The sequence below is a fragment of the Henckelia pumila genome, chromosome 2, assembly GCF_033568475.1.
Source record: "Henckelia pumila isolate YLH828 chromosome 2, ASM3356847v2, whole genome shotgun sequence".
Lineage (NCBI taxonomy): Eukaryota > Viridiplantae > Streptophyta > Magnoliopsida > Lamiales > Gesneriaceae > Henckelia > Henckelia pumila.
In genome coordinates, this window is record NC_133121.1 from 199,265,890 (window position 1) to 199,337,978 (window position 72,089).

The window sequence follows — 72,089 nt, forward strand, 5'->3', positions numbered from 1 at the left end:
AAGGAGAATAAATGAGAAAGTAACTTTTAATTTGTGAATGTGTTCCAAAATTAAAATTTGACTTAAAAATAATTATTTTTGAAAATTATGATTTTCAAAAATTATTATTATGAACTTAATTAAATTAATTCGAGTGTTGAATTAATTAAACACTAGTGGCCTTTTAGAGTCCAAATATTAAAATTAATTCAAGTGTTGAATTAATTAAACACTATTGGGTCTTGTAGAGCCCAAATAGAAATAGTGTTAAATAATTATTATACTACTGGACTTGAATGAGTTCAAGTTGGATTTAATTAATTGATTAAACTTAAATGAATTTTAGTTTGATAATTAATTAAATATTAAGTTCATGGGTCATGTATATATATATATATATATATATATATATATATATATATATGTATTTGAAATATAATATATATACAATACATGAGAGAGAATGAATATGAAGAGTTAAAAAACAAGATGCATACTTTTCTATGCATGATTTAACTTTTTCTATGCATACTTTGTCTTTTGTCATAACACACTTTTTAAGTACTAAGACAAGAAATATTCATCTCTACACAACTCAAAGTGGCCGAACACCTCTCCCATAATTCTTTAAATTTCTGTCTTTCATCTTGGGAGAAAAGGAAAAGAAATTCTCAATGAAAAATGTTCTAAATATTCTAGTGCATATTTAGAGTCGATCTAGTTTGACTAGTCATGGACCTAATTTGAAGAGAAGTCCATTTTCAAACAAGGAGTGTTCTTGGAGGCTTGTTCTATTTTTGAGCAAGGTGTGCTCTTGGAAGCTTGTAGATAGTGTCTACCATTTCAAGAGCTAAGTTGTTCACAACTTGGTTGGAGACATAAATTAATCTTTTAAGATTGATAGGTAAAAATTTCTTAAACACCATATGTATGTTTAATAATTTGAATTCTACACATGTGCTCTATTTTTACATAAAATTTTAAACTTTTGTTGCGTTTCCAGGCACGAGAGAACCGATCCAACAAGTGGTATCTAAAGCCTAGGTTGCTCTTTATTGTGTAGCAATTGTTGAATATTATGTTGAGGTCAATTTCTAACCGCATGATAAAATCATTTCCATCAACTTTGGGGGCTGTTTTTGAAAAAAATTTGGGGGCCATTCAGTCTACGGGCTGCCCCATTTAAAAAAAAAAATTTTTGGTTGGCCGAAATCCGGCGACGGAGCTTCGACAACGACTTTGATGACTAAGGTTTCTAAAAGTAATTTGTTATATCCAAGTGTCAAGGGCCCTAAGTTGTTAAAATTGTAATAGTTGATTTTTGTGAAAAATCAAATTTTATAAAGTATCTATTTTCTCATGAAATAAATAATTAAAGTGAGATTTGATTATTTATAGTAAATGGTGATTTGTAAGAAATTCGGTTATAAATAAATTAATTGAAAAGTAAACAAATGTGTTTTTTTTGTTAATTTAATTTATAATTATGGCGGTTAGTGATTGGACCAAGATATATAATATTTGATCAATTGATTATTGTGATAATTGTGTATGATATGTGATATTATGCATGAAGGATGATCAAAATCCCAAGCCCAATTTTCTAGGTGTATGCTAGGATATTTTGTGCTGAATGAGTTGTAATAATTATCAAATTTAAAGTGGGCTTGGTTTATAGCCCATTCCCACCCCATGAGATGTATCCCTATTTGCCATGGATATTTTAATGTAAAATATTTGATAGTGGAAGATCAAGATTGGAAGATGGTGGGCCATGATGAATTATGAAGATACAAGACATGTAAATATTGAAATCTTATGTAATTGTTGCATTTACATCCCGTGCATTTCCTAGGATTGGACCTAGGCCCGTGTTTGGCTCACATGGACCAAAATACTATTGGGGCGATTGATCATCCTTGTTAATTTACTATTTATAATATATGCATGATATATTATAAATAATGAGTATGTACGTTATTATTTTATAATAACAAAGTTGCATGAATCCGGCAAACATACGAACAAACATGACGAGCTTTTAAAATTAGTGATGAGACCATTTCAAAATTAAAAACCCTCATTTTGAATTAGACTCAAAATTTATGTCAAGCCCGAAAAGGAAAATTATAAAGTTTTTTATAATTTTCATGTCTTTCATCAACAATGGATGCATGATGAACGCTACCCGCGGTCAATGCTCGGCTAATATTATTGGGGGGGGGGGGGGGATTGGACGCCAAAAAACTGTGACTTCCATTGACATGGTCATGTGAACTATGTGAAAATCCCATGATTTCGACTCATATTATTGGGGGAACTCATGACGGCCGTCCATTAAGGTTCAATATCGATGGGTAAGGCTTGACACGTAAGGATGAACGACGTCATATTATTGGGTTCTAATCAAGCGTGAGACAAAAGTTTACGTAAGGAAATCATGGAGATGCAATTGGAAACTACCTTTTAGGAATTGTGATTGGCTGATATTATTCGACATCATGATTGACTAATTAAACCTTACGTACCAACTGAGGAAAGGAGTTTCTCGTTTTTCACTAGAGGATAGTGAAAATGTCAAAACAATGGGAGAAAAAATTTATAAAGTAAAAGTCCATACTTTATATCTTACTAAATATTTTAAAATAATCATTAACATTTACCTGTTATTATTTTTCAGTACAAAGTTTTTGACATGTCATCAATTCGCAATCCGTTATCTGCAATACTCAACAAACATGTACTGACCGGTTCGAATTACCTCAATTGGCTAAGAAATATGAAAATCATCTTGAATTATGAGAGTATTGCATTCAAGTTTTGAGAAGTTGACCCCTATTGAGGCTCCGACTAGATGTAGCCCTGAGGAGCTACAGGCTTACAAGGATTGGTGTGACCATGACTTGAGAGCCAAGTGTTATATGCAGGCTTCTATGAATGATGAGCTGTAGAGGTTTTTTGAGGGTGCAAAGCATGCTACTGACATTCATTAGCATCTCAAAGAGCTCTTTGGTGAGAAAACACGCCCCCTTAGACATGCGACAGTCAAGGAGCTGATCACTTTGCGCATGCGAGATGGGGATTTGGTTCATGAGCATGGTGTGAGGATGATTGGGCTTGTGGAGAAGCTCGTTGGCATGAATCTTGTGTTGCCATCCGATTTGATCACGGACGTGTTGCTCTTGTCACTGCCGAGCACGTTTGATTCTTTTGTGGTGAACTTCAACATGAACAAGATAGAACCGACCCTTGAGGAGTTGGTTAACATGCTTGTTATGTATGAGTCCACAGTCAAGAAAGAGAAGCCGGTTCTTTATGTAGGTTCTTCATCTGGTGCGAATAAAGGACCACGTGGGAAGGGAAAGAAGCGTTCTATTCCTCATTTCAAGAAGAACGTGCCCTTGAAGAGGCAAGGTCCGAGTTCCGTTGTGGCAGCCACACCAGTTAAGGCTGACAAGACTAGTGACGTCTGTCATTACTACAAGAAGCCTGGACATTGGAGGCGTAATTGCAAGGAATATCTTGACCAAAATGGTTCTGGAAAAAGGGTATGTTCTACATTGAAGTAAACATTTCAATTAACTCTTCTTCTTGGGTATTGTATACCGGCTGTGGCTCACATCTCTGTAATGATTTGCAGGTGATGGCAAGAAGTATGAGACTTAGGTAAGGTGAGACCTTCTTGAGGATGGGCAATGGAGCAAGATTTGCTTCCAAAGCTATCAAAGATGTTTACTTATTGTTGAACAATGATTTTAAATTAGTATTGAGAGATTTTTTGTTTGTAACAGATTTGGTGAAAAACATTGTTTTCATTTCTATGCTTGATAAAGATGGATATTCTTGTTTATTTGTCAAAGGTGTTTGCAATATTTACAAGAATGAATGTTTAATTGGTACATGCGAATTGGAAAACGATCTCTATAATTTAAAATTGAAAGATATTCCATTGAATAATGTCCAAGAAATATCAACAACACACAAGAGAAAACAAGATACTCTGAATCTGGCACACTTGTGGCATGCTCGATTTGATCATATTTCTCTAAGAAGGATGAACAAGCTAGTGGGAAAAGGTATGTTTGATATGTCTGATATTAATTCTCTTACTACTTGTGAACCCTGTCTAAAAGGAAAGATGACCAAAATTCCCTTTAAGGGCCAGCGAGCCAAAGGACTATTGGATTTGATCCATACAGATGTGTGCGGTCCACTTAGAATCACCACTAAGCATGTACATTCTTACTTCATCACCTTTACCGATGATTTCTCAAGGTATGGGTATGTGTATTTGATGAAATACAAATATGAAGCTTTTTAAAGGTTCAAAGAATTCAGAAATGAAGTAGAGAAACAATTGGGACGAATCACCAAGACACTTCGATCGGATCGAGGTGGTGAGTACTTGAGTACTAAATTCCAAGAGTATCTTAGGGAGAATGGGATTCTCTCGCAGTGGACTCCGCTTGCTGCACCTCAGTTGAATGGTGTTTCATAACGTCATAACCAAACTTTGATGGACATGGTTTGGTCTATGATGGGGTTTTACGGAGTGGCCGCCATCCTTTTGGGGATATGCGCTAGAAACAGCGGCACTGTTGTTGAACAATGTCCATTCAAAGGCATTTTGATAAGACACCATATGAGATATGGATGGGAAAGCCTCCTAAGTATTCTTATCTTAGAATATGGGGGTGCTCTGCTTATGTGAAGTAGACAGTGGGAGATAAATTGGATGATCGATCCATTTTATGCTACTTCATGGGATATCCAAGGAATTCGGTTGGATATTATTTCTATCATCCCAAAGAAACAAAGGTATTTGTTTCTATGAATGCAACTTTCTTGGAGAAGGAATTTCTATTAGATAGAAAATTTGAGATGATAGAACTCGAAGAGGTTTGAGAAACACCCACGGTTGTAGAGCCCATATCTGAACAACCAAGAGAGGAGATACAAGCTCCTAGGAGATCCGATAGGGTCTCGAGACCACCTATGAGGTATAGTCTGCTTCTTGAAGAAGTCCATTATGAGTCTGACCATGGATGTGATCCAAGAACCTTCAAGGAAGCGTTATCTGATGCCGATTCATCCAAGTGGCTTGAAGCTATGTAATCTGAGATGAATTCCATGCATTCGAAACAAGTGTGGAATCTTGTAGATCCACATGAGGGAATTGTTCCTATAGGGTGTAAATGGATTTAAAAAATGAAACTTGGGGCGGATGGGAAGGTGGTGACATTCAAGGCGCGATTGGTAGCAAAAGGTTATACTCAAAGACAAGGAGTTGACTTTGAGGAAACTTTTTCTCCAGTCACAATGTTCAAGACTATAAGGATACTGCTAGCTATATCATCATGGTATGACTATGAGATATGAAAGATGGATGTGAAGACGACCTTTCTTAATGGGGATATTATGGAAGAGATTTACATGTCTCAACCTGAAGGGTTTACATCTATCGGAAGTGAGCATATGGTATGCAAACTTCAGAGATCTATTTATGGTCTCAAGCAGACATCTAGGAGCTGGAACCTCAGATTTGATGGTACAATCAAAGAGTTTGGTTTTACTAAAAATCCTGAGGAACCCTGTGTGTATAAGAAGGTCAGTGGGAGTGCTGTGACATTACTAGTACTTTATGTTGATTACATTCTACTCATTGGAAATGATGTAGGAATGTTGCATTCAACTAAAGTATGGTTAGCGAGTAAGTTCTCAATGCAAGACTTGGGTGAAGCGTCTTTTGTATTGGGAATACAGATCTATCGGGATAGATCAAAAAGATTGCTTGGTCTCACCCAGTCTACATACATTGATACCATCGTGAATAGGTTCTCGATGGAAGAGTCTAAGAGAGGACATCTACCAATGTTTCATGGCGTGTCCCTATCCAAGTACTTGTCTTCCAAGACTGATGCAGAGATAGAGGCGATGACACGCATCCATATGCATCTACTATTGGTAGTATCATGTATGAGATGATATCTACACGTCCTGACGTGGCATTTTCACTGAGTGTTGCAAGTAGATATCAATCAAACCCCGGTCTTACACACTAGAAAGCTGTGAAAGACATCCTCAAGTACTTGAGAAGGACTAAGAATTTTTTTTTGGTCTATGGGGGTGGAGAACTGAAATTGGAAGGTTATACCGAATCTAGATTCCAAATCGATATCGATGATTTGAAGTCAACCTCTGGGTTTGTATTCATGCTCAATGTTGTTGCTATCTGTTGGAAGGGTTCCAAGCAAGACAGCAATGCGGATTCCACCACTGAGGCCAAATACATTGCAGCATCAGATGCAACAAAGGAGGGTGTTTGGATAAGGAATTTTGTCCAAGAGTTGGGTGTTATTTGTAATGGAGTTTCTCTAGGTCTCATCAAATATTCAAACGTATATTGAGAAAATACCACATCATCCGGGAGATTGTGGAAAGAGTAGAGGTGTCATTAGATAGAGTCGCCTCCGCAGATAATATTGTTGATCCACTAACTAAGCCTTTACCAGGAACATTGTTCGAAAAGCATCGCGAATCAATGGGTTTGAAGCATATGGGTAGTTGGATCTAGTGCAAGTGGGATATTGTTAGAGTAGGTGCCCGTCGAGCCAAGTGTTGGCCGATGGTCCTTGAGAGAACTCTTGTATGACAATCTTTATTTTAATAATATTTGACATTATTTAATTTGGTACACCTTTATCTGTATACCCATTCTAGTTGCATAGATGAAGCCCTTGAATATACAAATAGTAGAAATAATATGAGATGGTCATGTGATGACTATCATGAAACTCATATTTGGAATACTTTATATTCTAAACTGTTCCTAGTCGGTTCAACTGCCACAAAGAAGGATAAAGGTCGCTCGAGCTTGAGACTAGTATTTGCGATGTGAGTACCACGTTTCATTGGTAGAGGACACAGTGATGTCCAAGCATGCAAATAGTTGATCCTTATAGAGTGCACTGGACAACCCTCCCTAAAGAACTTTCCAAGTGGTTCTTACTTATCGAGTGGAAAAGCCCTAGTTTATGGTTGTACACCATTAGTCCTTATGACTCGGGACAACATGGAGACTCTAAATACTAGAGCTTCACTTTGCCTTGTTTACCGACTCAAATGGGGTCATCAGGTGGCAATGTTGCGTGTTGTGTCGAAATATATAGGAGTCGATGCATTGTAGTCGGGGATTAATCATCGCTTACCTTCAGGTATGGATATCCTATGTGTTCTCATGCATATGTAGCTTGAAATCTCTAATCAGAGTAGGTGGTAATTAAGAAAGGGTTTATTGAATTACACCTTCGATGCAACTACGACATGACGCATAGTTATCGATTCAATGACAACTCTCAATAAACCAATGATTGTCGAATCGGTCGGTATATATGAGTTAAAGGGACCGTACTGTACGCTAACCATAATTGATTGGTTCTTGCAGGCACTATCATTTGAAACCTAGGGAGTCATGTAAGCGATGCTGATAGACGTTTAACATGATTGGTTGGGTACTTTCAGACTTGAGTTTTCTGACGTTGTTATTATCAAGGAGTTGATAAATAAGAATGGAGCTATATTGTGTATGTTCATATAAGAGACTTGTTGATCCCGAATCACATGGAGATCTGAACCCACTGCTAGTTGTATCATTGAACCATTGAAGGTCACACAAGTACTAGCTTTCTAGATCCCGTTGAGAATAAAAATAGTTCAATGTGTTGAACGACTTATAAAGGAGTTTGTTACGCCTTAAACACATACAAATCTCGTGTGATGAGATTAATGTTTTTAATGCATTAACAAGTCTCAAAATATTGTGTTTTGATGATTACAAAAATCGGTTAATTATTACTAACAGTTTAAAGTGAGAAATTTGTAGATAATAATATTTTTGTGTATGAACAAAATTGGAAGCAAGAACCGATAATAAAAAATTTGAGATAAAATTTGAAATGTTCGAATTTGCCCAGGTTCGGACGGTCCAAAGACGGTTCGGACCATCCGAAGATTATTCAACATTTAAAAATTGTTCGGATGACAAGCTTGGAGGCCACTAAATACTTGTTCGGAGGATCCGAAGCCAGTTCGGAAGGCCCAAAGGTTTTCTAAAATTAAATATTGTTCGGAGGCACTCTCGGAGGACACGAAAGTCATACCTCGGACGCTCCGAAGTCAGGATCAAAGGACCCGAACTCCTTTACAGTGACTGAATATTTTGTCGGAAGAAATTTTCCGGAATGAATTTAATGCAGCCGTTCGGACGACCCGAAGACATGTTCAGACCATCCAAACAGTGCAACAGCCGCAGAAATTTGAAAATCAATCAGTGAAGTTTGGAGGACCCAAAGACCCGTTCGGAGGAACCGAACCTGCTCAATTTTTGAGGGGACCTCGGGTTGCTAATCTCGTTTTAGGGCAACTAATGATTAATTAAAAAATTAATCAAACAATTAAAGAATAATAAATCAAGAGCAGAATTTTTTTTTTTTTTAAAAATCTTCGGGCCTCGCTCGATCGGGCAAAATCAGCCGATCGAGCGAGCAACAAAATCATGCTCTCGGGTCTGAACAAATTTGGCCTTGCTCGATCGGGCAAAAGCTACCGATCGAGCGAGCAATAAAATCGAATTCTCTGCCCATGAAAAACAGGCCTCGCTCGATCGATAACTTTCACCCAATCGAGCGAGCCAACATTTGCTCGAATTCTGCTGCTGATCTTTTGCTGTCAAAACTGTAGTAAAAGGTATAAATTCTCATCCAAATCAATTCTAAGCATGTTATAAAATCTGAGAACATGCATATAATCATTTACAACAACTTGAGCATCTAATCATGCGATTCTTACATCAAACAAATAACGTAAAAGGCATTAAATCATAAGCTACACTAAAGTCATAAGTGAGCTTCAAGTCTCAAGTCTTCTACTAGGTTTGATGTATTCTAATACATATTCGTTCAGCTATAAACCCGAGTCCTCACGTGCTAAGTCTTGCTCCCAAGCTGTCAATGTCATCTCAGACCAGCTCCTGCCCCATCTATTGTGATGCACACATACAAAACAAAACAACAGCCGGATAAACTCCGGTGAGAAATCATTCTCAGTATAATCGACATATAAATGCGTTAAATAAATTCATATCAACTCTAAACATATCAACTCAAGAATAGAGTAAAGATAATGCATATATCGACTCAAACTTCAAATCAAAACTCAATTTATATAGCACGCTAACTCAAGAATTGATTCTTATCACTTCATTGCCATCAAGATTCGTAACCGATCTTGACATGGATATCCATCTATCGAAGCCATTCCGGGCTAGAAAATAAGGTTAACCGCAACCTTGGCAAAGAATCAATTCAATATACAATCATATCAAAAGCAATAAAGATCCACTACATGTGATGGATCGACAATAACATAAGTTCTACCTCAAGAACAAATACTTAAACAAGTATGTGGTTTGTTCGGGATAACTCAAGAATAGTCGTTCTTGAGTTTCACAGTCCCTGACTCGCGATGTCGTCATTATACCTTTCGTTTCATTGAGTCGTAGTTGCTTCAAATCTGTACAACCTTTATCAAATAATAGCCATCAAACTTGCTCAAGTTCATCATCCAATCTTCAAGGTAGCATAACTTCAACCTTGAGCTATTCCTGTTGGAGAACGCGGCGATCAGATCAATCAGGATTGATACCCGGTGCAGCGGAAGTTTAAAAATTTTATATGGAATGATTCCATAATGGGTATCAACCTTACGATTAAATTGTGTGTGTGTAAAAATTAAATAACGATTATAAATTTTTACCTCCAATCTCGAAGCGAGATTATGGACACCAACAGATTGCTCTGCTCTTGTTGTATATCCCTGGAACTGATGGACGAACTGTTCTTCAATCAGGTCCACGAACGGATATTTAATCCCTCTGATAGATTGCACTAGAAAATCTATCAGAAGTTTCTACGAAGAGATTAACGAATTTGATCCGTTAAACCAGAATGTAAATCAAAATTCACAGACTGGATTTTCCGAGCAGAGGGGAGAAAGGGGGCGGCCACTATTGAGAGAAAAATACTAGGGTTTTCGAAAATTGTGACCTGTTGTGTGTAATTTCTGTACTGCAATAACTTATTTATAATGTAGGCCACTAACAGCTTAGGGCCCATTAGTCATAAGTTCAAGCCCGACAAGCAAAGCCCGCATGTTCAGAAATTAATATAAAATTCATCGTGACTCCGATTGATAAACCGATTTCACCAATGTGCACAGAACCATTTCTGCACCTTTTAAATTCAAGATAAATTTTTCTGAATCCGAATTCAGTGATTTCCAAAAATGCCCATCCCTATGTCATTTTAGGAAATCTTACTCCTCTACTCATAATTAAGAAGTCCAACTTCTTTGTTCATTAAATTTAACTCTTTAAATTTAACTATCTCAACGGGGATTAAAAATCCATTACTCTGTGTGACCCTCAATGGTTCAGGGATACAGCTAGCCGTGGGCTCACAACTCCTTGTGACTCGGAACAACAATTTCCGACTTGCCCATCGAATCATGGTAAGAGCGCCTAGCAACATCGCCCCATGATTCCCTAGGTATCACTGATAGTGCCTGCAAGAACCAATAGATTTTGGTTAGCGTACAGTACGGTCCCTTCATCCATATATCCCGATCGAATCAACAACCATTGGTATATCGAGAGTCGTTCGAGATTCGATAACTATGCAATACATCTTGAAGATCAAATAGCGACATCGCATGTGTTACTAAGAAACCATTTCTTAAAACACATCATGTACTCTGGCCAGAGATTCGTCACACTAATATCTCTTCAGATCGCATAGGATATCCACACTCGCAAGTATGTGGTGAATCCTTGACAACAAAGCATCGACTCCTATATGTGTTGTAACTGTACCCAATCCCGACACCTGATGACCCCAATAGAGTCGGTAAACGAGTCAAAGCACAGTACTAGCATATAGAGTCTCAATGATGTTTCAAGTAGTAAGGACTAATGGTGTACAACCAAAACCGCGGACTTTATCCACTCGATAAGTGATAACCACTTGCAAAGTCCGGATAGGGTAGTTCGATCATTCATCATATGAATATCCATTTGCATGCTTCGAACATCTCTATGTTCCTTACCAATGAAACGTGGTACTCTGCATTGCAAATGCTAGTCTCAAACTCGAGCGATCCTTATCCTTATTATCGGACGGCTCAATCGACTAGGAACAGTTTAGAATATACAGTGACTATAAGATGTGTTTCATGATAGACATCTCCATGTTCTACCACATCTTACATACACTATAGTATATTCAAGGTCTTTATCAAAACAACAATAGTATATCACAATATAGCAATATGAAGAAAGATAAAGTCATTGCCATTAATAAAAGTGTAAATTATATTAAACAAAAGATTGTTTATACAAAGAGTCATCAAAGCCCTTAGCCACAAGTTGACTCACCGGGCACCCACTCTTTCAATCTCCCCCTTGCCCTAAAGCCAACTAGTCATACTACGTAGACCCATTGCTTCGCGATGTTTGTCAAATAATGATCCTGGCAAGGGCTTAGTAAGTGGATCAGCGATATTGTCTGCAGAGGCCACTCTTTCGACAGTGATGTCTCCTCTTTCCACAATCTCCCGGATGATGTGGTATTTCCTCAGTACGTGTTTGGATCTTTGATGAGACCTTGGTTCCTTTGCCTGAGCAACGGCACCCGTGTTGTCACAGTACACCGGGACTGGACCAACAACTTCCGGAATAACGCCCAACTCTTGGACGAAATTCCTCATCCAAACGGCCTCTTTAGCAGCAGCTGATGCTGCAATGTATTCTGCCTCAGTGGTGGAATCCGCTGTGGTGTCCTGCTTGGAACTCTTCCAAGAGACAGCACCGCCATTGAGCATGAACACAAATCCAGAGGTTGACTTCGAGTCATCCACGTCACTTTGGAAGCTAGAGTCGGTATAGCCTTCCAATTTTAGTTCTCTTCCTCCATATACCATGAACATATTCTTAGTCCTTCGTAAGTACTTAAGAATATCCTTCACGGCTTTCCAATGCATTTGACCGGGATTAGCTTGATATCTGCTCGTGACACTCAGAGAAAATGCTATATCCGGTCTGGTAGATATCATCCCATACATGATACTACCTATGGCTGACGCATATGGTACATGTGTCATTTTCTCTATCTCTTCATCTGTCTTGGGACACATAAACTTGGATAGAGAAACTCCATGACACATGGGTAGATGTCCTCTCTTGGACCCATCCATTGAAAACCGTTTCAATATGGTGTCGATGTAGGTTGATTGAGTGAGTCCTATCATTCTCTTAGATCTATCTCTATAGATCTGTATCCCTAGAATATAGGATGCCTCACCCAAATCCTTCATCGAGAATCTACCTGATAACCATATCTTTGTTGACTGCAACATCCCTACATCATTCCCAATGAGTAGGATGTCATCAACATAAAGTACTAAGAATGTCACAGCATCCTTAACTACTTTCTTGTACACGCATGGTTCCTCCGGGTTCTTGATGAAACCAAAATCCTTTATTGTTTCATCAAATTTCTGGTTCCAACTTCTTGATGCTTGTTTTAGACCATAAATTGATCTCTGAAGCTTGCATACCTTATGCTCGCTTCCCATGGATGTGTACCCCTCAGGCTGCTTCATATAGATTTCTTCCTTAATGTCTCCATTAAGAAAAGCAATCTTCACATCCATTTGCCATATCTCATAGTCATACCAAGCAGCTATGGCAATAAGGATTCTTATGGACTTGAACATTGCAACTGGTGAAAAGGTTTCATCATAGTCAACTCCTTGTCTTTGAGTATAACCTTTCGCCACCAATCGCGCCTTGTAGGTCAATACCTTACCATCAGGCCCAAGCTTTCTCTTGTAGATCCATTTACACCCTATTGGAACAATTCCATCTGGAGGATCTACTAAAGACCAAACTTGGTTTGTATGCATTGAATCTATTTCCGACTGCATAGCTTCAAGCCATAAATTTGAATCCGCATCAGAAATTTCTTCCTTGAAGTTTTTTGGATCACATCCAACATCGGGTTCATCTTGATCCCCTTCAAGAAGAAGACCATATCGAATAGGAGGTCTAGAAGTCCTCTCGGATCTTCTAGGTACAGGTGTGTCTATCAATGGTTCCTGAGGTGTAGGATTGTTATTTTGTATTTTGGGTTCTTCTCGAATTTCTTTGAGTTCCATCATCTCGCTTTTCTTATCCAATAAGAACTCCTTCTCCAAGAAGGTGGCATTCCTTGAAACAAACACCTTTATTTCAGCAGGATAATAGAAATAATATCCGATTGAATTCTTCGGATACCCTACAAAATAACATAAGGTGGATCGACTATCCAACTTATCTCCCACTGTCTGCTTCACGTAAGCAGGACATCCCCAAATCCTCAAGTACGAATACTTAGGAGCTTTGCCATTCCATAACTCGTATGGTGTTTTGTCCACTGCTTTAGTGTGGACGTTGTTCAACAACAATACCGTCGTTTCAAGCGCATAGCCCCAAAACGAAGGTGGAAGCTCAGTGAAGCTCATCATGGATCGAACCATGTCCAAAAAAGTTCGATTACGACGCTCCGATACACCATTCAGCTGTGGTGTCATAGGAGGAGTCCACTGAGAGAGAATCCCATTCTCTTTCAGATAGTCCAAAAACTCGGTACTCAAGTATTCTCCACCTCGATCCGATCGAAGTGCTTTAATACTTTTACCTAGCTTGTTTTCTACTTCAGCCTTGAATTCTTTGAACTTTTCAAATGCTTCAGACTTATATTTCATTAAATATAAATACCCATACCTTGAATAATCATCAGTAAAGGTAATGAAGTAGGTGTGGCCATATTGAGTACCAACTCTAAATGGACCACAAACATCTGTATGGATCAAATCCAACAGATTTTGACTACGCTCAGGTTTCCCCTTAAAAGGAGATTTAGTCATTTTTCCTTTCAGGCAGGACTCACAAGTAGGTAGAGAGTTAATATCAGACATATCAAACATGCCCTCTCCCACTAGCTTGTTCATCCTCCTTGAGGAAATATGACCTAGCCTAGCATGCCATAGGTTTGCCGGGTATTGACTATCGATTTTCCTTTTGTTTGTTGTTACCGGTTTATCAACATAATTTATTGGAACGTCTTTTAATTTTAAGTTATATAGATCGTTTTCAAGTTGTCCATATCCAATCAAACATTCATTCTTGTAAATATTGCAAATCCCATTCACAAAATTGCAAGAATAACCATCTCTATCAAGCATAGAAACAGAAATAATGTTTTTAATCAGATCTGGAACAAATAAAACATCTCTCAAAAGTAACTTAAAATCGTTCTACAAAATTAAATAAATATTTCCCATAGTTATGGATTTAACTCTGGAACCATTCCCGAGCCTTGACTGGGTCTCACCCATCCTTAGCCTATTACTTCTTGTCATCATTTGTAACTCATTTCAAATGTGAGATCTACATCTGGTATCCAATACCCAAGAAGTAGTATTAAGAAAAACATTTATTTCAATGTAAAACATACCCTTTGCAGTTCGCAACTGCTCGAGGTATTCCTTGCAGTTACGTTTCCAATGACCGGGTTTCTTGCAGTGATGGCAAACTTGTTTAGACTTGTCCAATTTTGCATGTAACATTTGGCCTTGAGATCATGGTCCAACCATTTCTCTAGTTCGGCCAACCTTTCGGCAGTTACATCAGCCGGGGCTGTTTTCGGAGAGGCCTTTTCTAACACTTAGAAAATCTTTTCCGAACTTAGGACAATCTTAACTTATGGAATCATTCTGTATTGTTTGCGCCAGTAAGTTTGTTTTGTTCGAGAATAGAGAATAGTGGATTGCGCGAATTCATCTTTATGAAATACTGAAATGAAACAGACAATTATCGATGATTGTTTAATTAATTTACTAAGACATAAAATAGGCGAAATTTATTTTATGAATCTCACTCCCACTATTTTAACGATTTCACTACCCTCTAGTGAAAACGGGAAACTATTTTTCTTAGTGAGAACATGAAGTCCAATTGACAAACTATGGTCCCGAATAATATCAGCCAACCATAATTTTCAAAAGGTAGAATCCAATTGCTTCCAAAGCAACCTCCACGTTTTTACCTCATGTCCAATAAGGGCCCAATAATATGACGCCGTTTATTGCGACATGTCAAGATGACCCATCAATATTAAGTTGTGATGGACGGTCGCCATGTGGATCCCCCAATAATATGAGCCGATCCCATGGGAGTTCCACCCAACTTACAACATGTGTCGATCCAATGTACAGCTTTCCGACGAACGGGCCCCCCCAATAATATGAGCCGGACCGTATCCGCGGGTAGAATCTCATACATTGATCGTTGATGGAAGGTAGGAACATTTAAACAAATTTAAATTTCCTTTATTTATCTTGATATCAATTTTAAATCATATTTAAAATGAGGGATTTTAATTATGAAAATTTGTCTCATCATTTTTAAAATTTTTTGTATGCTTACCGGATTCACACAATTTTGTCTAAAACATGCATACAACAATAATATCATATATTATATAGGATGATCGATTCCATTTCTAATCGACCCGTGGTTGCCAATCACGAGTCTTAGTCCAATCCTAGGTAATATGCAGTATGCAATGCAATCCTATTACATTTTGCTTCCAATTTACATTTCTTCTGTCTTTATTGTCTGCTGGGGCCACCTCCATCTTCAAATCTTGATCTCCCACTAAATCTAATGTATTTACAATAAATAACAATGACAAGTAGGGGATACATTTTTAAGGGGTGGGAACGGGCCATAAACCAAGCCCACTTTTATTACATATGACAATTCATATTGGGCCATAAACCAGGCCCATTAATAAATCCAACAATAAAAACAAATGTAAATTCCTAACATACACCTACAAAATTGGTCATGGCAATCGATCATCCTTATCCAATAACATTTAATTTAAAATTAATTTATTGGATAACATGCAATGGCAATTTAAATTTAAAAGGATAAAATCATATTTCATATATAAAATCTTATTTTACATACAAAATCATATTTTATCTTTTTATCAAATAAAATCATATTTTATCTATAAAATCCAATTTTATACATAAAATCATATTTTACTCAATATTTCCATAAGATCATATCTTATCATCAATTGTACCAAAAATAATTAATTTCAAAATTCAATTTAACGGATAAAATATTTAAATTTTCCAAAAATTCAAATTTATCCAAAAATCAATTTTAAAATTTTCGGACTCGAACAATTCGATCCGATGCCTCGTGAACCAATCAAAAACAATTTTCGATCGGACCAAAAATAGAATTTTAACATATTAAAATTTAATTTAAAAATTAAAAAATTAATTTTTCCGCGGGCCGCCCGGGACATTCCCGGGCTGCCCCTAGGGCAGCAACGATCGCTGCCCCCCCGAGCAGCGATCCAATCGCTGCCCGGGTTTTTGCCCGAAAAAAAAAAAAATTTATTTTTAAAATATTTATTTTGTTTCAAAAACCGGGGCTCAAAAATTTTTGTACAATCGATTAATTTAATCGCTTGATCTGAGCAACCTGGCTCTGATACCACTGTTGGAGAACGCGGCGATCAGATCAATCAGGATTGATACCCGGTGCAGCGAAAGTTTAAAAATTTTATATGGAACGATTCCATAATGGGTATCAACCTTACGATTAAATTGTGTGTGTGTAAAAATTAAATAACGATTATAAATTTTTACCTCCAATCTCGAAGCGAGATTATGGACACCAACAGATTGCTCTGCTCTTGTTGTATATCCCTGGAACTGATGGACGAACTGTTCTTCAATCAGGTCCACGAACGGATATTTAATCCCTCTGATAGATTGCACTAGAAAATCTATCAGAAGTTTCTACGAAGAGATTAACGAATTTGATCCGTTAAACCAGAATGTAAATCAAAATTCACAGACTGGATTTTCCGAGCAGAGGGGAAAAGGGGCGGCCACTATTGAGAGAAAAATACTAGGGTTTTCGAAAATTGTGACCTGTTGTGTGTAATTTCTGTACTGCAATAACTTATTTATAATGTAGGCCACTAACAGCTTAGGGCCCATTAGTCATAAGTTCAAGCCCGACAAGCAAAGCCCTCATGTTCAGAAATTAATATAAAATTCATCGTGACTCCGATTGATAAACCGATTTCACCAATGTGCACAGAAACCATTTCTGCACCTTTTAAAGTCAAGATAAATTTTTCTGAATCCGAATTCAATGATTTCCAAAAATGCCCATCCCTATGTCATTTTAGGAAATCTTACTCCTCTACTCATAATTAAGAAGTCCAACTTCTTTGTTCATTAAATTTAACTCTTTAAATTTAACTATCTCAACGGGGATTAAAAATCCATTACTCTGTGTGACCCTCAATGGTTCAGGGATACAGCTAGCCGTGGGCTCACAACTCCTTGTGACTCGGAACAACAATTTCCGACTTGCCCATCGAATCATGGTAAGAGCGCCTAGCAACATCGCCCCATGATTCCCTAGGTATCACTGATAGTGCCTGCAAGAACCAATAGATTTTGGTTAGCGTACAGTACGGTCCCTTCATCCATATATCCCGATCGAATCAACAACCATTGGTATATCGAGAGTCGTTCGAGATTCGATAACTATGCAATACATCTTGAAGATCAAATAGCGACATCGCATGTGTTACTAAGAAACCATTTCTTAGAACACATCATGTACTCTGGCCAGAGATTCGTCACACTAATATCTCTTCAGATCGCATAGGATATCCACACTCGCAAGTATGTGGTGAATCCTTGACAACAAAGCATCGACTCCTATATGTGTTGTAACTGTACCCAATCCCGACACCTGATGACCCCAATAGAGTCGGTAAACGAGTCAAAGCACAGTACTAGCATATAGAGTCTCAATGATGTTTCAAGTATTAAGGACTAATGGTGTACAACCAAAACCGCGGACTTTATCCACTCGATAAGTAATAACCACTTGGAAAGTCCGGATAGGGTAGTTCGATCATTCATCATATGAATATCCATTTGCATGCTTCGAACATCTCTATGTTCCTTACCAATGAAACGTGGTACTCTGCATCGCAAATGCTAGTCTCAAACTCGAGCGATCCTTATCCTTATTATCGGACGGCTCAATCGACTAGGAACAGTTTAGAATATACAGTGACTATAAGATGTGTTTCATGATAGACATCTCCATGTTCTACCACATCTTACATACACTATAGTATATTCAAGGTCTTTATCAAAACAACAATAGTATATCACAATATAATAATATGAAGAAAGATAAAGTCATTGCCATTAATAAAAGTGTAAATTATATTAAACAAAAGATTGTTTATACAAAGAGTCATCAAAGCCCTTAGCCACAAGTTGGCTCACCGGGCACCCACTCTTTCAATTCGATCTCGTTTCTCAAATGCTAAAATCTTGAGTCCGAATCTCTTATTTACAATCTGAAATATATCATATCAAGCTATTTATATCAGCTACAACTCACATAAAAATCAGCTCAATCATAACTCAAACTTCAAGGCATAACGAGTTACAAACTTTGCTCAATTCTTGACCGATTCGAATCGTAGCTTCTCGAACTCGAAACATGCAAGTATAATCTGATATGAAGTGTAAACATGCTGCATATATCAGCAACCAACTCATATCTAACTCAGCTCAAGCATTATAAACTCGAACATAATCAAAGTCTTGACCCAACGGCATAACGGTATAAAATCGGTAACCGAAACGATATCGAATTCCACTAACATCATATTCATCATACACCAGAAATATATCATCATAAACCATCATCTAAGCAGTTATAGATTTCGAAATATATGTTGTCATATCATAGCAATTACAAACGATCATCATTCTTCAATCCAACTTCGATATCGAACGGCATACGAACTCAAAAACACAAACATAAATGCATAATCTGATCTCTGCCATATATCGATCTTCAAAACATGCCGAAAGGATTAAATACTTACATCAATTCGAAGGCATCATTGCAAGGATTCCAGAACATCTTTCGGAATCGACATCGGACGAGCGAATCAAAAGTTACAGGGTTTCGAAGAAATCGAATTCAAAGAAAAAGGGAACAACTTCGACTCCTCTGTTATCCTTTCCAAATTCTGAAGTTTTCTGAAGAATACACGTTGCAAGCTGATAATCAACTTAAAATCAGATATGTATTGCATAAATTTCAATTTAGTCCCTCAAGTCCTCAGTAATTGCAATTCAATCCTCGGTCTTCGTTTTAATTCAATTTCAATCCAAAATAATTTAAGAATATTAGAATTAAAATCGAAACTCTAAATATTCCCAAATTAAATATACTTGGATTAAAATTAAATAAATTCGGATTAATTAAATAAGCCTGGCCTTTTACACTTTAGCCCTCGAATCTTCGATATTCTCCAATCAACCCCTGATCGGGTTTCATCTTCAAAATACATCTTCTTTAATTTCCGAAATATGGAGTTTAATCTCAAATTACATAAATATTCAAATCAAATATTTATTCTTTTAATTTAAGAATTCTTGGAATTTAATTCTCAAAATCCGTACATTCTCAAATTAAATATTTTCGGTTCGGAAATTAAATCTATTATTTCCATAACTTCTCAAATCGATATTAGCCCTTAATATGAAATTTAATTCTCAAATTCCATAATTAATAAGTTAATATTTTGGGGCCTTACAATTCCTCCCCTCTAAGAAATGATTTCGTCCTCGAAATCGTATTCATCCAGAATATCAAATCGAATAGACTGAATGCTTATCTGAAGTGATTCTCACTTCAATCATCCACTCTGTATTAAGTATCTCACTTCATCTTTCAATCTCTTGTCAGATTATTACTTCGAATCTACTTCTATTCGCTTGTAATCAGTATCTATTCAGTTGTACTTTAAGTAATTGAAACGACTTTGTTCTGAGCTGTTTCTTTCTTCATTCAAGTATTTGTCGAATAATTGACTTAACTCAGAATCTCGTCAATATCTATCTCATCTGAATAAAGTACATACGAAGAATCTACTGATACTTCTTTCACTAAGATACTGAACTTATCCAGCGGAAAAGAATACATTCGTTCAATACAATCATCAGTTCCATCTGATATGTCATTCAATGCAATTCAGCTTTGGTGACGACTTTATTCTTTCTCTATATCATTCTATACAGAGTATAGAATATAACTCAAGTCTACACTGTTATTCAGTTCTTCGCTTCAAGATTAGTATCCATCGTCACATTCTGAATCTGTAAATTAAACTCTGCTCTTTCTCTATTCTGAATTTAATGATGTTTCAAGAATAACTTTTCCACTTAACTAATCAGTTTCAGCTTCAAAAGTTATATCTATCATTCAATTACTAATTCTAGTTCATCTTCTCTGCTTTCATTCCATACAGATTCATATTCATCATCCTTGTGTTCCTCAAATCACATCTGATCTAATATCAACAAATCATGTCTGATCTGATATCATATACTTCAGTAGTATCATTCCAACACAAAGAAATCTGATTTCTTTTCATCATATCATCACAACATTATCTTAAAATCGACTCATTAGCTATTATAGGAAGTATAATCATCAAGTGGCAATACCTCAAGTCAAGTAATACCGAATCAGGTATTAAAGTTCTGATAATATTCTCAATATCCGGAAAATAAACTCAGATAATCCATCAATCGACAATTGGTATAATGCAATCACATATAACCAACTCTCAGAACATCAATCAATCAATCGATGCCACATTCTATCGAATAAATCTAAAGTCTTAATTCTGACAATAGATTTTAATCATTCCTGTAATTTCATCATATCTCTATCTTCTTCACATATCTGAATAGATAGCTGTTCTTCACAGCTCATGCAGTGTATTCAGAGCTTTTGATACTCGGTATCATGTCAGGTAAATTCATTCTCGAAATTCAATTCATCTTTGCTGATTATTCGTCCACTTCAAAGATATTAAATTGCACCTTTTCCTCAAAAAGTACTCAAATTCTTTGGATCATCTGTATTACAATGTAATAGTAAAACCCAATGTTTCAATCTGAAACATTATTTCTTGGCTTACTATTCGTCTTACAACGAATCTAATCACAATTCAGTGAATTGATCATACAGACATATTATCGTATCTAGTAATTTCCATCAATCTGTTCATAACTACCACCTGTTTACTTCACATAACTGTTTCATCTTGGTAGTTTCGCAAAATATTCTTTCAAATCACAATCTCGTAATAATTCTGGAGTTTCTAAACTATCACTGAACTCATCTGGTCAACGATTTTCAAATTCATCGGAAACTCTCTGTACGTTTAACTTCGAAAACGTACTAATTCTGTTACTTCTATTTGCTTTATCGTCTGATAAAAATTATCGGATGAATATTGAATTTATTGTTGTGCTATTCTTCAAATTCTGATATCTCTTTTCGGAAATATCAGGCACAATCAAATAATCAATCATAATAGAATTCATTCATTCTGATCTGAGGCTTCACTTCATATCTCTATATGGAATTCTGTACTGAATTCTCATCGCTTCAGTTTACTTTCTGTGTTTCTTTCATCTTCTAAACAGTTCTAGATTGCTTTCAATCAAAAATCATTCTGATTGGTCATATATTCATCTGAATATTCAAACCAAAATACCCAAAATCTGAAATCAATTGATCGAATGCCTGTTTCATTCTTCATTTCTATTTCTCAATTGAATTCTAATAACTTGATCTCATCTCAATGTGCTTTAATCCTTCAAAATCAATTCTCACTTAATTTGGATTACAACAATTCTGACTGTTTTAGTATCTATCTCGATACTTCAAGCACATAAATTCAAAAGATCAATCAATCACGCATTCATCTCTTCTCTTCGTTCTATTTCCCAAATCTCAATTGGAAATTCTATCAGTTACGAGTCATAAATATTATAATATACTGAATGTATACATCAACCAATCAGTAGATTTTGAAATTCATAATCAGGAAACTCACTTAAGTCAAGGTCATCCACAAAACAATAATATGAATGACAATATGCTAAGTGAAAACAACTCACTTGCATCTCAACTCAAGACAAGTAAATCAAATCAGACCCTAACAAAGAATAAGAGTCCATCAAAATCGATTGAGGTCGGTACCAAAACCTCGAAATCAATATCAAGAATTTCAAAAATCATGATTTTATGATGTAATAACTTCAATAAAATCAAATAAAGACTCATCTGTAACTGATTTTCATATCATTATCTATTTTGTAAACCTCAAAAGCATTAGTCAATTCACAAACTCATCAATTCTCTGATAAATTCCAGTTCACAACTTAACTAAAGTCAAGAATCTTACTGAAATATATCTCTGCAATCTCTACTCATCGGCATATATTTCAATTCTGGTTTAGATCATGAACATATATAATGCATCGAATATACTGATTTCGGCATATTTTTGTAATCAAACATCATATAGCAAACCGAAATCACAGAAGCTTAATTCGAGATTCTATATCATCATATTCAATTGCACATTATGTTTTTACTGATCTAATTTAATCGCTTTTTTATCATCAATTCTTCTACTAATCTGTATTCGATTATTGCATCATTATCTATCATGCAACATAAACAGATATTTCAATATGAACGAAATCATCTTCAGTTTCAGTTCATCGAAATAATAGTTCCATTCTTCAGTTCAATTCACACAATCTCTTTTCTGATACAGAGGTGATCATATAATAAGCTTTCAGCTATCATGAATCTATTGCACCAATAATAAACAGGTCAAAACAAAATAAATCTGTTACCTGAAATTTCATTCTCAGGTGCAATTTCATTCTGATTCTCTGTATACTTCTGGACTATAAATTGTAGCTAAATATGTGTTTTTCTCACACACCGTAGCATCTTTACAATTTCAGTCCTTTTGCTTCATCATTCAGCTTCAGTTTTATTAAACAAGACTATGTCTTTCATAACATACTTCAGTCATCAGTATTTATTCAGACATATTCTTCGAATTCAAGCCATAATTAAACAACTCAATCTTGAGCTTCATTATTATCATCCACAATTCAAAGAATCATAGTAGGCTTGCAAAGTCTAATAAAACATTCTTCAATATTCAAAATATTCAACTTCGAGATGGTATATTTTTCTTTCTCATCATTTCTATCTGTTGTGGCAAAGAACTATAAACAAAAATCGTGTTCTAAGCACTTACCAACAAATTAATATACCTCTGTTCTTTCATCATTTCTTCATCAAAATTCTTCAGCTGATTGCTAGGTTTCGAAGTTGGTAGACAGTCAATCTAATACATCATTCATCGGTATCTTTCAGGTATCTGAACGATTGATCAAGTTCTTCAGAACAACTTCTACCTGCAATACATCTATTCATTCGCTGATATTCTGTTCTGTTCTGTTCAATCAGAGATATTTCATTCAGCTGAACAATATTACAGTTCTGTTCAATCTGACCATACCATTCTGTTAGTCTGGCCATACCACTCTGTCAGTCTGGGGTGCTTACATCACCCAAAGAACACTGTTCTCTTCGATTCTGGGTGCTTACATCACCCGGGGAAATTCTTATAATAACATCGATAAGAATTTGAAAAGTTACAAATCAGTAAATTAATCAATTCAATTTCAAAGGTAGATCAAGAGTACATGCAATTTATTCAATCATCGAATCAAATACTGCATAATCATGCAATACTATAAATGCATGTGACTCACTCTAACCCGCTCAGCTTCTATCTCAGTCCAGAACCTACGCTCTGATACCACCTGTTGTGGGGACCTCGGGTTGCTAATCTCATTTTAGGGCAGCTAATGATTAATTAAACAATTAATCAAACAATTAAAGAATAATAAATCAAGAGAAAATTTTTTTTTTAAAAAAAATGTCCGAGCCTCGCTCGATCGGGAAAAATCAGCCGATCGAGCGAGCAACAAAATCATGCTCTCGGGTCTGAACAAATTTGGCCTCGCTCGATCGGGCAAAAGCTACCGATCGAGCGAGCAATAAAATCGAATTCTCTGCCCATGAAAAATAGGCCTCGCTCAATCGGTAACTTTCACCCGATCGAGCGAGCCAACGTTTTCTCGAATTATGCTGCTGATCTTTTGCTGTCAAAATTGTAGTACAAGGTATAAATTCTCATCCAAATCAATTCTAAGCGTGCTATAAAATCTGAGAACATGCATATAATCATTTACAACAACTTGAGCATCTAATCATGCGATTCTTACATCAAACAAATAACGTAAAAGGCATTAAATCATAAGCTACACTAAAGTCATAAGTGAGCTTCAAGTCTCAAGTCTTCTAATAGGTTTGATGTATTCTAATACATATTCGTTCAGCTATAAACCCGAGTCCTCACGTGCTAAGTCTCGCTCCCAAGCTGTCAATGTCATCTCAGACCAGCTCCTGCCCCATCTGTTGTGATGCACACATACAAAACAAAACAACAGCCGGATAAACTCCGATGAGAAATCATTCTCAGTATAATCGACATATAAATGCGTTAAATAAATTCATATCAACTCTAAACATATCAACTCAAGAATAGAGTAAAGATAACGCATATATCGACTCAAACTTCAAATCAAAACTCAATTTATATAGCGCGCTAACTCAAGAATTGATTCTTATCACTTCATTGCCATCAAGATTCGTAACCGATCTTGACATGGATATCCATCTATCGTAGCCATTCCGGGCTAGAAAATAAGGTTAACCGCAACCTTGGCAAAGAATCAATTCAATATAAAATCATATCAAAAGAAATAAAGATCCACTACCTGTGATGGATCGACAATAACATAAGTTCTACCTCAAGAACAGATACTTAAACAAGTATGTGGTTTGTTCGGGATAACTCAAGAATAGTCGTTCTTGAGTTTCACAGTCCCTGACTCGCGATGTCGTCATTATACCTTTCGTTTCATTGAGTCGTAGTTGCTTCAAATCTGTACAACCTTCATCAAATAATAGCCATCAAACTTGCTCAAGTTCATCATCCAATCTTCAAGGTAGCATAACTTCAACCTTGAGCTATTCGATCTCGTTTCTCAAATGCTAAAATCTTGAGTCCGAATCTCTTATTTACAATCTGAAATATATCATATCAAGCTATTTATATCAGCTACAACTCACATAAAAATCAGCTCAATCATAACTCAAACTTCAAGGCAAAACGAGTTACAAACTTTGCTCAATTCTTGACCGATTCGAATTGTAGCTTCTCGAACTCGAAACATGCAAGTATAATCTGATATGAAGTGTAAAAATGCTGCATATATCAGCAACCAACTCATATCTAACTCATCTCAAGCATTATAAACTCAAACATGATCAAAGTCTTGACCCAACGGCATAATGGTATAAAATCGGTAACCGAAACGATATCGAATTCCACTAACATCATATTCATCATACACCAGCAATATATCATCATAAACCATCATCTAAGCAGTTATAGATTTCGAAATATATGCTGTCATATCATAGCAATTACAAACGATCATCATTCTTCAATCCAACTTCGATATCGAACGGCATACGAACTCAAGAACACAAACATAAATGCATAATCTGATCTCTGCCATATATCGATCTTCAAAGCATGCCGAAAGGATTAAATACTTACATCAATTCGAAGGCCTCATTGCAAGGATTCCAGAACATCTTTCGGAATCGAAATCGGACGAGCGAATCAAAAGTTACAGGGTTTCGAAGAAATCGAATTCAAAGAAAAAGGGAACAACTTCGGCTCCTCTGTTCTCCTTTCCAAATTCTGAAGTTTTCTGAAGAATACACGTTGCAAGCTAATAATCAACTTAAAATCAGATTGTATTTCATAAATTTCAATTTAGTCCCTCAAGTCCTCAGTAATTGCAATTCAGTCCTCGGCCTTCGTTTTAATTCAATTTCAATCAAAAATAATTTAAGAATATTAGAATTAAAATCGAAACTCTAAATATTCCCAAATTAAATATACTCGGATTAAAATTAAATAAATTCGGATAAATTAAATAAACCTGGCCTTTTACACTTTAGCCCTCGAATCTTCGATATTCTCCAATCAAACCCTGATCGGGTTTCATCTTCAAAATACATCTTCTTTAATTTCCGAAATATGGAATTTAATCTCAAATTACATAAATATTCAAATCAAATATTTATTCTTTTAATTTAAGAATTCTCGGAATTTAATTCTCAAAATCCGTACATTCTCAAATTAAATATTTTCTGTTCGGAAATTAAATCTATCATTTCCATAACTTCTCAAATCGATATTAGCCCTTAATATGAAATTTAATTCTTAAATTCCATAATTAATAAGTTAATATTTTCGGGCCTTACAATTTTGCAACTATAAATAGAGGCCATTCCCATTTGAGATATCCCAATTCACTCTCATCTCTTGCAAGCATCTCATCTCATTCAAAGTGTTCTATCAAGAGTTATTCGATATATTCGCTCAAAAAAATCGAGATTTGTTTGTAAAAATCATTTGTGAATTGGTTGTGCGATCATTGAAAACACTTGAGTGTGAAGCCAAGTGTATTGTGCTATTTTTGAGGATATCCTTGGAGCCCTTAAGGCCAAGTGTATCGAGTTGTATCGACGCGGTGATTGTGTTGAGTTGTACGATTATCCTTGGAGCCATCAAGGCCAAGACGTTCGAAGTGCTAGTGGATCCTTGGTTAATCAATCTTAACCAAGAAGGGTAGACGTAGATGATTTATCGTCGAACTTCTATAAACATCTCTTATCCCTTTTACTTCTTTATTTATATTACGCATTTATTTATCGCATTTATTATTGATTGCTTTAAGTCTTTCGCTTGCGTATTTGCATAATCGCTTTAAATTGCTAAAGTTGCCAATAGAACCTAAATCCCTCCCATTAGGTTCTAACAGAGTTTATAAGTGAAATACATTAGAAGTATGAATTCTAAAGGAGAATGAATGGGAAAGTACGTAGTGACCCTTACCCGGATCACCTACTAACAGAACTTAGGCATGCAATTAACTTAATTAATCAGATATCAGAATAAAACTGCGGAAACCATAAACATTATACAATCCCAAGTAAAGGAATCTGTAATTTATCCAAATAATATACAACCAAATCGAATAGCTGTATCAACCTCAAAACAACAGAAATAAAACCTAGACGAAGCTCCAGCTGGTCAACCACTGACTAGCCCCTCTTGGATCCACCCGCCTCGTCCAATCGCAAACCTGCCCCATGGAATAGGGTGTCCAGAAACACAAAGTACGAGACATGAGCACAAAACGCTCAGTACAAGAGTATGAGTATACATGCATGCAAAGTGAACTCCCTATAAACTCGAGGTCAAGGATCAGATAACAGAGACAGACCGGGTCCTGGTATGTAACACGCTGTGCCGTCGCTTCAGGAGGTGGCTCCCATACCATAATACAAGTGGATATGCCGGACCCAAATCGATGGAAGTCCAACCACTAACAGGATAGGGAAAAACCTTACTAACAGACATCTCGAAGGAGATAGCTTAGTATGCAAATGAATGCAGCATAAATCAATGACATATAAACCATGCAGTCACATAATACATGCATACTCAGTCAGGATATCTCGAACAGTACTTTCGTACCTCAAAACAGTGCAGGCTCTACCAACTCTAGGTCCACACCTATAGTCTGCTCTACACTGCCAAATGATACTACTATCATTAAAGTGCTCTAAAAGCCTTAACTAAGCTATTGCATACTCCTAAATATTTATAGGAAGCAAAAGCTATACCTTCGTCCGTCGTTAGCCCTTTGATGTCGATGCCTCCAAAACTTGGGCACAAGTCTGCTACGACTATCGAACGCCTCGACGATTCCCGGGTCAAGCCTAGGAAGGCTAAAACAACTCGAATACGACTAGAGTAGAGAGGAAATCCGGAATTGGCAATTTGAAAATGAATTCTCGGCCTTCTATTTATAGACAACGATCGGAGCTTCCGATCCTCGATCGGAATGTCCGAACCTCGATCGGAACGTTCGATCCTGCCATCGGAGCTTCCAAAGATCCTGATCAGCCACGTGTCAAAATATCACTTGTTGACTTTGGATAGGGGTGATCGGAGCTTCCGATCTAGCCACACGTCATGCCTGACGTAATATGATCGGAGCTTCCGATCCTGCATCGGAGCTTCCAATCCGGTTCGGAAGTTCCGAACTTACCTTCGGAGCTTCCGAACTCTATCCAAGTAATTATGATTAATTCCTTAATTACTGATTTAGGTTACGGGCTACTACATTCTCCCCCACTTAAGATATTTCGTCCTCGAAATCAGATCTTAAGTACTGAATGTAATACAGAAATCAGAAACATTCTTTATTCAAATCAAACGTTTACAGAGTTTGCAACTGAATACAACTTAAGAATGAAATAAAAACAACTCAGGATGGTCTTCACGCATCCTGTCCTCAAGCTCCCAAGTAGCTTCCTCAGTGCCTCGGCGCTGCCACTGAACCAAAACCAAAGGAATGACTTTGTTCCGCAAAACCTTTTCCTTATAATCCAGGATACGAATAGGTTTCTTAACATAGGTCAAATCCTTGTTCACCTGAACCTCAAACCACTGCAGAATATGAGATTCATCCGCCACATACCGTCGCAACAGAGATACGTGGAACATGTCGTGAATACTGGATAGATGCGGTGGCAAAGCTAGTCGATAAGCCAAATCGCCAATGCTCTCCAAGATCTCAAACGGACCGATAAACCTGGGAGATAACTTGCCCTTAAGGCCGAATCTGAGAATCTTGCGGAAAGGTGACACTCTCAAATACACTTTCTCCCCGACATCGAACTGCAAAGGTCTACGCTTGATATTAGCATAGCTGGCCTGACGATCCTGTGCAGTCTTAATCCGTTTCTTGATCTGATCAACAATGTCTATCGCCTGCTGGATAAACTCCGGTCCCTTAGCCTGTCTCTCCCCCACTTCTTCCCAGAAGAGTGGAGTACGACAACGTCGTCCGTACAATTCCTCAAAAGGTGCCATCCCAATGCTAGTATGATAGCTGTTGTTGTACGCGAACTCGATCAATGGCAAATGATCCTGCCAGGCTGAACCAAAATCCATAACGCACGCTTGAAGCATATCCTCCAAAGTACGGATAGTGCACTCTGACTGACCATCTGTCTACGGATGATAGGCAGTACTCAAACTGAGAGTAGTACCCATTGCACGCTGAACACTCCCCCAGAATCTAGAAGTAAACCTGGGGTCCCGATCGCTGACAATGCTCACAGGCACTCCATGAAGTCGAACGATCTCCTGAATGTACAACCGTGTCATACGATCCACATTGTACTCCCGGCTATAGGCAATGAAATGCGCTGACTTGGTGAGTCGATCCACCACAACCCAGATAGCATCACAGTTCCTCGGGGATACCGGCAAATGGGTCACAAAGTCCATTGTGATAAACTCCCATTTCCATTCAGAAATAGGCAGACTGTGAAGCAATACTCCAGGTCGTTGGTGCTCTGCCTTGACCTGTTGACACACCAAACATCTCGAAACAAACTGATAAACACTGCGTTTCATTTCCTTCCACTAGAAACGAGTACGTAGATCCTTGTACATCTTGTTGCTTCCAGGATGAATACTCAACTTAGTGCGATGTGCCTGAGACAAAATCTCCTCTCGCAACTCTTCATCCTGCGGAATCACAAGCCTACCAGACAAACACAGAAAGCCATCTGACTGATAATGAAATCCAGACGAGCTACCCTCGTTAGCTAAACGAGCTAAACGCTGGGTCTTCGAATCAGACATCTGAGCATCTCGGATCCGCGAATAGAAAGCTGGCTCAGATAATATCGCAAACATCTGGATACTCTGCATACCTTTCTTATGCTTGAAGGTATAACCTGAAGTACAACAGTCACTGATCACACTAGACATCGAACAAGTCTGAAGTGCGGATAGTCGCACCTTGCGACTCAAAGCATCAGCGGTGAGATTAGCAGCTCCCGGATGGTACTTTATCTCGCAATCATAGTCCTTAAGCAAGTCCATCCAACGTCTCTGCCTCATGTTCAACTCCGCCTGAGTGAACAAATACTTGAGACTTTTATGGTCGGTGAAGATCTCAAATTTCTCGCCATACAGATAATGACGTCAGATCTTCAAAGCGAACACAATGGCTGCCAATTCCAAATCATGGACTGGATAGTTGTCCTCGTGAAGCTTCAGCTGTCTAGAAGTGTATGCGATCACATGCCCATTCTGAGTCAGAAAACAACCTAGCCCCTGAAAAGAAGCATCAGTGAATACCACATACCCTCCAGATCCTGATGGCAATGCCAACACCGGCGCAGAAGTCAACCGTCGTCAAAGCTCACAGAAATTCTCCTCACACTCGGAGGACCACTCGAAATCCACACCCTTGCGGGTAAGCTGCGTCAAAGGTCGAGCTAGTTGAGAGAAGTTCAGAATGAAGCGACGATAATACCCTGCTAGACCCAGAAAACTACGGATCTCAGCAACTGTCGTTGGATGCGACCAATTAAGTACCGCTTCAATCTTGCTTGGATCAACAGAAATTACCTCCCTGGATATGATATGGCCAAGAAAGACCACTCTATCCATCCAGAACTCACACTTGCTCAGCTTGGCATATAACTGCTCATCTCGAAGAGTCTGCAGTACCAATCGCAAGTGAGAAACATTCTCACGCGAATACACCAAGATGTCGTCAATGAAGACCACGACAAACTTGTCCAAATACTCCCTGAAGACACGGTTCATCAAATCCATGAATATAGCCGGCGCATTAATCAAACCAAATGGCATCACTAGGAACTCGTAATGCCCATAGCTAGTACGAAATGCAGTCTTGGCTACGTCCTAATCACGGACTCTCAACTGATGATACCCAGATCTCAAGTCAATCTTGGAGTACACTGACGTGCCCTCCAGCTGATCAAAAAAGTCATCAATACGAGGCAACAGATACTTGTTCTTCACAATGACTCGATTCAGCTGCCGATGGTCAATGCACAACCGCATCGACCCATCCTTCTTCTTTACAAAGAGAACAGGAGCTCCCCAAGGAGATACACTAGGACGAATGTACCCCTTGTCTAAAATATCCTGTAGCTGATTCTTCAATTCACGCATCTCTGACAGATCCAGACGATACGGTGCTCGAGAAATAGGTGAAGTACCCGGCATCAACTCTATGCCAAACTCGACTTCCCTAGCAGGAGGAAAACCCGGAATCTCATTAGGAAATACATCTGGAAATTCATTCACAACAGGAATGCTCTCTATCTCAATGCTCTCAGTGGAAAAATCAACTGCATAGATAAGGTAGCCTTCCCCGCCAGACTCTAGAGCTCGACAGGCTCTCAAAGCTGATACCAAAGGCATTGGGGGTCGCGCTCCCTCTCCATAGAAAAACCAGCTCTCACTCCCCTCCGGATGAAAGCGTACTAATCTCTGATAGCAGTCCACTGAAGCTCGATAGGTAGTCAACATATCTATTCCTAGAATGCAATAAAAGTCGTCCATCGCCAGGACCATGAGATTCGCTAACAGAATGTTCCCTTCAAACTCTAAAGGGCAACCCATCACTAGATGCTTAGCCAAAGCAGATTGGCCCGTCGGAGTAGAAACAGACATCACTACGTCTAGTGCAATGCATGGTAACTTATGCCTCTTAACAAAACGTGCAGAAATGAAGGAATGAGATGCACCAGTGTCAATAAGTACAAGAGCAGGTATACCATAAAGCAGAAATGTACCTGCGATGACTTTCTCATTCTCCTCCAAAGCCTGATCATGCCTCAAGGCAAACACCTGGCCAGAAGCTCGTGGCCTCAAATGAGAACTCCCAGCAGGCTGTCCCTGTGACCTCTGCTGAACCGTGGCCTGAGAACCTGATCCTGAACCAGAACCAGAACCGCCTCCCCCAGATAGTGGACAATCCCTCCGGATATGACCAGTCTCTCCACAACAGAAACAAGCTCCAGAAGCTCTACGGCACTAGTCGGATGGATGGTTCTTCCCACAGTGATCACACTTGTCCTTCTTACCGTAACGGACAACACCAGCAGAGCCAGAGGAAGAAGAAGTAGATCCAGACTTCTTAAAATTTTGGGCACGGGGACCCAAAGAACTAGCAGGCCTCGACTGAGGGAAAGACCTGTTCCACAGAATGCTATCCTCCGCCTGGTGACAACGGCTCACCAAACCCTCGTAGGACATGTCGTCCCCAACCGCCACACGGTCATGGATCTTAGGGTTAAGGCCCTGAAGGAACATATTATACTTCATCCCAGAGCTGTCAGCAATCTTGGGGCAATAGGATAGCAGATCAAAGAACTTCTGCTGATACTCATCGATAGACATGGCTCCCTGTCGCAGACTCAGTAGCTCACCTGCCTTCGACTGACGGAGTGCAGGAGGAAAATACAACTTCTGAAAAGCTGTGCGGAACTCGGCCCAGGTGGCCACTCCTCTCGCCGCAACAAAAGGTGCAGAAGTAAACCTCCACCACCTGCGCGCACGTCCATCCAGAAGATAACCCAGGGTCTCCATCTTCTGCTCCTCGGTGCATTGGAAAGTCTGAAAAGTCGTCTCCATGCGGTCTAACCAGTTCTCCGCATCCTCCGAAGACTCACCTCCAACTAAGGGCTTAGGACCCATAGCTAATATTCGACGCACAGTGAAACGCTCGTCGTCATGATGAAGATGACGCCGTTCTCGACGACGCTCTCGGTCGGCATCACCCCAACGCCCACCAATACTGCCATGAGAACTCTGGTCATCACGATCTGCCATCTACAAAAATACCTCATGATAAGACTAAATCCCAAGAATACTTTTGCATGCTCTGATACCATAAATGTAGTGACCCTTACCCGGATCACCTACTAACAGAACTTAGGCATGCAATTAACTTAATTAATCAGATATCAGAATAAAACTGCGGAAACCATAAACATTATACAATCCCAAGTAAAGGAATCTGTAATTTATCCAAATAATATACAACCAAATCGAATAGCTGTATCGACCTCAAAACAACAGAAATAAAACCTAGATGAAGCTCCAGCTGGTCAACCACTGACTAGCCCCTCTTGGATCCACCCGCCTCGTCCAATCGCAAACCTGCCCCATGGAATAGGGTGTCCAGAAACACAGAGTACGAGACATGAGCACAAAACGCTCAGTACGAGAGTATGAGTAAACCATGCAGTCACATAATACATGCATACTCAGTCAGGATATCTCGAACAGTACTTTCGTACCTCAAAACAGTGCAAGCTCTACCAACTCTAGGTCCACGCCTATAGTCTACTCTACACTGCCAAATGATACTACTATCATTAAAGTGCTCTAAAAGCCTTAACTAAGCTATTGCATACTCCTAAATATTTATAGGAAGCAAAAGCTATACCTTCGTCCGTCGTTAGCCCTTTGATGTCGATGCCTCCAGAACTTGGGCACAACTCTGCTACGACTATCGAACGCCTCGACGATTCCCGGGTCAAGCCTAGGAAGGCTAAAACAACTCGAATACGACTAGAGTAGAGAGGAAATCCGGAATTGGAAATTTGAAAATGAATTCTCGGCCTTCTATTTATAGACAACGATCGGAGCTTTCGATCCTCGATCGGAACGTCCGAACCTCGATCGGAACGTCCGATCCTGCCATCGGAGATTTCGAATATCCTGATCTGCCACGTGTCAAAATATCACTTGTTGACTTCGGATAGGGGTGATCGGAGCTTCCGATCTAGCCACACGTCATGCCTGACGTAATATGATCGGAGCTTCCAATCCTGCATCGGAGCTTCCGATCCGGTTCGGAACTTCCGAACTTACCTTCGGAGCTTTCGAACTCTATCCAAGTAATTATGATTAATTCCTTAATTACTGATTTAGGTTACGGGCTACTACAAAGTAACTTTTAATTTGTGAATGTGTTCCAAGATTAAAAGTTGTCTTAAAAATAATTATTTTTGAAAATTGTGATTTTCAAAAATTATTATTATAAACTTAATTAAATTAATTCAAGTGTTGAATTAATTAAACACTAGTGGGCCTTGTAGAGTCCAAATAGTTAAATTAATTCAAGTGTTGAATTAATTAAACGCTATTGGGTCTTGTAGAGCGCAAATAGAAATAGTGTTAAATAATTATTATACTAGTGGGCTTGATTGAGTTCAAGTGCGATTTAATTAATTGATTAAACTTAAATGGGTTTGAGTTTGATAATTAATTAAATATTAAGTTCATGGGCCGTGTATATATATATATATATATATATATATATATATATATATATATAGATATATACAGTATGATCACCTACACCCTAGGGTACAGGGTTTTTCGTGTGCGATCACTAAAACCCGGTACCGGATAGTGTTTTTTTTTACACAAAAATACAATACTCGGTTTTAGTGGTCGCACACAAAAAACCCTGCACCCTAGGGTGCAGGTGATCAAAATTATATATATATATATATATATATATATATATATATATATATATATGTTTGACATATAATATATATATAATACATGAGAGAGAATGAATATGAAGAGTTAAAAGACAAGATGCACACTTTTCTATGCATGTTTTAACTTTTTCCATGCATGCTTTGTCTGTAGTGACCCTTACCCGGATCACCTACTTAACAGAACTTAGGCATACAATTAACTTAATTAAATAGAAATCAGAATTCAACTGCGGAAACCATATCATTAATACAATCCCAAGAAAAGGAATCTGTAAATATCGAAAATAATATACAACCAAATCGAATAGCTTTATAAACCCAAAACAACAGAATAAAAACCTAAACAAAGCTCCAGCTGATCAACCACTGCCTAGCCCCTCTTGGATCCACCTGCCTCGTCCAATCGCAAACCTGCCCCATGGAATAGGGTGTCCAGAAACACATAGTACGAGACGTGAGCATAAAACGCTCAGCACGAGAGTATGAGTATACATGCATGCAAAGTGAACTCCCTATAAACTCGAGGTCAAGGATCAGATAATAGAGACAGACCGGGCCCTAGTATGTAGCACGCTGTGCCGTTGCTTCAGGAGGTGGCTCCCATACCAAAATACCAGTGGATATGCCGGACCCAAATCGATGGAAGTCCAACCACTAACAGGATAGGGTAAAACCCTACTATAGACATCTCGAACGAGATAGCTCAATATGCAAATGTATGCAGCATAAATCAATGACATATAAATCATGCAGTCACATAATACATGCATACTCAGTCAGGATATCTCAAACAGTACTTTCGTACCTCAAATACTAGGCAAGTGCTATCAGCCCTAGGTCCACGCCTATAATCCGCGCTACACTGTCAGATGATAATACTATCATTATAGCGCTCTAAAAGCCTTAACTAAGCTAAAGCATACTCCTAAATATTTTTAGGAAGCAAAAGCTATACCTTCGTCCATCGTTAGCCCTTTGCTGTCGATTGCCTCAAAACTAGGCCACAGCTCCGCTACGACGCCTGGATCGCTATGCCACTTCCGAATTCCCAATGGGACGCCTAGAATTCCCTAGATCTGAGTTAGAAGGCTAAGGAATCGAGAGAGAAGAGGTGATTGGTGCGTCTAAATCTGAATCTCGGCCCTCCTATTTATAGACGGAGTTCAGATCGTCTGAACTGGACTTCGGAGCGTCCGAACATGATCGGACCGTCCGATATCGAATTCGGGTCGTCTGAACCCAATAATACGTCATTGCTTATGTCAACACAATGATGTCATCCATGAAGACTGTCGGCAGCACGTTCGGAGCATCCGAACCACTCTTCGGATCGTCCGAACCCTGACTTCGGACCTTCCGAACCTTGACTTCAGAGCCTCCGAACTCGACGACCCTCGAACCATTTTCGAGCGTTCTGAATCCATTTCCGAACTCTGTTAATCCATCTGGGACTCCCTTAATCATGTTTTTTTACATCTAAACATGATCGTATTATTAATTACTCATAAATCGTTAATTCTGGATATGGGTTACTACATTCTCCCCCACTTAAGATATTTCAACCTCAAAATCCGATCTTAAGTACCGAATGTAAAACAACAATCCAAAACATTCTTTATTCAATCAAACATTTACATCTGAATATAAATCGAAAATGAAATCAAAATAACTCAGGATGTTCTGCACGCATCCTGTCCTCAAGTTCCCAAGTAGCTTCCTCAGTGCCTCTGCGCTGCCACTGAACTAAAACCAAAGGAATGACTTTGTTTCGCAAGACCTTATCCTTATGATCCAGGATACGAATAGGTCTTTCAACATACGTCAAATCCTTATCCACTTGAACTTCAGACCGCTGCAGAATATGAGGCGGATCTGCCCCATATGGTCGCAACAGAGATACGTGGAACACGTTGTGAATAATGGACAGATAAGGTGGCAAAGCCAAACGATAAGCCAAATCGCCAATGCTCTCCAAGATCTCAAACGGACCGATAAATCTGGGAGACAACTTGCCCTTAAGGCCAAATCTGAGAATCCTGTGGAAAGGTGACACCCTCAGAAACACTTTCTCCCCAACATCAAACTGCAAAGGCCTACGCTTAGTGTTAGCATAGCTGGCCTGACGATCCTGTGCAGTCTTAATCCGTTTCTTGATCTGATCAACAATATCTACTGCTTGTTGGATAAACTATGGTCCCTCAGCCTGTCTCTCCCCCACTTCTTCCCAGAAGAGTGGAGTACGACAACGTCGCCCATACAACGCCTCAAAAGGTGTCATCCCAATGCTAGTATGATAGCTATTGTTGTACGCGAACTCGATCAATGGCAAATGATCCTGCCAGGCTAAACCAAAATCCATAACGCACGCTCGAAGCATATCCTCCAAAGTATGGATAGTGCACTCTGACTGACCATCTGTCTTTGGATGATAGGCAGTACTCAAACTGAGAGAAGTACCCATCGCACGCTGAACACTCCCCCAGAACCTAGAAGTGAACCTGGGGTCTCGATCGCTGACAATGCTCACAGGCACTCCATGAAGTCGAACGATCTCCTGAACATACAACCGTGCCATGCGATCCACAGAGTACTCTCGACTAAAGGCAATGAAATACGCTGACTTGGCGAGTCGGTCCACCACAACCCAGATAGCATCACAATTCCTCGAGGACATCGGCAAATGTGTCACAAAATCCATCGTGATAAACTCCTATTTCCACTCAGGAATAGGCAGACTGTGAAGCAAACCTCCAGGTCGTCGGTGTTCTGCCTTGACTTGTTGACACACCAAACATCTTGAAACATACTGATACACGCTGCGTTTCATCCCCTTCCACCAAAACCGAGTACGTAGATCCTTGTACATCTTGTTGCTTCCCGGATTAATACTTAACATGGTGCGATGTGCCTGAGACAAGATCTCCTCTCGCTACTCTTCATCCTGCGGAATCACAAGTCTACCAGACAAACACAGAAAACCATCTGATTGATAGTGAAATCCGGACGAGCTACCCTCGTTAGCTAGATGAGCCAAATGTTGGGTCTTTGAGTCAAACATCTGAGCATCTCTAATCCGCGAATACAAAGCTGGCTCAGATAATATCGCAAACATCTGGATACTCTGCATACCTTTCTTATGCTTGAAGGTATACCCCAAAGTACAATAGTCACTGATCGCACTAGACATCGAACAAGTCTGCAGTGCGGATAGTCGCACCTTGTGACTCAAAGCATCAGCGGTGAGATTAGCAGCTCCCGGATGGTACTTAATCTCGCAATCATAGTCCTTAAGCAAATCCATCCAACGTCTCTGCCTTATGTTCAATTCCGCCTGAGTGAAAAAATATTTGAGACTCTTGTGGTCGGTGAAGATCTCAAATTTCTCGCCATACAGATAATGACGCCAGATCTTCAAAGCGAACACAATGGCTGCCAATTCCAAATCATGAACTGGATAGTTGTCCTCTTGAAGCTTCAGCTGTCTAGAAGCATATGCAATCACATGCCCATTCTGAGTCAGGACACAACCTAACCCCTGAAGAGAAGCATCAGTGTATACCACATACCCTCCAGATCCTGATGGTAATGCCAACACCGGCGCAGAAGTTATCCGCCGTCGAAGCTCACAAAAATTCTCCTCACACTCGGAGGACCACTCGAAATCAACACCCTTGCGGGTAAGCTGCGTCAACGGTCGAGCTAGCTGAGAGAAGTTCAGAATGAAGCGTCGATAATATCCTGCTAGACCCAGAAAACTATGGATCTCAGCAACCGTCGTTGGACGCGACCAATTCAGCACAACCTCAATCTTGCTCGGATCAACAGAAATCCCCTCCCTGGATATGATATGGCCAAGAAAGACCACTCGATCCATCCATAACTCACACTTGCTCAGTTTGGCGTACAACTGCTCGTCCCGAAGAGTCTGCAGTACCACTCGCAAGTGAGAAACATGCTATTCCACATTACACGAATACACCAAGATGTCGTCAATGAAGACCACGACAAACTTGTCTAAATACTCCCTAAAGACACGGTTCATCAGATCCATAAATATAGTCGGCGCATTAGTCAATCCAAATGGCATCACTAGAAACTCATAATGCCCATAGCGAGTACGGAATGCAGTCTTGGCTACATCCTGATCTCGGACTTTCAACTGATGATACCCAGATCTCAAGTCAATTTTGGAGTAAACCGAAGTACACTGCAGCTGATCAAACAAGTCATCAATGCGAGGCAACGGATACTTGTTGTAGTGACCCAACCCGGATCCACTACCTAATCAGAGTTACAGTAAAAGCGAACGCAATAAAAGCTTAAAGCGTAAAGTGCGGATAATTAAAATACAACAAATCCAATCGGCAGAATACAACCGACGATATCACAAGTGTATAAGTACTGTTATACAACCAAATCGAAGGTTCAGGGTAAATAAATCCCTACCCTCTACAACCTCACACCCTCCCAAGCTCAATCCTGCTGAGAGCCGCCTGGACCATCCAGCCTCAAACCTGCCCCGCCACAAGGTACACAACGAATACCCAAACATAGGGGCGTGAGCTAGAACGCTAAATATGAAGCAATGATATAAATACAAATATGCGCACACAGATGATTTAAAACTCAAGTGAAAACACTTGCTCAAGGCGCCGAGAATATACAGTACCGGCTAGAGAGCGACTCCGCGGGGTACTCGTATACTCCATATCAGGGCTGAGCCAACCCATCTTGACCCGAATCCAAAATAGGATACAAGTCCCATATGGAAACTGTCATACCTGACTCGAGTCCAATATGATATCACTGTTCCCTATGGAGATTATCAATGACTCACATCTCTCCGGATGCAGTCACACGTAAAATCATGTATGTGCTAAGACGATAAAGCATGCTAAAATATGATAAAGCATATAGCACATACTCATGCAACATACATGCAAATATATCATGCCGGATATCTCGGTCAGTACTTACGTACCTCTAACACTGCTGGTCAAACCTAGCTCCACTGACCTAGACTTCAAGCCTACAAGTCCAGTCTACTGCTACTACAATCCAAATATCCATGCATCAATGATAAAGCTCTAAAAGCTTTAACTAAGCTAAAGCATACTCCTAAATATTTTTAGGATGCCAAAGCTATACCTGCGTCCGTCGATAGCCCTTTGCTGTCGATAGCCTCAAAACTAGGCCATAGCTCCGCAACGACGTCTAGATCACTAAGACACTTCCAGATTCCCGGTAGGACGCCTAGATCTCCCTAGATCTGAGTTAGAAGGCTTAGGAATCGAGAGAGAAGAGAGGAAATTGGTGCGAGAAAATGAATTCTCGGACCCTCTATTTATAGACAGGGTTCGAAACCTCCGATCCCATTTTGGAACGTCCGATAACGATCGGAACCTCCGATCGCACCTTTGGAGCTTCCGATCGCTCAATATTACGTCAGCCATGATGTCACCTTGCTGACGTAAGCAATGACGTGTGCCCTGGTCCAGATCGGAGCTTTCGATCTCGCCGACGGAGCTTCCGATCTCGATCGGAGCCTCCGATCCTGGCACGGAGCTTCCGATCCACTTCGGATCCTCCAAAGTCTACTTCGGAGCGTCCGATCCTGCTGAACCAATTCAACTAATTCGAGTGCTCTGAATCCATTTCTGAAGTCCGTTATCCCAACAGGAACTTACTTAATCATGTTTTACTTAATCTAAACATGATCACGTGATTAATTACTCATTAATCATTAATTAGAAATGCGGGTTACTACATTCTCCCCCACTTAAGAAATTTCGTCCTCGAAATTTAAGTCTTAGAGGAAAACATAATTAGCCAACCAAATGTTCTTTATTATAACTGAACAAGTATAAACTTGATACAAGGAAATACATGAGCTCAAAACAACTCGGGGTGTTCGGCTCGAATCCGGTGTTCCAATTCCCAAGTAGCTTCCTCTGTCCCTCTGCGTTGCCACTGTACCATCACCAACGGTATACACTTGTTACGAAGCACCTTGTCCTTCCTGTCAAGAATCCGCAGGGGTTTCTCCACATACGATAGATCCCGATCTACCTTTACCTCGGTCGGATGCAAAATATGCGACTCGTCCGCCACATACTGCCTCAACAAGGACACGTGGAACACATCGTGGATCTCCGAAAGATCGGGTGGCAAGGCCAGACGATAAGCCACATCCCCAACCTTCTCGAGAATCTCGAAAGGACCAATAAATCTAGGTGTTAGCTTACCCTTGCGACCAAACCTCATCACCTTCCGGAAAGGTGACACATGCAAGAAAACATACTCCCCTACCTCAAAATAAAGTGGCCTGCGGTGAGTGTTCGCGTAGCTAGCCTGTCGATCCTGGGCTGCCTTAACCCTGCGTCGGATCAACTCTACTGCATCAATAATCTGCTGAATCATCTTAGGACCCTCAACCTGATGCTCGCCAACCTCATCCCAAAACAAAGGTGTACGACAACGACGTCCATAAAGAGCCTCAAATGGTGCCATGCCAATGCTGGATGGTAACTATTGTTGTAGGCGAACTCCACCAAGGGTAAATGATCATGCCACGCTGGACCAAAATCCATCACCGCCGCGCAAAGCATATCCTCTAAAGTGCGAATAGTACGCTCCGACTGTCCTTCCGTCTCTGGATGATAAGCCGTACTCAAGCTTACAGTAGTACCAAGGGCTCACGGGAAACTACCCCAAAACCTTGAGGTGAATCTCGGATCTCTATCGCTGACAATGCTCAATGAAATCCCATGCAATCGCACAATCTCTCGCACATACAATTGCGCCATCCTATCAAAGGTGTAATCGCGGTTATAGGGAAGAAAATGCGCTGAATTCGACAACCGATCCGCGACAACCCAAATAGCATCACAATTCCTGGAAGACATAGGCAAGTGGGTGACAAAGTCCATCGTCACTTACTCCCACTTCCATTCAGGAATCTCTAAGCTGTGAAGTAACCCTCCGGGTCGTCTAAACTCTGCCTTGACCTGCTGACACACAAGGCATCGGGATATGAACAGATAAACACTGCGCTTCATCCCTTTCCACCAAAATCGAGTGCGAAGATCCTTATACATCTTCATGCTGCCTGGATGTACAGAGAATCGACTGCGGTGAGCTTGCGATAAGATCTCATCCCTCAAAGTAGAATCCTCGGGTACCACAACTCGACCAAAAAGACACAACAGACCGTCTCCTTGCAAATGGAAACCAGAAGTATTATCACCTTCCGCCAAACGGGTTAACTTCTGCGTCTTCAGATCAGAATTCTGAGCTTCCCGGATTCGTCGATACAAAGCTGGCTCTACAAGCACAGAAGAAACACGAATCCCTTGCTGTTCTTTCTTATGACGGAATGTGAATCCTAAAGAACAACATTCTTCCACTGCCTTCCGTACCGAACTGGTACGAAAGGAACTTGCATAGACTTTGCGACTAAGTGCATAGGCAACATGATTTGAAGAACCTGGATGGTAATTGATCTCACAATCGTAATCCTTCAACAGATCCATCCAACGACGCTGCCGCATGTTCAACTCAGCCTGAGTGAACAGATACTTCAAACTCTTATGATCGGTGAAGATCTCAAATCGTTCTCCGTATAAATAGTGACGCCATATCTTAAGAGCAAAGACAATGGCTGCAAGCTCTAAATCATGTACGGGATAGTTCCCTCGTGATTCTTCAGCTGTCTGGAGGCATAAGCGATCAAATGGCCATTATGAGTCAACACACACCCCAAACCCTAGAGAGAAGCATCAGTGAAGACTACAAAACCACCTGATCCAGACGGTAAAGCAAGAACTGGAGCTGTCGTCAGACGACATCTCAACTCACAAAAATTATCTTCACAAGCATCAGACCAAACGAAAGAAACGTCTTTATTTGTCAACTGAGTCAAAGGCTTAGCTATCTGAGAAAAATTCTCCACAAAACGATGATAGTATCCTGCTAAACCAAGGAAACTACGAATCTCAGAAGCTGTAGTCGGACGTGACCAATTCAAAATAGCCTCTGTCTTGCTATGATCAACATATACAAGTTTTGGAACTTTTAAATCATGCTTCATGTTGTTTTTGATGACAAGAAGTGATAGTGCTCGGTTTTGACAGCAAAAATAATCATGCAGTTTTTCTGGAATTTTGGAGGCCGCTCGATCCGCAGAAGTTGACGGATCGAGCGAGCCCTGTATTTTGCAAATAGAGGATTGAGTTTTTGGCTCGATCGATCCACAGAAGTTGACGGATCGAGCGAGGCCAAATTATACTTCCATCCGAGAGCTGAGCAATTGTGCTCGCTCGATCGGGTGTTTTTCCCCGATCGAGCGAGACACTGATTTTTTTTTAAAAAAAAAAATTTACTTGGCTCTTGGTTTCTTAATTGATGTTTAATGAATGTTAATTGTTCATTAATTTCCCTAAGATGAGATTAGCAACCCGAGGTCCCCACAGCACTAAAAAATTAGCGTCATTATTTGTATGGCGAGAGGTTCGAGATCTTTTCGTACCACAAGAGTTTAAAATGCTTGTTCACTCAGGCAGAGTTGAACATGCAACAACATTGATGGTTAGACTTTCTTAAAGACTATGATTGTGAGATTAAGTACCATCCAGGTACTTCTAACCCGGTGGCGGATGCACTTAGTCGGAAAGTGAGTATCAGTGCTCTTAGTATTAGTGCAAGGGCTAGTACCATTCAAGAATGTTGTTATTCAGGGTTTATGTTTCGACATAAGAAAGGACAATAGGGAATTTGAGTTTCCTCTGTGCTAACTGAGCCATCCTTGTTTGCTCGTATCCTAGAAGTGCAGTTTTCTGATTTGAAGAAGCAGAAATTAGCAAGACTTTCTCAGGGAGACAACACATCCGGTTTTCATTTTTAGACAGATGGATTATTGTGTTTGTCTGGAAGAGTTGTGGTACCCGATAACTCAGCCTTGTGAGACGAAGTTCTATCACAGGCACATCGTAGTAGATTCATCGTGCACCTAGGCAGTGCTAAGATGTATAAGGATCTACGTACCAGGTTTTGGTGAAAAGGTATGAAGCGTAGTGTGTATCAGTTTGTCTCTTGTTGCCTTGTTTGCCAGCAGGTTAAGGTAGATCATCAACAACCGAGTGGTATAGTGCATAGTTTGGAGATCCTGGAATGGAAATGGGAACATGTGACGATGGATTTTGTCATCCACTTGCCAATGATGTCCAGACAGTGTGATGCTATTTGGGTTGTGGTGGACAGATTGTCCAAGTCTGCTCATTTTTTTTCATACAATCGCGAGTTCAATTTTGATCGCATGGAGAGATTGTACATTCAGGAGATTGTGTGTTTACATGGAGTGCAATTGAGCATTGTCAGTGGTAGAGATCCGAGGTTCACCTCACGTTTTTGTGGTAGTTTTCAGCGATCCTTGGGTACTACCATGAGTCTCAGCACAACGTATCATCCAGAGACTGATGGTCAGTCCGAGAGTACTATTCGCACATTGGAGGACATGATGAGGACTTCAGTAATGGACTCTGGATTATCATGGCAGGATCATTTGCCGATGATAGAGTTTGCATATAACAATAGCTACTATCGCAGCATTGGCATGGCACCGTTTGAGGCTCTTTATGATCGTCGTTGTCGGACACCCTTATTCTGGGATGAAGTAGACCGGAGTTGATTCAGCAGATTGTGGATAAAGTTGAATTGATCAAAAAGAGGATCAAGACTGCACGGGATAGATATGCCAATTACGCCAAGACCAAGTGCAGAACTTTGCATTATGAGACAGGGGAACATGTCTTACTACGAGTTTCACCTTTCAGGAAGGTGATGAGGTTTGGTCTCAAGAAAAAGATAGCGTAGAGATTCATTGGTCCGTTCGAGATCTTGTAGAAAGTCGAGATGTGGCCTATCATTTGACGTTACGATCGTATCTATCCGGTATTCATAACGTGTTCCACGTGTCTCTACTTTGTCAGTACGTGGCAGATGAGTCGCACATTTTGCATCCGACGGAGGTTCAGCTGGATCCTAATTTGTCTTATGTGGAGAGACACCTCAGAATTATTGACAGGAAAGACAAAGTTCTTCGGAGTAAGCGCATCCCTCTGGTCATGATTCAGTGGCAGCGTCAAGGTACAGAGGAAGCTACTTGGAGCTCGAGAGTCTTATGCGTTCTGAACATCCAGAGTTGTTTTGATTGTATTTTATTTCCAGAGTTAAGTTATAATTGTAACTGCATTATTCTAATAAGATGTTTCAGCATTGTGTTCTGTTATCCTAGTGGTGATTTCGAGGATGAAATCTCTTAAGTGAGGAAGAATATAGTAACCCGTCTCCAAATTAAGTTAATCAAGCGCCTAATTATGATTAATTGACTAAAACATGATTAAGGGATCTTCAAATAGGTTTTAAAAGCTTAAGAACGAACTCAGAACGATTGAAATTGGTCCGGTAAGAGCCTTGATCATTGGGCAGATCGGAGGCTCCGAACAGGGTTCGGATTATGTTCCGAACAGATCAGAGTCATTGTTCCAAGTTCAGAAGCTCTGCTGAGTTTGGAAGCTCCAAACTATGATCGGACGCTCCGATCATCACCGTGGCCAGCTGTGGGAATTAATGCGTAAGTAGTGACGTCAAAGATCGAACGCTCCGAAGATGGATCGGAGGCTTCGATCTACTGTCGGCAATCGCCCTATAGAATTTAGACACGTGGTTGGCGAAGGGAGTTCGGAATTAGGGATCGGAAGCTCCGATCGGATCGGAGGCTCCGATTGCCGTCTATAAAAAAGGGGTGCCGAGGCTCATTCTCCCTTGCCCATTTCCCTCTTCTCTCTCGTTCTTAGCTTCTTCTAGTCAGTTTTAGGGGTTTCTAGGCGTCAAATTGGAAAGTCGAGAGTGGCGGAGCGCTTCGGGAATAACAGCGGAGTTGTGCCTAAGTTTTGAGGCAATCGCCATCAGCGGGCTGACTACGGACGCAGGTATAACTTTGGATCCCTATAAATATTAGGGAGTATGTAATATCTTAGTTAAGGCTTTTAGATCAAAATAAGTGATATAGTGATTATTGCTTATAGGCGTGGATTTTGAGTACCTGGACTGCTAGAGTGCTAGGTTTCTTGGGTTTTCTCAATAGAGGTACGAATGTATTATCCGAGATACCAGGTTGAATATACATTTATTATGTTTGCATGTTTTGTGTGGAATTATTATGTGCATTTATATTATGTGGTATGCATATACACGTTGATTTGCATAGCCTTTAGTAGGGGTCGCTCAGCCCCGTATTTTAGTGGATGGATTTCCATGAATTTGGATCTGGTTATATCCACGATTTTTATGGTATGGGAGTCACCTCCTGATGCGACGGCCCAACGTGCTACATACCATGACGCCTTGATTGAGCAGTTTTCTAGATAGGTTTTTTCAGTAACCTTCATATTGCATGTGCATGCATGGTATATGTATATTAGTAATTCTGTACTGAGCGTTTATGCTCACGTCCAAGTGTTTTGTGTTGTACACCCTATTCGATGGGGTAGGACTTAGGTTGGATGGACCCAGTGGCAGCTGTCGTTGAGCTGCAATGGTTGCGTGGTGCTTCTATTTCTATTCAGGTCGTTAGATTGGACTTTTAGTACCTTCCATTCGATGGGGTTGTATAATATTTTATTTAGCCCGGTGGTTCTGCCGGTGTATGTTGTATTTATAGTTTAAGTTTCTGCTAGATTTTGTAAATTTCAATTTAAGACTTAATTGCATGTTTAATTTTTGATTAGTTAGTGATTTCGAGTTGTGTCACTGCATTAGTCGATCCACTAACATTTCAAAAACATTCTATATTTTATGTTCATAATGGGTGTCATACTTAGTACGAGCAAAAATTTTGAAATCCCTACCTTTTTCGAATTTAATCTCATTTATGTTCCGAAAAAATCTCAATCCGACATTTTTCTGAGCTAAAAGTTTTGTATTTTTTCCGCCCCGATTAATATCTGGTGAAAGATCAGGAATAAAACATTATCTCGACGGAATTTCCGACCCGTCCTGAAATAATAATATAATATATTTTATTAATAGTTTGAACTAAATATTATTTTGCATCAACCCATATAACAATTAATGTGGACTTATTTAACATAATTTTTTATTGTTGGAACGATTTACAAATGAGATTTTTTTTATTTTTTAAAAAAAAATTAATAATTTGATTAATTCATATTTATAGTTATTTAATTATAATAAATATGTAGAATAAGATATGCAATTTGACACATATTTTACAAAATTTATCTAGTAATTTTTATCTGAATATTTTATTAAGAATTAACGATACACAATATGATATTCTTTTGTTGACAAAACCGTGAAGCATTTATATGTTTTAATTTGAATATTTTTTTTTCTTTAGAAATATAATTTTCTAAATAGTATTTTTTAAAAAAATAATAATTTTTTTTTTTTAACAAAAACTTGTACGTGAAAAAAATTTCTAGATTTTCTCTTCCTAAACGACGCAATTCCGAATATCCGGGTCCTGAAATATGTTGGTACGGGATCAGGAGAAAAAAATTGTTTCTCGGTTCTTTTCGAGATAAAAATTGGGTAAGAGGTTTACGACGGATCTCGACCCTATCCCACCTTTAGTCATATTGATTGATATTTAAATTTCACATTTAGTTCTCTTACTATGCTCCAATCAACAAATGCGACACTACATGGAAAAAATTGAAAATTAATTTTTTTGTTTTAGTAACAAGTACAGTTTTTAGTCTTGCTCTATCAACTTTTCAACTTTTAGCTTAGTACACTAAATTTTAATTTTAGGCTATTTTGGATCAATTGGTGATATGATGATTGACCAGTAATCATTTTCTAAGCCACATCATCATTTTTATGTGCTACATTCGTATTTTTCGATGTAACATCAACAATTGAACCAAAACAGCCGAAGATTTAAATTTAGTATAACAATCAAACATTGAAAAGTTAATAGACTAAAACAACAAATTAGTAAATTAATAGATTAAAAAAGACTATTTTCCTTAAAAAATATATTGAACAAGTTGGAGTGAATTTGTTAATACACTCGAAGAAAGCATATTCTAGACTTGGTATATTATATCTCTACTTTTTCATACATAACCAAATATTGAAAAAGACTGTTCTAAAAGTGTGACGACCCGAGTTCTAATCTCTCATTAATCAAACCATTGTAAATAATAGTCACATAATCAAAGACTAAATAAACTAAATTAAAAAAAAATTAAAAGGAGAGCACCTCGCTCGATCGGTTAAAAGCTACCGATCAAGCGAGCCATGAAGCTCAACTCTCGGGTGGAAGCAAAACTTGGCCTCGCTCGATCGGTCAAACTTTACCGATCGAGCGAGCCCAAAGTGCTCACCTTTCTGCCTCAAAATCAAAGGCCTCGCTCGATCGGTAGGAATCACCCGATCGAGCGGGCGCATTTTCCATAAAATCAGCAGGAGCTTTTGCTGTCAAAACTATGCATTTCCTCCAACATGCTCTAATAATTCATGGTATAATTGTACAACAACAATTCAGTCTTGTAATCACAACTAACATACATCCTAAACATAATATAGATTGATAAAATTAAATCATAACAAAGCCTTAATATCAACTCAAGAAAGGCTCACATAACAAACAAGAATCTTTGTTATACAAAAAGGATTAAGCTACAACATGTTGTCTTAAGGATTTACAACATCATCTCAAATCCTATATACATCAACAAGACAACAACTTAATAACCAACAAGTCTTGGTACAAGTAGCTATAACATGATCATGTTTTGGAACTCAACACCAACATTGACAGCTCAAATTATCTAAACTCGGATCATCACGCTATTCTCTCATTCCTTGTTCTTCAAGATCGCTTTTGCCCTGTTCCACTCTCGCCTATTGCCATGACACATACAACACAACAATAGCCGGATAACTCCGGTGAGAAATATATTTCCCAATAAAAGCAACTAAACATGCATAGCAAAGCATATATCAAACTCATGATATAAACATAACTTCAATGCATGTTTTAAAACAAGGTTCACTAATTCATCGTTTGGGATCCCAAGAAGAAGATATCATAACTAACCACCGACTCTCTCGATCGAGGTGGGGCTACTTATCTTGCTTCTCTAGACTTTGAAGCCACTATATATGTAAATCAGACGCTAGGCTTAGTCAACCACCCAGGCCATACATATATAATCCCTCAAATCGTCTAATCAAACGTTCCGTTCATTTCAAAATCAAAGAACAAGTCTTACAAGATGAATGCAATATACATCAATAAGATCACATTCATTAACATCAAGACTTATTCAACCATTCATAGGAAAACATATAAAATCAAATAAGCAAATAAGTATGTGATTTAGGGAACTCGATACAAACCATCTCGAGTTATAATCCCATTCAAAATAGTAGTCCACTTTTACCTTTCAAATGTGAAGTTTAAGATGATTCCAAGGTGAGTTCAAGTTCTCCAAATCTAAACAACACAATCACAAGACTTGTATCAAAATCTACACTTAGAACCATTCAAACTCCATTGGAGACTAATTTCAAACCTTACTTCAACACTCTATCGGTTCGAAGATGGCGTTCTCGAGCTCAATGGTTTTTAAACACAATCTAAAACAAAGTTGAGAAAGCTTACAACCATCAGCTAGGACTCACTATCCTCACAACTCAATACAAGATAGCAAAACAACTTCAAATCAAAAGTTCGACGGCATATCGGTATCATTCGGCAATCCGAAACTCAACTATATCAAATATAACAATCATCTACATCTTATATTCATCAAAACCAGCAAGAATTCTTCAATATATCAGCAGGTATACTTTAGAATAATCAGCTGGAACTATAAGAATAAAATCGATAGTCATCCTTCAACCCAAACTCGATAGAACAAAGAATACAAGCTCCACAACATCAATTCATAACCACATCTGATCTCTGCCATTTTCGACTTCTCTAACCATAATGAATCAAAAGAAAACTTACATAAAATCGAAGTTCTTCTTGCAAGGAGTCCAGAACCTTTTTCGGAATCAAATTCGGATAACCGAAACTCAAGATATGGAAATTACAAGTTGAAGAAAATATTGAAGCTTTCTTGTTCTTCCTCTCGGTTCCTCTTCTGAATATTCTGATGGAATGAGCTGAATTACACGTGAATACTTAGAAACAAAACAAGTGTCCCACTAATGTTTGGATTTTGCACTTTAGTCCTCCAATTCTTGCTTCTTTTCAATTCAGTCCTCAACTTATTATTCCATTCAATTTCAATCCTAAATAATTTAAGAATATTAGAATTTAAATCAAAACTCCAAATATTCCCAAATTAAATATTCTCGGATTAAAATTACATAATTCCGGGCGTTACAATTCTCCCCCACTAAGACATGATTTCGTCCTCGAAATCTCAAGTACTATCAGCACATAAGATATATCAGATAACATAAAACTAACGAAGAACTCACATCATTGAAACATTTCTGGAAATCGTTGCCTCATGTCTGATTCCATCTCCCAAGTTGCTTCTTCAATACCATGACGACTCCACTGAACCTTCACAAGCGGAATAGTCTTCGTTCGAAGTTTCTTTTCTTTACGATCAAGAATCTGAATTGGCTTTTCCAAATAACTCAAAGTTTCGTCGAGTTCAGCCTCATCAGGTTGAAGCACATGAGATTCATCAGCAAGGTATTTTCGAAGCATCGATACATGAAAGAAATCATGTATTCCAGACAAGGATGGAGGCAAAGCTAATCAATAGGCAAGATTGCCTATTTTCTCAAGAACTTCATACGGACCGATATATCGTGGAGACAACTTCCCTCGCTTGCCAAAACGTACAGTACCTCTGAACGGAGAAATCTTCAAAAATACACGATCCCCATGTTCAAAAGACAAAGGTCGACGTCGAATATTGGCATACTTTGTTTGTCTATCCTGTGTTGTCTTTATTCTTCTCTGAATAATCTTTACCTGTTCAGTCATATCTTGAATCATGTCAGGTCCAATGTCAGGTACCTTAGAAATATCATCCCAGAAAAGAGGTGATCGACACTTTCTACCATACAGAGCTTCAAACGGAGCCATCTCAATACTCGATTGATAGCTGTTGTTGTACGAGAATTCGCAAAGAGGTAATGACTCTTGCCAACTAGTGCCAAAATCAAGCACTACAGCTCTCAACATATCCTCCAATGTCTGAATGGTACGCTCAGACTGTCCGTCTGTCTGTGGATGATAGGCTATGCTCAAGTGTAGCTGAGTACCCAAAGCACTCTGTAAACTGTGCCAAAAGTATGATGTAAATCGAGGATCACGATCTGATACAATAGACTTCGGCACTCCATGCAATCTGACAACTTCTCGGACATAAAGCTCTGCCATCTGATCGTGTCGATATGTCATACGATAAGGAATAAAATACGTTGACTTCGTCAATCTGTCGATAATCACCCAGATAGCATCACAACCTCTAGAAGATTGAGGTAACTTCGTTACGAAGTCCATGGAAATATGATCCCATTTCCATTCTGGCACTGACAAACTCTGTAACAAACCAGGCGGTTTCTTCTTTTCAGCCTTCACCTGTTGGAAATTAAGACATCGAGACACAAAATCAGTGATATCGGACTTCATTGGTTTCCACCAATATCGAGTCTTCAAATTGTTGTACATCTTCCTTCCTCCAGGATGAATACTATAACGACTAAAATACGCCTCTTTCAGTAGTTGTTGTCTCACATCAGAAATATCAGGCACTACAAGGCGATTGTTTACATACAAAAGATCATCTCGAACCTGGTATTCAGACTCATTCCCTGATCGAACATTCTCAATCGAATTCTGCACATTCTGATCAAGTTTCTGCGCTTCTTTAATTCGCAACAATAGCGCTGGTTCAACTTGAATTTGATAAAGTCGAAGAGGCTGACAATTCATGTCAAATACCAATCCAAAAAAACAACAGTCTTCAATCAAATGGGATATACCAATCGTCGATAAAGATAAAGAACATACCTTTCGACTCAGTGCATCCGCAGCTGCATTCGATTTTCTCGGATAGTATTTAATCTCACAATCAAAATCTTTAAGCAAATCAAGTCATCTACGCTGTCTCATATTCAATTCTGACTATGAAAACAAATATTTCAGACTCTTGTGATCAGAATAGATCTCAAACTGTTCCCCGTACAAATAATGTCGCCAAATCTTCAATGCAAATACAATGGCGGCCAATTCAAGATCATGAATCGGATATCTGGTCTCGTGAGGCTTCAACTGTCTCGAGGCATAAGCAATCACATGCCCTCGTTGCATCAATATACATCCTAAACCTCGATGGGATGCATCACAATAAACAGTGAAACCACCAGTACCTGAAGGAATCGTCAAGACTGGTGCATTGGTCAATCGTTTCTTCAACTCAAGAAAACTGGATTCACAAGCTTCAGACCAAATAAATGGAGCATTCTTCTGAGTTAACTGAGTAATCGGCTTCGCAATACTGGAAAAATCTTTAATGAATCGACGATAATACCCAGCCAAACCCATGAAACTACGTATCTCAGGAACAGATGTTGGTCTCGACCAATTGATCACTGCCTCGACTTTACTTGGATCAACAGATATACCATCTCCGGATATAATATGTCCAAGAAACACAACCTGTTTCAGCCAAAACTCATATTTCGACAGTTTAGCATACAGTTTCTCAGATCTCAGAGTCTTCAACACAGTTCTCAAATGCTCAGAATGTTCAATCAAATTCTTCGAATATATCAGAATATCATCAATAAATATTATAACGAAGTCATCAAGATATTTTTGAAAAATACGGTTCATCAAAGCCATAAACACAGCTGGAGCATTTGTCAGACCAAATGGCATAACTATAAACTCATAGTGGCCATACCTGGTTCTGAAAGCAGTTTTAGAAATATCAGAATCCCTAACTCTCAGCTGATGGTACCCAGATCTCAGATCGATCTTGGAATACACAGAAAAACCCTGCAACTGGTCAAATAAATCATCAATACGAGGCAAAGGGTATTTGTTCTTTACCGTTGCCTTGTTCAGTTGCCGGTAATCAATACACAATCTCATTGAACCGTCTTTCTTTCTGACAAATAATACTGGAGCTCCCCAAGGAGAAACACTGGGTCGAATGTATCCCTTGGCTAGTAAATCTTCCAACTGATCTTTTAACTCTTTCAATTCCACTGGTGCCATTCGATAAGGTGCTTTCGAAATCGGTGTCGTACCTGGCATCAGTTCTATGTTGAAATCAATCTCACGATATGGAGGTAGTCCTGGAATTTCATCGGGGAAAACATCCGCAAATTCACTAACCACTGGCAAATCAGCCAGGTTCGGGCTAGTTTTCAAAATATCAATTGCATATACAATAAATCCCTCCGCTCCTTTCTGAAAAAGTCGGGTCATAGATAATACAGAAATCAGAGGAATCTTAGCACGAGAACCCTTACCATAGAATTTCCATTCTCCAGCCATCTCAGGTCTGAATCTCACTATCTTCTGAAAATAGTCTACGGTAGCTCTGTACTTGTTTAGCATATCAATCCCAATAATGCAGTCAAAATCAGACAAACCAAGCACAAAACAATCTATCTCTATCTCATTACCATCATACTGTAGCAAACAATTCTTAACTGTCTGAATAGATATAAGACATCTCCCCAAAGGAGAAGAAACAGATACTACAACAGGTAATGTTTCAACAGGCAATGAATGTAATGAAGCAAATCGTGCAGAGATAAACGTATGTGATGCACCTGTATTTATCAATACATATGCGGGATAACCATAAAGAGAACAGTTACCTGCAATCACGTCATCTGGTGCTCCCTGTGCCTGTTCCTCTATCAGTGCAAAGACATGAGCCTGTTGTCTCTGTGGCTGACTGCCTGTCTGACTTCCTCCTAGCCTTGACTGTTGCTGTGGATGTGGTGGTTGAAAGGAATGAATAGAAGAGGCTTGCATCGCAGGTTGAGCCACTGATCGTGATGACTCTGCACCTCGTGACTGTCCAGAACCTCTCTGATGACACACCCTCGCAAAATGACCAGTCTGATGGCATATATGGCACCTCCCAGATACACCTCGGCACTGATCGGTTGGATGACCTCCACCACAACTGTTACAAAACATTCCTGTCTTCTGTTTTGAGCCACTGGAACTCGAAGAACTGCTCCCTGACTTTTTAAACTATTTTCCTTGAGCTTGCAAATATCCTTTCTTACCACTGCTACTGCCACCACTTTCAAATCGAGGAGGTTGTTGCGAGATTGGAGCTGAGGGTTGTGACTGTCTCGGAGGCTGAGCGATATACGAAGCTCCTCTCTGTTGTATCAAACCAGCTTCCGCTCCTTTGGCACTGTTCAAAGCATCAGAAAAATTATTCGGTCGCCTTGTGTTCACCAAAGTAAAGACCTCCGGAGTCAGTCCATTAATAAACTGATCCGCCATAGCCTCGTCACTATCAGCAACATGTGGAGCAAAACATAGCAATGTAGTGAATTTTGCAATATAATCTTAAATATTTAAGTTTCCCTGCTTCAGGTTCGCAAATTCTGCACCTTTATCTTTGCGGTAAGACACTGGAAAGAAGCGTTGGTAAAACTCAGTTTTGAAGACATTCCAAGTCAGTACAGTCCTCTACGCTCCAAAGCTTTCTTGGTCGTGGACCACCAGATCTTCGCAACCTCATGCAACTGATGTCCAATTAATCTGACTCTCCGCTCATCACCATAATCAAGTGAATCAAACAACATCTCCATGTCATCGAGCCATCCTTCACATACAACTGCATTTTCAGTACCGTTCAGAGTAGGCGGATGGTATGATTGAAATCTTTTCAATAATGTTTCCATCGGAGTGGCAGTCATATCTGTCATATCTCGAGAGGTACTTCTCTGTTCATTGCTTGGGACTGCATCTTGAGGTACTATCGGGGTCATCACTATTTGTTCCGACAGAGGAGTATGAGCTGTCTGCTCTGGCATAGGAGTAGGAACCTGATGTCTAAGAGGAGGTCGTCCTGGTCTTCAAGACATATCTGATTATCAAAATGGTTAAGATACCATAATCATCAAATCTATCTCAGTCCTCCTCCGATCATCTTATCTCTGATCAAGACTCGGTTCTGATTCAATCTTTAAAAAAATAATCGAAGTACACAACAAGACATGCTTCCAATCCATTCTGATAATCAGGTAGCATATCATAATTCATCAGAACACATGCCTCTAAAAATTCCAGATATTCCAGTAAGCTTGCGTCTTTAACCATCATAAATCATACTTTCAAATAAAATAAATACAACATCATGTAATAAAATACTTGAAATCAAGTAAATCATGCTAGCATTTACCACATGTAATTCAATCATGTAATTACATCATAGCTTAATAACATAAAGAAGCAAGGAAGATGACTTGATCTACCCCACTCGCTATCTAATTCAGTCCAAAATTTTTCTTGCTTTGATACCACATGTTGTGACGATCCGAGTTCTAATCTCTCATTAATCAAACCATTGTAAATAATAGTCACATAATCAAAGACTAAATAAACTAAATTAAAAAAAAAATTAAAAGGAGAGCACCTCGCTCGATTGGTTAAAAGCTACCGATCGAGCGAGCCATGAAGCTCAACTCTCGGGTGGAAGCAAAACTTGGCCTCGCTCGATCGGTCAAACTTTACCGATCGAGCGAGCCCAAAGTGCTCACCTTTCTGCCTCAAAATCAAAGGCCTCGCTCAATCGGTAGGAATCACCCGATCGAGCGGGCGCATTTTCCAGAAAATCAGCAGGAGCTTTTGCTGTCAAAACTATGCATTTCCTCCAACATGCTCTAATAATTCATGGTATAATTGTACAACAACAATTCAGTCTTGTAATCACAACTAACATACATCCTAAACATGATATAGATTGATAAAATTAAATCATAACAAAGCCTTAATATCAACTCAAGAAAGGCTCACATAACAAACAAGAATCTTTGTTATACAAAAAGGATTAAGCTACAACATGTTGTCTTAAGGATTTACAACATCATCTCAAATCCTATATACATCAACAAGACAACAACTTAATAACCAACAAGTCTTGGTACAAGTAGCTATAACATGATCATGTTTTGGAACTCAACACCAACATTGACAGCTCAAATTATCTAAACTCGGATCATCACGCTATTCTCTCATTCCTTGTTCTTCAAGATCGCTTTTGCCCTGTTCCACTCCCGCCTATTGCCATGACACATACAACACAACAATAGCCGGATAACTCCGGTGAGAAATATATTTCCCAGTAAAATCAACTAAACATGCATAGAAAAGCATATATCAAACTCATGATATAAACATAACTTCAATGCATGTTTTAAAACAAGGTTCACTAATTCATCGTTTGGGATCCCGAGAAGAAGATATCATAACTAACCACCGACTCTCCCGATCGAGGTGGGGCTACTTATCTTGCTTCTCTAAACTTTGAAGCCATTATATATGTAAATCAGACGCTAGGCTAAGTCAACCACCCAGGCCATACATAAAATAATCTCTCAAATCATCTAATCGAACGTTCCGTTCATTTCAAAATCAAAGAACAAGTCTTACAAGATGAATGCAATATAAATCAATAAGATCACATTCATTAACATCAAGACTTATTCAACCATTCATAGGAAAACATATAAAAGCAAATAAGCAAATAAGTATGTGATTTAGGGAACTCAATACAAACCATCTCGAGTTATAATCCCATTCAAAATAGTAGTCCACTTTTACCTTTCAAATGTAAAGTTTAAGATGATTCCAAGGTGAGTTCAAGCTCTCCAAATCTGAACAACACAATCACAAGATTTGTATCAAAATCTGCACTTAGAACCATTCAAACTCCATTGGAGACTAATTTCAAACCTTACTTCAACACTCTATCGGTTCGAAGATGGCGTTCTCGAGCTCAATGGTCTTTAAACACAATCTGAAACAAAGTTGAGAAAGCTTACAACCATCAGCTAGGACTCACTATCCTCACAACTCAATACAAGATAGCAAAACAACTTCAAATCAAAAGTTCGACGGCATATCGGTATCATTCGGCAATCCGAAACTCAACTATATCAAATATAACAATCATCTACATCTTATATTCATCGAAACCAGCAAGAATTCTTCAATATATCAGCAGGTATACTTTAGAATAATCAGCTGAAACTATAAGAATAAAATCGATAGCCATCCTTCAACCCAAACTCGATAGAACAAAGAATACAAGCTCCACAACATCAATTCATAACCACATCTGATCTCTGCCATTTTCGACTTCTCTAACCATAATGAATCAAAAGCAAACTTACATCAAATCGAAGTTCTTCTTGCAAGGAGTCCAGAACCTTTTTCGGAATCAAATTCGGATAACCGAAACTCAAGATATGGCAATTACAAGTTGAAGAAAATACTGAAGCTTTCTTGTTCTTCCTCTCGGTTCCTCTTCTGAATATTCTGATGGAATGAGCTGAATTACACGTGAATACTTAGAAACAAAACAAGTGTCCCACTAATTTAAGGATTTTGCACTTTAGTCCTCAAATTCTTGCTTCTTTTCAATTCAGTCCTCAACTTATTATTCCATTCAATTTCAATCCTAAATAATTTAAGAATATTAGAATTTAAATTAAAACTTCAAATATTTCCAAATTAAATATTCTCGAATTAAAATTACATAATTCCAAGCGTTACAAAAAGTGAATAATAATAATGGCTAGAAGATTTGAAAATCATCACGACCTTAAGATTTTCAAGTTTCAGATAGTTAGCTCAAGACCCAACAACTCGGGGCATCTAAGATGGCAACCACCACCAACTGGAGTTATTAAAATCAATATGGACTCTGCGGTAATTCCATCTCTGGTCTCTGGAGATATTTGGAGTGGGGTTTGTAGGAAGAGACAACCATGTTAATATTTTATTTGCTGAAAGGAAATTTCACTCCTCATCTTGCTGAGTTGCTTGCTGTTAGAAAGGGACTTGTGCAGGGGCGGATCCAGGATTGAAAATAATTACTTGAGGCTAGCTCCGCCCGTGTTAGACAATATATATATATATATATATATATATATATATATATATATATATATATATATATATATAGAGAGAGAGAGAGAGAGAGAGGGAGAGAGAGAGAGTTTTGATCCCACGCACCCTAGGGTGCGTGGGGTTTCACGTGCACCCGTACTCAAAACAACTCCGATTGTCTTGAAATTTTTACGGTAGGATCGTCTCGAAAATGCGAATCCAACGATATATCATATGATACAAATTTCAATCTCGGTAGTCGAAAATGAGAAGATGACCGGAAATTAGGTGAAATATGTAATTTCCGGTCATTTTCCTATTTCCGAACACTGAGGTTGAACTGTTTATCATATGATATATCTATGGATTCGCACTTTCTAGACGATCTTACCGTGAAAATTTCAAAACAATCGGAGTTGTTTTGGGCACTGGTGCACGTGGCACCCCGTGCCCAAAACAACTCCGGTTGTCTTAAAATTTTAACGGTCGGATCGTCTCGAAAATGCAAATCCAACGATATATCATATGATACAAATTTCAATCTCGGTAGTCGGAAATGAGAAGATGACCGGAAATTAGGTGAAATATGTAGTTTCCGGTCATCTTCCTATTTTCGAACACTAAGGTTCAACTGTTTATCATATGATATATCGATGGATTCGCATTTTCGAGACGATTTTACCGTGAAAATTTCAAGACAATCAGAGTTGTTTTGGGTACGGGTGCCACGTGCACCCGTGCCCAAAACAACTCCGATTGTCTTAAAATTTTCACGGTAGGATGGTCTCGAAAATGCAAATACAACGATATATCATATGATACAAATTTCAATCTCGGTAGTTGGAAATGAGAAGATTACCGAAAATTAGATGAAATATGTAATTTCCGAAAATCTTCCTATTTTCAAACACTGAGGTTGAACTGTTTATCATATGATATATCGATGGATTCATTTTCGAGACGATCTTACCGTGAAAATTTCAAGACAATCGGAGTTGTTTTGGGCACGGGTGCACGTGGAACCCCACGCACCCGTGCCCAAAACAACTCCGATTGTCTTGAAATTTTCACATAGTCAGTCAAAATTGAATTGAACTTTCGAAAATCGAATTAACATTTTTTCAATAAAACGAACCGATCGAACTTTACTATGAAGACCAAAAAAAGCAAACAAAAAAGACTCTATTATTTTGATCAGTAACCAAATTAAACGATCTCGATCTTTTAATAATTTTTTATAAAAAAAATCAAGTTCTACTTCAAAAAAATTGTAGTTAAAAATTAAATTATGTATATTTAAATTATTTATTAAAACTCTATTTTCAAGTTTAATTCTATTGTTCAATAAAATTTATTTAAAAAATTTAACAATATTAAATTTTTTAATAAATATTAGGTTTTTTCAGTAAACAAAATTATTATGTTGAAATTCGAAACCAAAGCGACCTAAACAATATTTTAAAAATCTAAAACCGATTTTTTGAATAAACTGAACCGATTTTTCCGATGAATTCAACTCCGTAGGTTATTTCGATTGAAATTGATATTTTCTTCTCACCCTAGATTGTAATTGATGTCGGCCCCTGATATGTCGATATATGCTCTTTCGGTTTAAAAATAACTTTTAAATTTTTATTTTCTTCATTTTCTGATATATCTAACTAGAAAATTTCAATTATCCCAAAAATTTACAACAAACAGTCATTTTTTAAATCTTATAATTATTGAATTTTCAGTTACTCTAACTTGAAAAAACACAATACAAAGCCAATAATAATTGGAAAGTCAATCACTCTCAAATATTTCAATTTTCTACCAATTGATTATTTTTCCTAAATTTCGCAACAATAGTTTTTAGATAAAAATCCAAACTTGAAATTGATATGTATCATAAATCAATATTATCATAACTAAATATTCCAAAAAAGTTTAGAGTTGTCAAATTTATCTCAAAATCGCATAAACCTATGACAATAAATCAACCAAAAAATATTATAGAGTTTTCTATTTTTATTTTTTTGCATGGAGCTGAAATTTTTTATTTTAAATTTTAAACTACTAATTTTTTTTAAAAAAAATGGATGGGGCTGGAGCCCACCCTAACCCAAAGGTGGCTCCGCCCCTGGACTTGTAAATTTTATCAAGTTGGGATGGTCTAAGATTATTATTGTAACCGATGCACTTATTGTCGTTCACGGATTGAACCAAAACCACATTTTCTCCATGGAACAGCCTTTGTGCAGCAGATTTGTGGCCTATGTTGTAGTTTGGAAGCATATTCTTTTCAACGCTGCTCTAGAATTGTCAATCATGTTGCACATGAATTGACTAGCTAGAATTATCTTAATTTTTAGTAGAAACTTATCTTTTGATCATGCAATTCCTCTGTGTATCAGTCATTGTAAAAAAAACCGATCTGAAGTTTGTTTAATAAAATTTGGACCATCTTCAAAAAAAAAAAAAAAAAATCCCACAACTCGACATGTGTAGCGGTTTTGGTATTGCTATTAGAAGGCAGAGACGAAGCCACCCAAAGGCAGGGGTGGGCTGTGTCCCGCGCTTGTTTTTTGTTTATAAAGTAATAGTGTGTTAATATATATGGGTCTTTAAAAAAAATAATTGGGCTTCAACCCTACATAAATTTAGTTTCGAGCCTATTGGTTTTTTTGTAGCACATTTGATTTTTAGTCCAATAAAATACAAATTCATATCAGAAAACAACATCCGATCAAAATCATTTTCTCTCTTCTTTTGCCTTGAAACCCCAGCTCGCGGATCTATTTGACTATTTCTACCCTAGTTGTTTTTCGATTTTTCCATGGTATTTAATGTTTATGCCGATTTGTGTTAATTTGTATCCATCTAATTTTAATTTTTATTGATTTGTGTTAATTTGTATTGATTTTTTCAAGGTTAATTTGTGTTAATTTTGTCGATTTTTCAGGCTTAGTTTGTGTTAATTTGTATCTATTTTTTCAAGCTTAATTTGTGTTAATTTGTATCGATTTTTCCAAGTTATTAAGCTTTCTGGCAAACCCATGACCGAACAAATCTTTTAAATTAAACGTTAATTCCTATATATTCTTTATAATTTCATTTCATGCATCAGCATCATTCTTCTTTATCCTAGATTTAAAAATTGAGACAGTAGAATAAAATACAATGTATTATGGAAATTAAAATGGTTCAATTTTGTATACGTCTTTCCTGCCATATTATTTGGAGAGACGGGAGAAGGAATACTTATGTTTGTGCTAGGAAAGTGTATGTTTATGTTTAATATTTGTTTGAGTAAATAAATTCAATTCTTTATTTGTGGTGATATAGTTATTTAAATATTTAATTCTTGGACTTTATTTGGATTATGTTTTTATTTTTGTATTTATTTTGGTTTTTGTAATCTCAGCTACAGAACTTCTTAAAAATTCTCATCAAAATAAGATAGAAGAAGAGTTTTTGACTGATTCTATTATTCTCTATATTTAAAAAAGGGTTTTGACAAATTCTATTATTATCTACATTAAAAGAGAATTTACTGTAAAGATCAAGACTATTCAATATTTGATGAGTTTTATTCTATGAAAACCGTAGGGCACATCTTCAATAGTTTTATCTTCTTAGGTGATAATATGTCTTATTTTGTACTTAAAGTTAAATGTGTAAGTGCTCTTTGATTATAAATTAATATTTTATTATATTTTAATTTTTAAATATTTAATTTATCATTAGTGATGAAGTTCTTTGTAAGATTTTTTTTTTCCTTCTCAAGAACAAAGCACATTAAATTCGAAACTTTGACCATTACAAGGTTAAAACTAATCAGATATACCACTTATAAATCTAAAACATAGCCGATTTATGAGAATAATGAGTGACGAGAAGGTAAAGTTTGCTTCCAAATTCAAAACAATTAAGGAAAAATTTTAATTTTAAGCTAAAATTTCAGATGACAATTTTTTTTATAAAAAAATAAAAAGAACAAAGTGAGAAACATATGATCTCAAGGAATGATTTAAAACTCAAGATTTAGCTTGCTTCTCCGCCTTCCTTCTTGCCCTCCTCTCTCTGGAGCTCAAAGATGATTTGAATCCTCCATTTTCATCAGCAGCTTCCCTCTCTTCTAAATCTTTAAACGATTTCTTCACAAACAAAATGAAAAACATAAATAAATTACAAAGGATTAATTCGATATAATCAAATTTCTCTACCAGCTTAATCAGGAGCAGCCATAACGTTTGTGATGGATTTCAAATATATAAAATATATATTATTCAAAACCATTAATCAAATTTTTTCAGTACACGAAACAATGAAATCCATCGATATAAACGAACGATTAATAGTTACCTCTCTCATCTCGGCAAAACTAACAGCATAAAAAGTAAGGGCAGCAGCGGCCACAATTCCCACAACAGGAAGCCCTATCTGCTGAAAGCTATCCATTGATTTTGATAAGTGTGTGGTTTAGAGTTATTATGGTCACTCGGGGATAACGCACAGGAATTCCTTATTATTATTATTATTATTATTTGCAAAAATTTATTTTTGGATAAAAATTTTCTATTTATGATTTTGATTTTTATGTTGTCAAATTTCAATCTTAATCATGTCTTGCATTTGTTTTTGTTTGTTTGTTTGTTTTTTTTTTTTTTTTCAATTTTGGTCATTTTTCTAACGTGACGTTGCGCTGACAAGTCATTACGCCCACTTCCTTCGAACTGTTCGGACCTTTTGAACTATCCTAGCCCAAGTTTGGACCTTTTGAACTACTCGGACCCCTGAAGCCTTTCGGACCATTTTCGGAAGTCTTGAATCCCATTTTCTACATATATTTCCCAAATAAGTAATCTTCAATCATGTTGTATCCATTTAAACATGCTTAGACATTTTAATTAGTTAAAATAGAATTCGGGTTAGTACATTTTCCCAACCTTAAGAGATTTCGTCATCGAAATCAGGTCTAGACCATACTAGAGAATTGAACCACAACACTCGTACTCTATGCTGCTCTTGAGTACCACTAAAATCAATCTCGCAAGTAAATTCGCAAAGCACCGAGCAATCATTGATCTAAACCCAAGAGAACAATATATTCTTCAAGTACAAAAAATTCACTGTCGAACAAATACTTTCTCTCAGCTCTTACTAGATGTCACTGTCCACTTATACTGAACTTAGAACTCAGTCTAAGCCAATCCTAATACAAATTTTTTTTAAAACCAAATCCCCAAAATGTCTTCTGTCATGTAATGCCCTTTTCGAGACAACTCAATATCGGAAAACCTCAATCTATATCTCTGATGAAGTTAGATGATAAAAACACTATATTTCCTTGGCACTAACCTAGTACCATACTGAATCTCATCAAGAGAACTCAACTAACACTTAAACGTTCCTGCTAGCTATACCCTCTTGTGATAGTGTAAAACATCAAAACTGAGGAAGTCTCCCCTGTACACATCTCTAAAGCACCAAAGGGTTCCAGAACAAGCTCTGGCGTAGGGTTGCACATCCTCAAACGTCTATCCCAAGTCAACATAGTCCACATGACTTGGTACAAAACACAATTGTGCCCATGATGCAACTAGTTATTGTAGTAACCCGTATCCAAAAGTAATGATTAATAGGTAATTAATCAAGTGATCATGTTTAAATTTAATAAAACATGATTAAATAAATTCCAAATGGATTAACGGAGTCCAAAAATAGATCCAGGACACTCGAAAATGGTGGGCATGGCTCGGGAGGTTCAGACGCTCCGAACTGGTGTTCGGAGGACCCGAACGTGGTGGGAGTCAGGATCGGAGGCCCGAGGAGTTCGGACGATTCAAAGAGGAGTTCGGAGGATCCGAAGAGGATCGGAGGCTCCGTCGATGGAATCGGAGGACCCGAACAGGGTTAGGGCTTACGTCATCAATTACGTCAGCAAGGTGACGTCATGGCTGACGTCACTGATGGGACTTCGGAGGACCCGAAGTTAGGATCGGACGATCCGATCGTGTTCGGACGACCCGAAGCCGAGTTCGAACGGCCCGAACTTCGTCTATAAATAGAGGAGCCTAGGTTCATTTGTGACTTGCTCATTTCCTCTCTTCTCTCTCAATTTCTATGCCTTCTAACTCAGATCTAGGGAGATCTAGGCGCCCTACGAGAAATCCGGAAGTGGCTTAGTGATCTAGATGTCATCGCGGAGCTGTGGCATATTTTTGAGGCTATCGACAGCAAAGGGCTAACGACGGATGCAGGTATAGCTTTGGCATCCTAAAAATATTTAGGAGTATGCATTATCTTAGTTAAGGCTTTAAGATCTTTATTGTTGATGCATGGATATTTGCATTGTAGTAGCAGTAGACTGGACTATAGGCTTGGAGTATAGGCCAGTGGAGCTAGGTTTTGACCAGCAGTGTTAGAGGTACGTAAGTACTGACCAAGATAGTCGGCATGATATATTTGCATGTATGTTGCATGAGTATGTGCTATATGTCTTATCATGTTTTAGCATGTTTTACCGCCTTAGCACATGCACGATTTTACGTGTGACTGCATCCTGAGAGATGTGAGTCATTGACAGTCTCCATAGGGAACAATGATCTCATTTTGGACTCGAGTCAGGTATGACAGTTTCCATATGGGACTTGTATCCTATTTTGGATTCGGGTCAAGATGGGGTTGGGTCAGCCCTGATATGGAATATACGAGTACCCTGCGGAGTCGCTCTCTAACCGGTACTGTATATTCCCGGCGCCATGAGCAAGTGTTTTCACTTGAGTTTTAAATCATATTGTGTGCGCATATTTGTATTTATATCATTGCTTCGTATTGAGCGTTCTAGCTCACGCCCCTGTGTTTGGGTATGGTGGTGTACCTTGTGGCGGGGCAGGTTTGAGGCTGGACGGTCCAGGCGGCTATCAGCAGGATTGAGCTTGGGAGAGTGCGAGGTTGTAGAGCGTAGGGATTTGTTTACCCTGAACCTTCGATTTGGTTGTATAATAATATTTATACACGATTGTTATCGTCGGTTGTATTCTGCCGGTTGGATTTGTTGAATTTTAATTATCCGCTCTTTACGCTTTAAGTTTTAATTGCATGCGCTTTTATCGTAACTCTGATTAGTAGTGGATCCAGGTTGGGTCACTACATTTTTTCTCTCCTGGTTAAGCGCAAAGACCTGACCCTGGGCACGTGGCCTCAAAGAAGAATGACCCCGAGAAGGAGTCTGAGTAGGCTGAGGCTGACAGTGATCGGATGATTGCAGGTATCTGTAGTTTATGTGGTTTTCTTGCATATGTTTTAATTGATACCGGTGCATCGCATTATTTCGTATCAGCACGTTTTGCTAAGAAGTATAAGTTGTCATTCATTCCTTTAGACGTCTTGCTAGTAGTTTCTACTCCTATGGGTAGTGAGGTTTTAGCCAAACGTCTAGTTGTGGGTTGTGTTTTGGATTTTGAGGGGCATCAGCTTAGTGCTAACCTGATGATTCTAGCGATGGATGATTTCGATTGCATCATTGGGATAGATCTATTGACTGCCTACCGAGCGATAGTGGATTGCTATCAAAGGTTTGTTCAGTTTCGACCAGAGGATGACGAGTCATGGTATTTCTATGGTGAGGGAGCACGACCTCCGATGTCAGTAGTTTCTGCTCTGAAGGCCCGACGTGCTTTAGAGTCTGGCGGGGAAGGCTACCTTATCTACGCCATTGACGCATCCTTGGGAGAGCCAGTTATCCAAGAGATACCAGTGGTTCGTGACTTTCCAGATGTATTTCCGGAGGAGATTCCAGGTTTACCACCAGTGAGGGAGATCGAGTTTGGCATCGATTTACTGCCAGGGACTGCACCGATTTCCAGAACTCCTTATCGTTTAGCGCCATCAGAGATGAAAGAGCTGCAGAAGCAATTACAAGATCTTCTTGATAAGGGTTATATTCGACCCAGTGTTTCGCCGTGGGGAGCCCCAGTGCTGTTTGTCAAGAAGAAGGATGGTTCAATGCGGTTGTGTATTGATTATCGTCAGTTGAATCAAGCGACAGTGAAGAATAAGTATCATCTTCCGCGGATAGATGATCTCTTTGATCAGTTACAGGGTACTTCTGTCTATTCGAAGATTGATATTCGGTCTGGGTATCATCAGTTGCGAGTTCGGCAGGAGGATGTTTCTAAGACAGCATTTCGTACACGGTATGGACACTATGAGTTTCTAGTGATGCCGTTTGGTCTGACGAATGCTCCAGCTATTTTTATGGATCTGATGAACAGAGTTTTCCGTGACTTTCTGGATAAGTTCGTGGTGGTGTTCATCGATGATATTTTGGTGTATTCTCGCAGCATGGATGAGCAAGCCTATCATCTCTACACTGTATTGCAGGTCTTGAGGGAGAGATAGTTGTACGTGAAGTTGAGTAAGTGCGACTTTTGGATTGACCGAGTTGTGTTCCTTGGTCATGTCATTTCTCAGGAGGTCATATCTGTTGACCCTAGCAAGACAGAGGCTATTTTGAATTGGTCGCGTCCGACTACAGCTTCTGAGATTCGTAGTTTCCTTGGTTTGGCAGGGTACTATCGACGTTTTGTGGAGAACTTCTCTCAGATAGCTAAGCCTTTGACTCAGTTGACGAAGAAAGATGTTTCTTTCGTGTGGTCTGATGCTTGTGAAGACAGTTTTCGTGAGTTGAGACGTCGTTTGACGACAGCTCCAGTTCTTGCTTTACCGTCTGGATTAGGTGGTTTTGTAGTCTTCACCGATGCTTCTCTCCAGGGTTTGGGGTGTGTGTTTGTAATGCCCCAATTTTATTATAATTGAGTTTAATCGAGATAATCAGAATTTTTAGTGATTGAGGATCGTTTTGATATTTAGCAGGGGGTTACTTTGCAACTTTGGATAAATAAAGGACTGAAATGCAAAAGTTGGATTTAATATATTATCTCATGCAAGTTGACCCATCCCTCCATCACTTCACCATCTTTCCTCTCCCTTCTCCTCTCCTTTTCGTACGTACTGTTGGAAGCCATGGGAGACGACATTTCAAGCTTCCTTTCCGTTTGATTCGCTCGATCCAACCGTTAGATTTTCATTCCGAGTTGAGATTCACGATCACCGCAGCGAGGGCTTCATTCTGACGTAAGTTTTGCTACGATCCTCGAACTTTGATTTTTGTCGAGTTGTCAGAATTTTATAATATTGAAGTATGTTGTTCTTGAGCTAGAATAGATCGTGTATTCGAAGTCGGTTTGGAAAAAGATCGAAGTTTGGATTTTATATGATTTTAGAGGTGAAATTAAAAAATGGAGTTGTTGGATTTTGTTTGATTTTGGATTATTTTGTGATTGAGAGGTTGTTTTGGATGGTTTGGGATCGTTGGTTGTCTTTGAAGATTTTTGGTTTGACCAGTTATAGCCGTTATGCCGTCGAAATCGAGTTTTGGATTATTGTTTGTTTGTTCGGTTCATTTCCGGGTTTGTTTGAGTTGTTGGATTGACACCGAATCCGTATGATCTTCATTTTCAGATTTGGATTGGAGTTTCGGGTTTGGATCGAACTTGGAAGTTGAATCGAATCGAGAGTTGAAGACGGTATATTGATTGAATTTCTTTGTTTTGAATTGTTGTGATTCGATTGATTATTTATTTGAGTTCGTTGTTATTTTCAGATTTGAATCCTCGATGGACTCAAAAGGTAAAAGTCGACAATGAAACGAATGGGAACGAATACTCTAGATTGACTTATTCTCGAGTTCCCGAAAATCACATACTACATGTTTATTTGCTTGAGTGAATTTGATTGTTATTCTATTTTCACTTGCATTCATATTGAGCCGATTTCTCGATTCGTTTTGAAATTAGACGATTTAGGGAGCTATATTAAAGTGGCTTTGGATTTCGAGTTTTTCCAATTGCCAGAATACTTCTTATAGTTTCTCTGAAGTCTAGGGGTTGAGTTGAACGACATCCACCCCGAATGGGTGTGTCGGTGAGTTGTTGTGAAGACTTGGCCCCGGGATCCCAACCGAATAACGATGGATATTTCGATTATCTGTTTTGATAGTCCCGAGTTTTTGAAGTCATGCATTTATTCATTCTCATTTTGATTTGTTATTGATTATTACATTTCAATTTGAGGTGTTTACTTGATATTGCATGCCTGTCTCTTTTACATAGAAATTTTATTTCTAACCAGTTTATCCGGCTGTTGTCTTTGTTTGTATGTGTACTTGGTAACAGGGATTAGGAGCTGGACCGAGTCGTCTTGGTTAGCTTGGGGTGAGATTGATAGAAGTGAGACTCCGCGTTGTAGGGTTGAGTCGATTGTATCTGTATTAGTTTTGTTGAGTCGTTGGAACTCTATTCGTCGAACTCGTTTTATTAATTGTGTTTTGTTGGTGTTTCGAAACCCCCTTGATGCACGTTTGAACTATGAATTGAACCTGGGTTGCTTGGATTATGGATTCGAGTTTCTAAAGATGTATTTTATGCTTTGGATTTTCTGCAGCCGAGTTGACGGCGCGGGCGCGGGCGCGCCTTTGTTTTGCGAGGTCACGGCGCGGGCGCCCTGACTATTGGCATGGGCGCGCTGTTTCTTGCAAGGTCGCGGCGCGGGCGCTCTGATTATTGGCACGGGCGCGCAGTCCTTTGCGAGACTCCGGCGCGGGCGCGATGTTGTAAGAAAAAAAAAATTGATTTGTTTTTACGCGGCTCTTCATGTTTGATTTTGTTTAATTATTCGAGAATAGGAGATTAGAAACGGGGTCTCACATTAAGTGGTATCAGAGCGATAAGATTCTTGGATTTGAACTAGAGTGAGTGTAGTGGCCCTTACCCAGATCACCTACTAAACAAAACTTAGGCATGCAATTAACTTAATAAACAGATATCAGAATAAACTGCGGAAACATTACTAAAATTAAAATCCCAAGGCAAGGAATCTGTAAATATCCAAAATAGATTATACAACCAAATCGAAAGCTGTATCAACCCAAAACAACAGAAATAAACCTAGACGAAGCTCTAGCTGGCCAACCACTGCCTAGCCCCTCTTGGAACCACCCGCCTCGTCCAATCACAAACCTGCCCCATGGAATAGGGTGTCCAGAAACACAGAGTACGAGACGTGAGCATAAAACGCTCAGCATGAGAGTATGAGTATACATGCATGCAAAGTGAACTCCCTATAAACTCGAGGTCAAAGATCAGATAACAGAGACAGACCGGGCCCTGGTATGTAGCACGCTGTGCCGTCGCTTCAAGAGGTGGCTCCCATACCATAATATCAGTGGATATGCCGGACCCAAATCGATGGAAGTCCAACCACTAACAGGATAGGGAAAAACCTTACTAACAGACATCTCGAAGGAGATAGCTCAGTATGCAAATGAATGCAGCATAAATCAAAGACATATAAACCATGCAGTCACATAATACATGCATACTCAGTCAGGATATCTCGAACAGTATTTTCGTACCTCAAATCAGTGCAAGCTCTACCAACTCTAGTTCCACGCCTATAGTCTGCTCTACACTGCCAAATGATACTAAAATCATTAAAGTGCTCTAAAAGCCTTAACTAAGCTATTGCATACTCCTAAATATTTATAGGAAACAAAAGCTATACCTTCGTCCGTCGTTAGCCCTTTGATGTCGATGCCTCCAGAACTTGGGCACAACTTCGCTACGACTATCGAACGCCTCGACGACTCCTGGGTCAAGCCTAGGAAGGCTAGAACAACTCGAATACAACTAGAGTAGAGAGGAAATCCGGAATTGGCAATTGAAAGTGAATTCTCGGCCTTCTATTTATAGACAACGATCGGAGCCTCCGAACCTCAATCGGAACATCCGAACCTCGATCGGAACGTCTGGTCCTGCCATCGGAGCTTCCGAAGATCCTGATCTTCCACGTGTCAAAATATCACTTGTTGACTTCGGATAGGGGTGATCGGAGCTTCCGATCCTGATCGGAGCTTCCGATCTTGCCACACGTCATGCCTGACGTAATACCATCGGAGCTTCCGATCCTGCATCGGAGCTTCCGATCCTGTTCGGAGCTTCCGAAATCACCTTCGGAGCTTCCGAACTCTACCCAAGTAATTATGATTAATTCCTTAATTACTGATTTTGGTTACGGGCTACTACATTCTCCCCCACTTAAGATATTTTGTCCTCGAAATCAAATCTTAAGTACTGAATGTAATACAAAAATCAGAAACATTCTTTATTCAAATCAAACATTTACAGAGTTTGCAACTGAATACAACTCAATAATGAAATCAAAACAACTCAGGATGGTCTTCACGCATCCTGTCCTCAAGTTCCCAAGTAGCTTCCTCAGTGCCTCGACGCTGCCACTGAACTAAAACCAGAGGAATGACTTTGTTCTGCAAAACCTTATCCTTATAATCCAGGATACGAATAGGTTTCTCAACATAGGTCAAATCCTTGCTCACCTGAACCTCAGACCGCTGCAGAATATGAGACTCATCCGCCACATACCGTCGCAACAGAGATACGTGGAATACGTCGTGAATACTGGAAAGATGCGGTGGAAAAGCTAGTCGATAAGCCAAATCGCCAATGCTCTCCAAGATCTCAAACAGACCAATAAACCTGGAAGACAACTTTCCCTTAAGGCCAAATCTGAGAATCTTGCGGAAATGTGACACTCTCAGAAACACTTTCTCCCCGACATCGAACTGCAAAGGCCTACGCTTTGTATTAGCATAGCTGGCCTGACGATCCTGTGCAGTCTTAATCCGTTTCTTGATCTGATCAACAATGTCTATCGCCTGCTGGATAAACTCTGGTCCCTCAGCGTGTCTCTCCCCTACTTCTTCCCAGAAGAGTGGAGTACGACAATGTCGCCCGTACAACGCCTCAAAAGGTGCCATCCCAATACTAGAATGATAGCTGTTGTTGTACGCGAACTCGATCAATGGCAAATGATCCTGCCAGTCTGAACCAAAATCCATGACGCACGCTCTAAGCATATCCTCCAAAGTACGGATAGTGCGCTCTGACTGACCATCAGTCTCTGGATGATAGGCAGTACTCAAACTGAGAGTAGTACCCATCGCACGCTGAACACTCCCCCAGAATCTAGAAGTAAACCTGGGGTCTTGATCGCTGACAATGCTCACAGGCACTCCATGAAGTCGAACGATCTCCTGAATTTACAACCGAGCCATACGATCCACATTGTACTCCCGGCTATAGGCAATGAAATGCGCTGACTTGGTGAGTCGGTCCACCACAACCCAGATAGCATCACAGTTCCTCGGGGATACCGGAAAATGGGTCACAAAGTCCATTGTGATAAACTCCCATTTCCATTCAGGAATAGGAAGACTGTGAAGCAATCCTCCAGGTCGTCGGTGCTCTGCCTTGACCAGTTGACACACCAAACATCTCGAAACAAACTGATAAACACTGCGTTCATTACTTTCCACCAGAAATGAGTACGTAGATCCTTGTACATCTTGTTGATCCCAGGATGAATAGTTAACTTAGTGCGATGCGCCTGAGAGAAAATCTCCTCTCGCAACTCTACATCCTGCGGAATCACAAGCCTACCAGACAAACACAGAAAACCATCTGACTGATAGTGAAATCCAGACGAGCTACCCTCGTTAGCTAGACGAGATAAAACGCTGGGTTTTTGAATCAGACATCTGAGCATCTCGAATCCGCGAATACAAAGCTGGCTAAGATAATATCGCAAACATCTGGATACTCTGCATAACTTTCTTATGCTTGAAGGTATATCCTGAAGTACAACAGTCACCGATCGCACTAGAAATCGAATAAGTCTGAAGTGCGGATAGTCGCACCTTGCGACTCAATGCATCAGCAGTGAGATTAGCAGCTCCCGGATGGTACTTAATCTCGCAATCATAGTCCTTAAGCAAGTCCATCCAACTTCTCTGCCTCATGTTCAATTCTGCCTGAGTGAACAAATACTTGAGACTCTTATGGTCGGTGAATATCTCAAATTTCTCGCCATACAGATAATGACGCCAGATCTTCAAAGCGAACACAATGGCTGCCAATTCCAAATCATGGACTGGGTAGTTGTCCTCGTGAAGCTTCAGCTGTCTAGAAGCGTATGCGATCACATGCCCATTCTGAGTCAGGACACAACCTAACCCCTGCAGAGAAGCATCAGTGTACACCACATACCCTCCAGATCCTGACGGTAATGCCAACACCAGCGCAGAAGTCAACCGCCGTCGAAGCTCACATAAATTCTCCTCACACTCGGAGGACC

At 39.0% G+C, this 72,089-nt stretch overlaps 2 protein-coding genes across 2 annotated transcripts; one reads left to right on the plus strand and one right to left on the minus strand.

The window, feature by feature from the left end:
- Positions 1-3,245: 3,245 nt before the first annotated feature.
- Positions 3,246-44,992, plus strand: LOC140879346 (uncharacterized). The gene is made up of 5 exons (XM_073283025.1): positions 3,246-3,446; positions 43,782-44,287; positions 44,344-44,503; positions 44,656-44,812; positions 44,961-44,992. Exons 1-5 carry the CDS (start codon positions 3,246-3,248, stop codon positions 44,990-44,992), a joined length of 1,056 nt encoding a protein of 351 aa, XP_073139126.1.
- A 16,671-nt stretch (positions 44,993-61,663) lies between these two features.
- LOC140879347 (uncharacterized) lies at positions 61,664-62,273 on the minus strand. Its single transcript, XM_073283026.1, has 2 exons — positions 62,178-62,273; positions 61,664-61,969 (listed from the first exon to the last, which is right to left on the minus strand). Exons 1-2 carry the CDS (start codon positions 62,271-62,273, stop codon positions 61,850-61,852), a joined length of 216 nt encoding a protein of 71 aa, XP_073139127.1. The 3' UTR covers positions 61,664-61,849.
- Between the last annotated feature and the right edge of the window lie 9,816 nt (positions 62,274-72,089).

Coding starts and splice junctions, on each gene's coding strand:
- LOC140879346 (XM_073283025.1), top strand. CDS start 3,246: ATGCTTGTTATGTATGAGTCCACAGTCAAGAAAGAGAAGCCGGTTCTT. Junction 3,447..43,781: donor AGGCTGACAAGACTAGTGAC/GTCTGTCATTAC, acceptor GTTTGCCAGCAG/GTTAAGGTAGATCATCAACA. Junction 44,504..44,655: donor GAGTTTCACCTTTCAGGAAG/GTGATGAGGTTT, acceptor CTACTTTGTCAG/TACGTGGCAGATGAGTCGCA.
- LOC140879347 (XM_073283026.1), bottom strand. CDS start 62,273: ATGGATAGCTTTCAGCAGATAGGGCTTCCTGTTGTGGGAATTGTGGCC. Junction 61,970..62,177: donor GTTTTGCCGAGATGAGAGAG/GTAACTATTAAT, acceptor TTGTTTGTGAAG/AAATCGTTTAAAGATTTAGA.